At 45.5% G+C, this 68,914-nt stretch overlaps 3 protein-coding genes across 3 annotated transcripts; 2 read left to right on the plus strand and 1 right to left on the minus strand.

The window, feature by feature from the left end:
• Window positions 1-24,790: 24,790 nt before the first annotated feature.
• LOC119436093 (ubiquitin-conjugating enzyme E2 C) lies at window positions 24,791-48,928 on the minus strand. Its single transcript, XM_037702839.2, has 5 exons — window positions 48,719-48,928; window positions 48,313-48,340; window positions 45,524-45,610; window positions 38,210-38,414; window positions 24,791-25,202 (listed from the first exon to the last, which is right to left on the minus strand). Exons 1-5 carry the CDS (start codon window positions 48,817-48,819, stop codon window positions 25,084-25,086), a joined length of 540 nt encoding a protein of 179 aa, XP_037558767.1. The 5' UTR covers window positions 48,820-48,928; the 3' UTR covers window positions 24,791-25,083.
• A 133-nt stretch (window positions 48,929-49,061) lies between these two features.
• Window positions 49,062-49,871, plus strand: LOC119436092 (cancer-related nucleoside-triphosphatase homolog). The gene has a single exon (XM_037702838.2). The coding sequence runs from the start codon at window positions 49,298-49,300 to the stop codon at window positions 49,856-49,858; it is 561 nt and encodes a 186-aa protein (XP_037558766.1). The 5' UTR covers window positions 49,062-49,297; the 3' UTR covers window positions 49,859-49,871.
• An 11-nt stretch (window positions 49,872-49,882) lies between these two features.
• Window positions 49,883-51,712, plus strand: LOC119436090 (F-box/LRR-repeat protein 8). Its single transcript, XM_037702835.2, has 2 exons — window positions 49,883-50,115; window positions 50,285-51,712. Exon 2 carries the CDS (start codon window positions 50,337-50,339, stop codon window positions 51,540-51,542), a length of 1,206 nt encoding a protein of 401 aa, XP_037558763.1. The 5' UTR covers window positions 49,883-50,115; window positions 50,285-50,336; the 3' UTR covers window positions 51,543-51,712.
• The last annotated feature ends 17,202 nt before the right edge of the window (window positions 51,713-68,914 follow it).

Below are 68,914 nucleotides of genomic sequence, written 5' to 3' on the forward strand. Positions count from 1 at the left end.
CACGGCGATACGCTCGATAAGATGGAGGAAACGCAACAGCATCTTCAATATTGTCATGCAACCATGTTTCTGTTATCACAACTACATGGGGATTGTAACCCATGATAGTTGCCTCAAGGCTTTCCGATTTATTAACGACACTGCGGGCATTGATGTTTAAAATTCGCAGTTCTTTAGCACCAGGGGAAGTGTCAGCGGTGGCAAGTCAAGCATTTTTCGAAGTACTTTCATGGACGTCAATTTTTATCCTCGAGTTCTTACTGTCATCCCATGTGAATAGTTAATTGTTAACACTCATCTTATCATTAATTAAGCGAACTTTCTTGCCTTGTTCCCTTTCACTTTTAGCACTATCCCACAAGAGTTTTCGTTTCCTTAGTGTGCTGCGCGAGTAATCGTTCTGAATCGATATTCGACTATCCTTTAATTTGTACGCACTTTTTAAGACAAGCTGTTTTTCGGTAAAATCCTGAACGTAAATGATGACTGGTCTCTTGTTACCTTTGTTACCAAGACGATGAATTCTGCCGACAGATTTGCAAGGAACAGCAAGCCTTGCAGAAAACACCTCGTCAAGAACTTTATTTTTAAGAATAGGTTCAGTTTCGCCGACATCCTCCGGAATGCCAAAGACTACTAGATTGGATCGCCTGCTCCTATCCTCCAGATCAGTCAACTTCGCCTCCAGTGATCTTACTGTACGCTCAAGGTCATCTACACGCGAGGCTCGTTTTTCTAGTTCAATGAATCTGGCTCCCCAATCAGCTATAACGTTTTCCACCTTATTCTGTTGCTCCCGGAGCGCAGTCATGTCCGCTGCCAGCTTATTCTGACCAGACAGCAACTCTTTCAGCATGGATTCGATAGAGGCCTCGCTGCCGTCAGTGGGGCCGGGATTTAACTCGATGTCGCCGCACATCAGCAGCAAGCATACGCTGTACACATTATGGACAAAAGAAACACACCGCAGGGGGCACGGCAAGACCAAAAGACCGCGGCAATCACTTCTAATCGTGCTATAGTAGTTACTAACCTGCACGAGGTAGCAGAACGGTTTAAGCCACATGCTCGTCGATGGTCCGCCGTGCCCACTAAAAGTGTAGGTCTGGAGTTGTTCCCTTATGAACCGATGCGTGGACGTCACATGACGAATAGGTGGCGCCTCAAGTGACGCGCCCCAAAACAGCGAAGGAATGGCGTCATGAAAGCAGTGACGTGGCATCGGTGTCGCAGTTGGGGTCCGAATGCACGTGGCGAAGTTTGGCAGATAGGGATGCTCGATTGCATTTCTTGAAGACTGGTCAGGCTGCGACAGTTGTAGCATCGTTGATCCGGCCAGGCCATGAACAAGCACCTGCACGAGGTAGCAGAACGGTTTAAGCCACATGCTCGTCGATGGTCCGCCGTGCCCACTAAAAGTGTAGGTCTGGAGTTGTTCCCTTATGAACCGATGCGTGGACGTCACGTGACGAATAGGTGGCGCCTCAAGTGACGCGCCCCAAAACAGCGAAGGAATGGCGTCATGAAAGCAGTGACGTGGCATCGGTGTCGCAGTTGGGGTCCGAATGCACGTGGCGAAGTTTGGCAGATAGGGATGGTCGATTGCATTTCTTGAAGACTGGTCAGGCTGCGATAGTTGTAGCATCGTTGATCCGGCCAGGCCATGAACAAGCACCTGCACGAGGTAGCAGAACGGTTTAAGCCACATGCTCGTCGATGGTTTAGTTTTAGTTTAACGTTAGCGTAATAGCGGGGTTAAGGGAAATAGCGTTACCGTTCTGCAAACGAACTTTGCAGAAAGAGAGTTTTAGTATAGCGTGATAGCGTAGTTTACGTGCGGGACGCTATTCCATTACGCTTTGAATTTCGCATACATAGGGCACCTAAGTCTATGTGTGTGTGCGTCCAGAAAGTGTGAGAGGCAGCGCAATGGAAGCCAGGAGCGCGTTGTATTTTTACTTCCCATGTCTGCCGATCGGCAGCGAAACAGACAAGTACTACAAGCTGTCTACCATAGCCTCCGAAATGTTCCCATCTCAGAGGCCATATACCGTCGTCGCGCCTATCTCCCGACTTTACCGACAGGTGGCGCTTACATTGCACAGAAAATTTCTTTCGTTAGGCTTAGGGCGTTCGAAACGAGAAGCGATCTCGAAAATTCCTAGAGATTAGCCATAACTCTCTCGGCGAAGCGGCATGAGACTAAGTAAAAGCCGTTTACGCAGTCATTTGCTACGAACGAAGTGAATTCTACAAAAACAACGCCAAATTCAGTTCGAAGCGGGCGACCGGGACCGCCGCCATGTTTTACGTAGACTACGTAAACCACGCTAACGTTAACTGAGAAATAGCGTACGCACGGTAAACGGTATGGGCCGTTTAGCGTTCTGCGCATGCGCATTTCGATTCCGCTATTGCAGTACGCCCGCTATTCCAGTAACCACGCTAAACTAAAACTGTCTAATGTGAAAGCACATTACTCGAAAATACGGCATTGTAGTCGGCGGCGTGACCGAATTATGGTACCAAAAATGGCCGACGGCCAAGAGTAAAAACGCGTCAGAAAATACTCGGACTGACGTCAAATTTCTCAGGGAGGCTCCTGTAAGCAAAGTAAATTAATGCCTTTGAAAAGAAAACGAGGTAAACTTCGGTCTGGGCGAGAATCGAACCTGGGCCTCCGGGGTGCGAGACGAGCACGCTTCCCCGACGCCACGGTAGCAGCATGGTTCTGGTTGTCCAGAGGTGTACCTAGTGAGTGCGTCATTGCACACATCACGTAGCCATCTGGCTGACTAAACGTGCGGGCTAGTGCGTGCGTCGTTGGACATGTGACGGCGCTGCCAATGGGTAGGAGGTGGCGCCACGTCACGAGTGTATAAAATAAAAAGCATTAATGTCCACTTGACCGCCACTGAGCGGTCCTCCGAGTTATGATCTCCTCGCGGCCAAGCGAGCGCGTTGAGATGGTTGGTGCGTTTTCATTTGGCCTTACCGAGGTGCACTTAGAACGCAGGCGAGAGCTTGCGCGGGCAAGGAACGTGCGCAAAAAAAAGAAAATATTTCACCAAAGGGACCAGTGACGGTGGGATTGCTTGCCAATCTTAATCGGCAGGCGCTCGAAAATCTCACGCAATACACCAACGAGTGCTGAAGAAGTGGAAAGCTACCCAGGGCATGGAAGACGGCTGATCCCAAGCCTGGAAAGGAGATGAACATCAATAACCTGAGGCCAATCTCGCTTACATCGTGCGCAGGGAAGCTTTTGGAGAAGGCGGTTCAACTGCGCCTATCGGCGTATCTAGAAGACCAAGACCTTCTGCCTCACACGATGTTCGGGTTTCGGGCACACTTGTCAACCCAGGACGTATTACTACTTTTGAAGATAGAAGTGATCGATCCCCCGCGCAAGCGCAACAAACAGTAGGGCCATACTGACGCTGGATCTTAAGGGGGCTTTCGACAATGTGAAACACTCGAAGATTCTGGAAAATCTACAGCGTACTCTTTGCGGAAAGCATACATTTTATTACATCAAGGACTTCTTGCAAGATAGGCAAGCCCACATCAAGATTGGCTACATGAGGTCCGAGCCGATACTCATGGGCACCAGGGATACGGCCTCAAGGAGCACTCCTTTGTCCACTGCTCTTCAACGTTGCCCTCATGCAGCCCTCATGCACCTGCCGGAAAAACTGAATGCCGTAAAGGGAATTCGTCACGCCCTTTACGCGGACGATATAACCATATGGACAACGGAGGGCAGCTTGGGACAGATGGAGGGGGTCCTCCAGGAGGCTGCCACGACAATTGACATCTATGCAGCAGGATGCGGGCTCAGGGGCCAATGGGCGGTGGTAGCGGTGAGAAGTTGGAGTGGCGCCCTCTCCCGAGTGACGTCACGGCCAGGACGCAACTTGCTCCGGCTCGCTCATAGAGTTTGTCACTATATTACCTAGAGGGAAAACTGGCGCTGCTGCGCTGTGGTATCCATGAGAATGCCGGTATATTGACTTCGGATTGGCATCGTTCTTGGAGAGCCAGAACGCATTGAAGGCGCGCCTGGCTAGCACCGTTCCGTCTGTCACAATGATTCATTTCCTGCTAAAACAGCATGTAAAAAACTGATTTAGCTTTATTATTGCACAAAATTATGTTCTGTTTAATTTTGAGGACTTACTATTGGATGCTCAATTATATGAACCGTAAAAAAAATTACTCCATCTCCCGCTAAAGGGAACCATGTGTGGATGCGAAGCAGCGGGGAGATGGTTAGCTTGGGCGGGAGATGGTTTTGCGGCAGCGGCCCGAGCGCTCATCACGGCGCTGCACAGGAGAGAGAATTAAAGTCCCTATATAAGAAAAGTACCGCCATCCTTTGATCAACGCCACTTCGCTCTCTCCTGTATCTCCGATTGGACGATGATAGCGCACGCTTTGACTTCTTTACATTTTTTTCCCTTCTCAGAGCCATGTTGAAAGTCCTCTGCGCAGCCGCAGTTGCCGGCGGCGGCGCGCGCCCGGCCTGTAAGTTTCAACGTGGACTTTCTAGGGCCGCCACCGTCGACTTGCTTTCGCAAGCAAAAAATAAAGAAAAAAGCATGCGCTTTAGGAAAGGAGACGACGGAGGAAAGAGTAGATGGCGGTACTTCTCTTATATAGGGACTTTAGAATGAGGCGCGCGCGCTCCGTCATTTTCATACCGCGGAACTACCGTGGCGCCCCTAGCGGAGTATGCAGCTTGAGCGGGAGATGGTTTCGCGGCAGCGGCGCGAGCGCTCATCGCAGCGCTGCAAAGGAGAGAGAATGAGGCGCGCGCGCTCCATCATTTTCATACCGCGGAACTACTGTGGCGCCCCAGCGAAGTATGCGGCTGTCGCACCACCTGTCGTGCACGCCGCTCCAGATTCCTAGAGAGAAAGGGGGGAGCGTAGGAGAGGAGGGGACGCGCATGCGCTGTGGAGGTGGGGGCCGCGGGAGGGACGGACAGAGCCGCCGAGCAAGAAATGCTTCGCATTTAAAAGTATCAGCTGGCCGCTAAAGTTGGAGGGCAGACAAGATTATCGCTCGCTTTGGAACAATTTATCGTCTGTTCTTGCTTTTCTTCGCTTGATTCTGCATTGTAGGTGAGTAAACTTTATTGAGATATATAATATGGATGAATGAAAGCCTTTTATGTAGATTTTACTTTAAGAACGCATTATTTGTGTAGCCATATCCACGTTTTAGACGAAGCCTCGTTCAACACCAGCCAACACGAGCCTCGCAGACACATCCCGTCATTCCCATGAGGGCACGGCGCCCTTTAAGAAGCTCGCATAGACGGTGGCGCCAGTTTACCCTCTAGGTGTTATAGTGAGAAACTCTATGGGCTCGCTCGCCTGCCGCGCGCGCTCGTTCTCCTCGTGCATGGAAGGGAAAAAAAGGAGGGGCCCCGACGTCACTCTTTGTGAAGCCAAGTGAGGCCGGAAGTTGGCGTTACTCCGCCATCTTGTCGTGGCAGATTCCTCTCGTTTACACTGCACGAAAAACCACGCTATAACCACGCCGCGCTGCGCACAACCGGGCTGCTCGGGCACACGTGCTCCGCAGCGATACTAAACCGAAAGATGTAATCGCGATGTGTCATCGCATTACCGTTGTCTACGTCTTGTTGAAAGAAGTTCATAATGAACTTAGCAAATTCGACCGTGCGGTTGAACTCTCTGCTTATACCGGCTTTTATGAAAATAAAGATGCTTTATCAGCCCAGCCAACTGAACTGTTCTCACCAACAGCAGGTACCGGCCGCTGCCCAGTTCTTGCATCTATTTAAAACGATCATCTTCATCGCTTGCTTCTGCTTTTTCTTCTCTGCTTGGAATTCGTGGGGTTCTCAGACGGATTTACTATGAAACACTACAGGTGGGTAAGCAGGCATTGAGAACGCCGATGTCGAGGGCTGCAAAATGAAGCACATATTCTGCGTAAAACTCCACCGGCAGGTGGAGTTCTACACCTGTACAGGTGTGTATGACCCTCGAAAGCGCTCTCCTCAAACGAGCCTGTGCTGTCGCGAGTACTGTGAGAAAAAAGTAACAGTTGAGCAACATGTGTTTTAATATGTACAAGAGCAAGTTGTTACTGAACACAAAGCTCTAAAGTCAGGATTATGCATTTTTGCATTATCACCCGCTGTCAAAAGCAGGAATACTGCACGGCTGTCACTGACCTGCAAGGCGTTCATTGTACAGATTCTGAAGCACAGTGGTTTCGGTCTAAAATGGCACGTTAGTACGATTCCGCCGAAGAGGGCAAAATTTCCCACAGATATTCCTTAGTCCGTGGCCATTGCCGTGGCGCGGTACATTGCGTGTAGCGTCGCATGTGCATTCATCTCACGCGTTTGAGTTCCTACAGTCCCACCTGGCCACAGCAACATCCGGGAGAGCACGGTCCAGATAAAACAGCGGAACACAGACTAACGCAAACATGCCCGCACGACGCCTTTGCCACGGTACGAAACCTACGGTGCAACACGTGTGAGCGCACACACCATAACAAAGCCACTACAACGCAAAATCGGGAAAAAATAAAGAAAAATACCATGACTACGTGACTTCCTCCACACTTTTCTTCTAGCACGCGGAGGTGGTAGGGTCTCAGTTTTTTCCTTCCTCCATGGCGTCGTGCATGCTCGGTGTATGGGGTGCACCAGCCGTACTTCCTGGAGGATATTTTGGCTGCTTTCTGCTATCATGCCCAAAGTGCAGTCTCTTTTTCGAAACTGCTTGAATCGTGAAAATTTGCTGCTTGGATATCGAAGCTATATAGAGTTGCAGGGGTTACTGCTTTTGCAAAGCAGAGGTGCACCGTGTCTGTTCATAAATATTGCGTAAAAACAATGTCTGCAAATTCAGTATCGAAAACTAATTGTACGACGCTTCGCTCCACACTTAGCATTCCTTTAGTACTTATGACGGACATTTCGTTTTACACCGATCAGCAATATTGGTACTTGGTGTCAACTTTATAAATCAGTATGTTAGAATAGGATACTGCCTGCGAAGCTTTCATCAAGCTTCTTATTGCTCTGTTGAGTTGTTCTACTCAAAGTGGTTACTGCAGTGATGCGTAAAAACAAGAGTTAGGCACGCATGTTCTACGAAAAAAATTTCCTGTACTTTCACCTTTCTTCAAAACAGCCACCCAGAAAAAGCATTCTATATGGCTGTTAACACGACTGCACTTCATGTATGTATAAGAGCACCTGAAAGAAAAGGTTTGTGGTTAAGATCAAGAGCCAATCCATTACATACCATTCAATGTTTCATAATGGCCTTCATGGACAATATGGTAGAATCCTCCCGCTATGGAAGCAACCAACAATCATTATGACAAAGCGCGCATTGCTTGCGAAGCCCTTCCGTTCACTACAACTTCGAATTGAAACCATGGAGTCCTTTACAGCGCCAATTGGAATGGCTATAACATAGTCGAGGCACTAGAATGCAGCTTAAGCTGCCTGGAAGAGGCAGCCGAAGCTGCATCTTTCAGGCAGCTTCGTCATGCAACTACCGTCTGCATGACGATGTCTTGAACCACAATGGTGTTTAATTATATGAACTGAGAACTATTCGCTGCATAAGCCCATAAAAGACCCCCTCGTATACCAGCCTCATAAACAAGACACTATATATGCAAGCCTCATATAAGTTCACTTGATTTTTTACTTACTTCTGTGAATGATATTTTCTATGTGTCCCATACCACTAAAGAATGAAGCTTCGGCTTCTTGCTGGCTGCAGCCTTATGGTCTAAAAGGCATATTTTGCCCAAAAAGTTACGCTGAGCAGCTGTGTCAGTTTCGCCAAGCAGATCAGTCAGAATGGTTCCCCCAAAAAACAAGCAGCGCTGAATTGTTGAACTGAGTAAAGCGTGTAGCACTGAAAAGAGAATAAATATTGGTCCATGCCTTTTTGTGAGCGGCAAACAGCTTAAAGCCTCAATTAGCTTTACTTAATATTACCGCCGCTTAAAATTAACTCGTTAAGAACGGCTTAATTTTAAAAAGCACTTCAAAAAACAAACGGTACTGTAGAATCTATACTGATGTGTTGTTTAATCGTGCTACTGCAGAACGTTTCTGTGAATAATTGCAAAAATTGCATATTTTACCAATGAAAAGCTCGTCGTGAGCAAACAAGATTTAGCAGGTTAAAATCAAGATAAATATTGTGGAAGCCATATATAGCCAGCGTTTCTTACACGATTGTTGCACCACAGCAAGTATTGTCGCTTAACTAGATTGTTCTATCCTATGTTTTCGTGTTTATGCTTTTATTATCCATGTGAGCTACCGCAGCAGAGTGCAGAACTGCGCATGAAAACCCACACTGCTCCGGACCTCCGTTGGCTGGCACTGTAACGTTGCCTTTGAGAAATATATTGTTGTCTAGAAAATAAGCTATTTCAATAAATTTTGACGAACCAAGACGGCCAAAATATATTTGAGAGGACTGTCGTAAGTCTACCAGCACAGGGAACAAGAGCAAACAAACGGAAACATTGCAGAAAGCGCCCGGACACAGCCCAAACTGTAGCAGACAAGCGCAAATCCTTGCCATGACGTCATGCAAGCGGCGCTCGCAGTGCCACTTTTGTTCGTTCTCGGGGCTAATCAGCGAACACTAACAGTGCGCGTTCCTCCGCCACGGCGGGCGGAAAGTGTCAACACCTAAAGCTTATGGTAGGTGAATCTGGTTTGGGCTTATTGCCAGGAATGAGAACTAGCAATTCCAACTTCTGAGGGGCACAGGCCAGCCCACACCCCTTTGCATAGTTAATGACGTCTGCCACGGCTTGAAGCCTGTCCTCTATTTCCCCCATAGAGCCCGTAGAAGACCAGATGGTAATGTCGTCTACGTAACGCTCGTGTTGAATCCGTGGGATCTCGTTTAGCAGGGGGGGCCATCCAATGAGGGGGACATGACCGCTCCCTGTGGGGTTCCTCGACCTCCAATCAGGAAAGGCTCCATGGCTTGATCTATTTTCAAGACAGCCTCGCAGTCAATCAGGAAATCTTTTATATAGTTGTACGTCCTAGCGCCACAGCCTGGTGTCGAGATTGGAGAGTATGGTGGTATGTTTTATATTGTCGAACACCCCTTTTTAGATCTAATGCAAGGATGGCTGTGGGCAAGTTCCGTGCGACGGGCGTCATTGCCTCCAATTTGCAGCAGTGTGTCTAGGGTTGAGAGATGCCGGCGAAATTCGGCCATCGGGTGGGGAAGTTCATTTTCTTCCAGGTAGATTTGTAGTCTGTCCAATACTACGTGTTCTAGCAATTTACCTACATAGGAAGCAAGGGAAATGGATTGCAAGTTTTCGATGTTGTGGGGTCCCCAGAATAGAGCCCAACCATAGAGAAAGAAAAAAAAGTTAAGAAAGGACACTCCGCGAAATCTGGCTTCAGGAAGTACGTCACGACCACGTAACAAACTAGTGCTCTCACCAAACGCCAGAGGACGCAAGTGCGAAAAACAAAAAGTTATCATCAATTAAACAGAATGTTTTTTACAAAATAATAATTATGCGCCTATATTTGACATGTTATTTATACATAAAAACAATTTATTCAACGCACCTTACGTGGTTATTTTTGTTCAGCCGCACTGCCATAAGCAGCATCTACGATTTCGCGCCGAGAGTACTCGCCATACCAGCATGCGACAAGCCCAGGCATGACCATAGGCATGACAGCGGGAAGGTTTCGTCAACGTCGGCTGCTTCGGTGTTTTCGTGTGTGAGACAGCAGGTGAGGTACGTTTTCAAGCGAAGCTTGTTGAATTACATGTTGTTGGGCTAGTAGGGTCATTGAATCAGAAAAAGGTTACAACTGCGCGAATAAGACGCCATGTAAGAAACATAAACACGCCCACACGCGTTGCGCTACGTGTGGGTGGGCGTTTCTGTGTTTCTTACGTGGTGTCTTATTCGCGCAGTTGTAATCTTTTTCTGGAGCTTGTGAGGACGGCGAGGTTTGCTAAAAAAACAGTTTGCGGCTGTATGCGGCAGCAAGACGTGAACATTGTGCAACGTATGCAGAATCGCGTTCGGCTCGATGGAACGGAACGCCTCCGTCCCATCGTGGAACGCGTACAAGAACGCGTACAAGATTTCGCCCTAGTATAGCAAACTGGGGCACGGCGTCAAGCCGAGGCGACGCGTGCTGTGCGCTGAGCTCGGTGCGAAACATTAGGGAGTTTTCGAATAGCGTACGAAAAGCTTGCGGCGAACGCGTCGTACGCTCGCGGGCTCCCCTTAAGTGAAGCCCGCAACGCTACGCCCGCAAGCTTTGCTTTCGCTATTCGAAAACTCGAAAACTCCCTGTTGAGGAGCGGTCGCTGGGCCTCGCATGCTTCACGACGCGTTTCCCGAAGCCTCGGACCACGAATAAATCCTGGTGTGCATTTACTGACATTTTCAGACCGCGCTGATGCCATGCCGTCCGGCGGTCCAAGCTACGGCAGCTACTGCTTTGTTTCGTGGTGCTTGAACAATGGCAGAACCCACAAGAAGCCAGGGACGAGTTTCTTCCGCATACCACGGGACGGCAGGTGCGCTAAAGCTTTTGTATGGTTTGCATGTCTTCAAGCTTACTTTTCGTGCTTGCTCAGTGAGGCTAACAATAACAAAATCACTGTTCGAGCACTTCGCCTTCAGCTGATAGTTCATTGCCGATGCAGGATGACAGCATGGATGCAGTATGCCGGACGAGATGATCTCCTGAGTAAGCCGGCCAGCCTATTGTACGCAACGTACAGGGTTTGCAGCGACCATTTTACTGCTGAAAGTTTCATGGACCCTGGGCACACAAGGCTTACAAGAATGGCTGTTCCCAGTGTGCAACCAATTGCACCATGTAAGTGATTGACAGAAACTCAATTATCTGCGATAGCAGCCACTTCTTTTGAATCAGTGGTGACAGTTAACCTGGAAGATATTTGTAGCCGATGGAGAAACCTCGCTGTAGAAGTAACACTTCGAAAGTCTTAAATTTTGTGAATTGTGGGCTATTACCTTCCTAACAGCTTTACATTCCTGTCATTCTTTTATGCTATTGACCTGTGCAACTTGTTTTGAAATACATTGAAGGGCTATTTAACGTTAACTTGAAGCCTTCATGCACATGTACACATATACCTCGTATCAAAGAAAGCTGGCACTGTCGATAATTCCACAAACCACAAATTGCTTGTTTCTCTGTTGGTGCATTCTCTTTTCTTCCACCTACCAATTCATGCGTTTGAAAGGGCGGTTTAAATTTCCCTGTGCTACAAGCTTTGTAACTTGTACCAACTACACATATATGCAGGTTCTCTGAGCATCGCTTCAAGTAGTGACTGGGACATGACTGCAGAAGCCGCACTGCAAGGTGTGGATGTGCTTCAGTTTTTGTTACTTTAAGCCTCTTACTGACAAATTGTTGTTGTTTCATTTCTTTAGGGTCTGCGGCAGAGGCTTCGAAAAGCGGCTCCCACACATTGAAGTGCCCCGAGGAGCAGGGTGTGTACAGTGTCGACTTGTCTTTTTTTTCGAACTGAGTTGACTGTTGACCAAACCTCTACAGGTGGCAGCTCCCATGTAGCTGGTGAAGGAGTTCCTGCTGACTGCGTCTTGCTGGAGGAAACCTTGGGCAGTCGCTCAGTTGTCACAAAGGGAACATGTGTGACTGGTGAGTTTACTGTTTGCTTCAACACTTATGTTCACTTCAACAGACTATTGATATAGAGACTTCCGCAGGCTGCTCGCAAGATTGTTCCGACAGCAGTGTCCGAGGTACTGAACAAGCTTCACAAGACTCTCCAGAAGATGTGTCCTCCAACAGCTCCACGCCTGAGTGCCCTACAGCAAATGGTGATTATGCTGTTATTGCAGCTGTTTTCAATGTGCAATTTTATGTTTAGGACATTCTGAGCAAACTAGCACCAATAAAATGTCATGGTGGGCTCTCAGTGATTTTCATTATTAGGGTGCCATTGTTAATGTTTTTTTTTTCAATTTGTGGAATCGAAAACTTTGCACCACAGAAAGTTGGGCACCTTGCGTAAAAAAGAAGCGAAGAAAGCGCTCGTACGGGATTAGTTGCTGTTCGCTTTTAAATCAATTTTTGTTTATTGCAGTGCTTTCCTGTGTGCCAGCTGCAAGGTCTCCATCAAAGAAATACAAGCAAACCATTCAACGTCTGCAAGCCAAAGTAGCAGCACAGCGGAAAACTATCAAAAGACTGCTGAGGCAGCCTCACCGAGCACCGTCATCGACTTCAACGGCCCTTGGCATTATCCGACCGCACGTCACCGAGGAGGTTTTTAAACTTCTTTCTGCACATGTTCGCTTGAGGCCCAAAGGCAAGGGCAAGCGGTTTCCCGTGTGGTTCAAGAAATTTGCTCTTCACTTAAACTTCCGTGGTCCGCGAGCATACCGATTTCTGGCTCCATATTTTTCTTTGCCCTCCCGGCGTTCATTAAGGAGGTGGCTAGCCAATGTAAAGATGACTCCAGGCACAATTCCAGGAATCATTTCTTCCATTGCAACAAATACTCAAGCTTGGAATGAACGGGACCGAGTGTGTGCTTTAGTTTTCGATGAAATAGCACTCCAAAAGAATTTGTGTTATGATGCTGCACGGGACATTGTCCAGGGTTTTACAGATGATGGCACTGATCGCACTTCAACCATTGCTGATCGAGCAATGGCAGTTCTTCTTGTTGGTGTTTCGAAAAAGTGGGTTCAACCGGTTGCTTTTACTATAGGGCACACATCAACACCATCATCTGTTATGCATAACCTGCTGGTGTCACTCATTGTGGAGCTTAGGAGCATTAACATTGCAGTGAAAGCAGTCATTTGTGACCAGGGCAGTTCAAATGTAAGTCTCGCTAACCAACTAAGAGTGACTGTAGCAAAGCCTTTTTTTGAAGTTAATGGTGAGCGGGTATATTTCATCTTTGATGTTCCACATTTAATTAAAACAACGCGCAATAATGTGCAAGCACACAAGTTATATATTGGGGATGACATCGTTGACTGGTCCCACATTGTAAGCCTTTACCAATCCTCACATGAGTTGCGGTTGCGATTGGCTCCAAAGTTGACTGAAAGGCACATTCATCAGAAACCTTTTTCTAATATGAAGGTCAGCAGAGCAACGCAGGTCCTCAGTGCATCAGTTTCGATTGCTATCACGGCATTGGTGTATGCGAAAGTGCTGCCTGCCTCGGCCATCACTACAGCACAATTTTGTGATCGTATGGACAGGATTTTCGATGCCTTGAACAGCTCGAGTAAAAAGAAAACTTCGCAAAAGCTCCGGCATGCAATCGTGAAAGAGGATTCAGAGCTGATTGACTTCCTTCGAGGCCAGCCTCCCTGGATTGCATCATGGATGTTTGATGGCAGACGTCAACCACAAACCGTCGTTGGTTGGCAAATCACAATTCAGGCTATTTGTCAACTGTGGGACGACCTCTCCAAAAATTACAATTTTGAATACCTGCTAACACGCAGACTTCAACAGGATCCTCTGGAGAACATATTTGGCCACATAAGGCAAAAGCAAGGTTGCAACACCAACCCCAATGTAGCACAATTTATTTGTGGCCTGAAGCACATCTGCATAAGAAAACTCTTCAAACTGTCAGAATACGGAAATGTCGAGGATGATGAATGTGACCTCCTTCAGGAGCTCTCGCCATTCTCCCTCGCTAGTGCGTCTCTTGTGAATAATGAGGAGTGTGCACAGCCACAGCCTGACGACTTTCCCGCTCTAGACGATCTCTCTGAACTTGCGACCAACATTCACTCCCATATTATTGATGACTCCGCTACATATTATGTAGCTGGTTTTCTCATCAAATACTCTTTTCGGAATGCACGTGATACTTGCAGTTGCCCACAGATATTGATAGACGACAGCGAGACACTAAAGGGGACCCATCAGTATTTCACAATGCTCAAAGCATACCACGTCCCCAGCAAACTTTTCGGAAATCTAACTGTGCCATCGGAAGCAGCTTTTGAATACGTACAACAACTTGAATGTCACTTTCTTGCCATTATTGAGGCCACTGCACATCACCTGAAAGTGTCTGATGTTTTGTATCACCATCTCTCAAGTGTTGGCGATTTTCATTTCTGCTCTGCTGGGTGTCGCGAGAAGTTTCTGAAAATGTTTTGCCGGGTTCGTTTATGTTGGCATGTGCGTTTTGTGAACCGAAACTTAGATAGGGTTAGGTTCCAGTCTTCAATTTCAAGTATACAGCTTGACAAGGTCAAAGCTTAGCAATTAGCGGCTGCTTTACACAAAAGCATTCAAGTTGAACCGAATCCTGCAATAGCTTTGTTATAGTCATTACTTCGTTACATCAGACCTCATTATGGCCCTCTATCAAGTTCAACGAAACTAACCACTCCTTCGTTATGTCCATTCTTTTGTTTACCCACTATGAAGAGTATGACCTTAAAAAGAAATTATGCTTGGTAGCCTCTCTATTTTTGTAGCATATGCGGGCGAACTCTGCACGTTAGTGTGGGTCGTCGGTCACTATGTGCACTTTATCTCTCCGGCTCAAGTAATATAACGATAGCAAAAGCGCGTGTTGAAATATATTCAAGCGGGTAAGGAACACAGTATGAAGTGGGCATGGTTCACATTTTCATGCCTTTCGTATATTAGCTTCTCGTCAACCTCCTCACCACGCCCATCAAAACTTTTCATAAGATTGTCCAAAACTGCAGCTGTTGATGGGGTTGCGGACGCTGCCCCTTTATTATCATAGCTTGTGAGTCATAGCGCACTGTGTACAGCCTTTGTGAAAAATAATGACAGTGATAAGGCACTATGTACAGCCTTTGTAAAAAAATGATGACAGTGACAATGCACTGTACAGCCTTTGTGAAAAACAATGACCGTGATAATGCACTATGTACAGCCTTTGTGAAAAACAATGACAGTGATAAGGCACTATGTACAGCCTTTGTAAAAAAAAGAGTGATAACGCACTGTGTACAGCCTTTGTGAAAAACAATGACAGTGATAATGCACTATGTACAGCCTTTGTGAAAAACAATGAGAGTGATAACGCAATATGTACAGCCTTTGTAAAAAATGATGACAGTGATAACGCACTGTGTACAGCCTTTGTGAAAAACAATGACAGTGATAATGCACTGTGTGCAGCCTTTTTGAAAAATAATGAGCGAAAGTGGTTTTCTTCGGCTGTTAGCCCTCTGATACCGCTTTGTAGCACCAATTAAGGTCCACAATTTTGGATATGTGATGACTACCATCTATTTCAACTTGGAAGCGTCACAGCAACGCCCAGACGCAAGTAACTTGGGCACTAAGTTTTTGATGAGAGCGACACATAAGAAGAGGCAACAGGTCTGCAAGTGTTGTAGCATAAAGTCTGTCTTTCACATTGTGGGCAAGCTGCCCTACCTTTCCGAGGACGAACAGGCAACGTTGAAGCATCAAGTTCGCTTTTTTTTCTCATTTTGGGCAAGTTGCTCTTAAGAACAGCCAACACACTGTATTTTTGCTTTTCTGATATATTGTGTCGTGTGGTTTCTGTACGCTTTTTCTTTTCTGTGCATTACTTCTGTTAACCCGAGTCGTGACTCGGGACTTTATTGCTGTGTATACGTCACTTCTTCCTTCTTTATCAACTTTGTGCGCTGAGTTTTTGCCATAGATCCATATAGATCCTTACCCACTTGCCCAGTGCGTCATTCTTCACCAGCTTGTCGGCTACTGCCAACTCTAGCGATGTGTGCGTTGTCTGTGTTCTCACTCTATTTGTTAGAATTTATTTGTAAGTCTAGATGCATTTGTTGTCTACTTTGCATTTCTGTGCGATGTTCTTCTCATTTTGTGCTTTTTATATGCTCAGCCTCTACCTTGCCTTGGAATAAAAACATTGCTGGTACTGTCTCTTTGATTGATATATAGATTGACCGCTTGTTCCAAAAGAAAAGCGCGATGAATAAAGCCGTAGTGAATTATGATTACCTGCATATCTTTCTATTATAACTTAGTCGAAATAAAGATTACGTCATGACCTCAATTCGCACGCACAGTTTTGAGCTAAAACAAATAGGGAATCGCTAAATCAAAACGACAAACAATAGATTGCTATTTGGGCGGAGAAAAGTGGTCTGAAATCATTAACTTTCGCCATAGCCAAACGTCGGTTGCGCACAGTAATCCAAAATTCGCGCCAGTGAAACCGAAACGGGAAGCGCAGGCCAGTTGCTCTCACCAACCACCAGGTGCGCTAGAGTCGATTGGGCCGCCGGGGTCTATGGGAGTGTCCACTCTAACTTTTTTTTCTTTCTCTATGGCCCAACTCTGAGTACTTACTCACAAACGTGTGCTTGCAACAGCATGTGCGTCGCCATGCATTGTGGGACGCGTGTTGCTCATTAGGGCAGACTTTCTTCACTTCATAATTACACATAGAATTAAGCAAGCGCCTAATATACAAACTGCAATTTTAAGCATTAAGTATGCTGTACGTAATAACAGCAGACTTATATGCAGTAATGTATATATTGCATCCGGAGTACCAAGATTTCCCCACCAGGATGTGCCACATACTGGTTCTTTATTTTTGAGATTTCCTTTGCCAATTTAAAATTATAATTCCTACTTTAATTGCAAACAGCATGCTGGATTCTATTACTATAAATAATGGTTATGTGTGAGACGGGCTTAGACGGTCGTCTCTAGGACCTGTGCAGTGTGCAGTGCGCGAAATGTGTTTGTGCGATGACGTTTTGTGTGGACAACACTACTCCTGCATGTAGTGTCTGAAAATTGCACAACCGCGTATTGGACAACGTGTGTAAATAGTAGCTCATTGTACGATACCATAATCACCTGCCACCTAGCTCTCCCTGTATCTCCCACTTCCCCTTACCCCAGTGAGGAGTAGCAGGCTAGAGACACTTTCTCCAGGCCGACCTCTCCTCCCTTCTCTTCATTAAAATCTACTCTCTCTCTCATGGTCATTTCATTTCCGTCAACGTCTCAACACATTCTGGCAGTTGTCAGTCCCTTTAAACAGCACGGGGGCAGTAGTGGAGCCCGCTGAGTGAACCGCCAGGTGGAGTTTTGACCCCCTGAAGGTCTTTAACCTGCCACTCAAATAGGCGCACAATTTTTTGCCTTCAGTCTCCAAAATACAGCCGCTACAAATGAATCAAGCACACAATATTGTGCTCGGTAGTAGTACGCCACAGCCACAAATCCACTACTGGTGTATTTGTATATGATCATATGATATTATATATATATATATATATTGTTACGGGGAGAATATAAATAGAATGGATATATTTACAGGGTAAGGCGCACAACGCTGCAGCAATCGTTCAGGGGAGCGCGTGCACACCAGAAAAACCACCCGTCGTCGTCGTCATCGTCCAAGCACCGACCACAGGATCGCCGCTCGTGACATTACCCGCCGGCGGCAGAAGCACCGTCCCGGTGCAATTAGGGCCCGGGCTGAGAGTGGTACGGTTTTAGACGCGAGACATGGACTATGTCACTCACGATTGTTGCAGAGGCCGACGTAGGATTTAGCGGAGCGATTTCATAGGTCACATTAGTGACTTTGCGTACGACGCGGTAAGGGCCAGCATAACGGGAGAGAAGTTTTTCGCATAGGCCAACGCGACGCGACGGGAACCACAGCAAGACGAGCGATCCTGGAGGGAAGTTCACCTCCCGGTGTCGGCGGTCATAGAGACATTTTTGTTTGACCTGTGAAGCCGACAAGCGATCGCGGGCAACCTGACGGGCGATGTCAGCACGGGCAAGAGCATCACGAGCATAGGCAGAGGATGTGTCTGCGTGAGCATGAAGTATGGTGTCCATAGGTAATGGTGGGTCGTAGCCAAACAGTAGATAAAAAGGTGAATAGCCAGCTGTGTCGTGACGAGAAGAGTTGTAGGCGAAGGTCACAAAAGGCAAGTTAATGTCCCAGTCTCGGTGGTCCTCAGACACGTACATAGCAAGCATATCTGTGAGAGTACGGTTGAGGCGTTCAGTAAGGCCGTTTGTCTGTGGATGGTACGCAGTGGTGAACTTGTGATTGGTCTTGCAAGAACGAAGAATGTCGTCGACCACTTTAGACAGGAAGCAGCGGCCGCGGTCCGTGATTAACTGACGCGGAGCACCGTGGCGCAGGATGACGTCGTGAAGAAGGAAATCGGCTACATCAGTAGCACAGCTGGTGGGAAGTGCTCGTGTAACAGCGTACCGCGTTGCGTAGTCAGTAGCGACTGCAACCCATCTATTGCCAGTGGTTGACATGGGAAAAGGCCCTAGAAGATCGAGTCCCACCCGGAAAAATGGTTCATCAGGGATGTCGAGGGGCTGAAGGCTGCCAGCAGGCAGTAGGGCAGGAGTCTTGCGTCGCTGGCAGTGGTCACAAGCCGCAACGTACTGTCGCACAGAACGGTAGAGACCAGGCCAAAAGAAGCGCCTACGGATGCGATCATACGTGCGTGACACGCCTAAGTGTCCGGCCGTCGGTGCATCGTGAAGCTGGCGCAAAACAGTAGAGCGAAGATGCGCGGGGACAACAAGCAAGAGCTCAGCGCCGTCAGGCCGGGCGTTGTAGCGGTGTAAGGTGTCATTGTGGAGCGCAAACATCCGTAGGGAAGGGTCAGGGTGTGGCGAGTTGAGACCGTCTATAATAGGCCGCAAAGATGAGTCGCGGCGCTGTTCGTCAGCTATATGGGCGAAGTCTGTAATGGCCAGAACAAAGGTGTCAGATTCATCTTCCAGTGTATCAGGGGGATCGACCGGGTATCGTGACAAGCAGTCAGCGTCTTGGTGAAGCCGTCCAGATTTGTAGAAAACAGAAAATGAGTACTCTTGCAAGCGGAGTGCCCAACGGCCAAGGCGACCAGTGGGATCCTTGAGCGAGGAGAGCCAGCAAAGCGCATGGTGGTCTGTAATAACTGAAAAGTGCCTGCCATACAGGTACGGACGGAATTTTGCGATGGCCCAGACGAGTGCTAAGCACTCGCGTTCTGTGATAGAGTAATTTTGCTCCGATGGCGACAGAAGGCGGCTTGCATAGGCGACCACGCGGTGGAGGCCGTGCTGCTGTTGTGCAAGTACGGCGCCTATACCGTGGCCACTGGCGTCGGTACGAACGTCCGTGCTGGCTGACGGGTCGAAATGTGCTAGAACAGGTGAGTTCGTTAGGATGGCAACGAGCGATGAAAAGGCGTCCGCTTGGTCACGACCCCAAGTGAAAACGACGTCCTTCTTCAGTAGGCCAGTTAGAGGGCGGGCCACTTCCACGAAGTTCTGGACAAAACGACGGAAGTATGAACACAGGCCAAGAAAACTGCGGACATCCTTGGCCGACCGTGGAGTAGGGAACTGACTAACCGCGCGGACTTTGTCAGGGTCTGGCTGCACGCCTGCAGCGTCAACAAGGTGGCCGAGAACGCAGATTTGACGGTGCCCAAAGCGACATTTCGACGAGTTAAGCTGAAGACGAGCGCGGCGAAAAACATCAAGGACGGTGGACAGGCGAGTGAGATGGCTCTCAAACGTAGTCGAAAAAACGATAACATCGTCCAGGTAGCAAAGGCATATGGACCACTTGATGCCTCGAAGAAGAGAGTCCATCATGCGCTCGAAAGTAGCAGGGGCGTTACATAGGCCAAAAGGCATCACTTTAAATTGATAGAGGCCATCAGGAGTCACGAAGGCGGTCTTCTCGCGGTCTTGGTCGTCCACAGCGATTTGCCAGTATCCTGAGCGCAGGTCGATGGAAGAGAAATATCTGGCGCCATGCAAGCAGTCCAGCGCGTCATCAATACGCGGGAGAGGATACACATCCTTCTTGGTAATCTGGTTAAGGTGGCGGTAGTCTACACAGAATCTCCAGCTATTGTCCTTCTTTTTCACGAGTACGACAGGAGAGGCCCAAGGACTGCATGAGGGTTCAATTATGCCTTTGCCCAGCATTTTCTCCACTTCCTGTTGGATGACAGCACGCTCCGGAGCTGACACACGGTAAGGCCGGCGGTGAATAGGACTCGCATCGCCGGTATGAATGCGGTGGGTGACGACGGAAGTCTGGCCCAAAGGACGGTCGCCAAAGTCAAAGATATCCTGGTAGGAAACCAGCACGCGGCGAAGGGCAGCGGACTGTGCCGGAGCGAGGTCTCCTGATATCATGCGGGCGAAGTGGTCGCAGGACGAACCTGACTGCGACGACGGCGGTGAAAAATCCGGTGGAGGTTCTGTGGTCAAGGCAGAAACCGTGTGGCCGGCCAATGGGGTCAGATGAGCGAGTGATATGCCGCGAGGAAGAACTTGCGTCGAGTAGCCAAAATTGAGGATGGGAAAGGCGGTGCCGTTGTTTCTAACTGTCACCACCGTATAGGGTAGCGCGACGTTGCGTGTCATGGCGACCTCAGGAATAGGGCAGGCAACGTAGTCGCCGTCGGGTAGGGGCGGAAAGGCTGACAGCTGGACGTATATTGCGGCTTGCGGAGGCAGTCGAAGAAACTCGACGGAGCGTAGCCGGGGTGGGCCGGCATCAACGTTGTCGGGGCACGAAGGAAGTTCTAGCCGGAGAAGGCCCGCGGAGCAGTCGATAAGGGCAGCGTGAGTGGACAGAAAGTCGATTCCCAAGATGAGGTCATGGGGGCACTGTTCTAGAACAGCAAAAAGAACAGATGTGTGGCGACCAGAAATAGTGACGCGTGCAGTGCACATTCCAAGTACGGCAGGTGTACTCCCGTCGGCTACTCGGACGGTAGGTGAAGTCGCAGGCGTCAGGACTTTCTGGAGGCGGCGCCGGAGGCTCGAGCTCATTACAGAAATTTGTGCGCCGGTATCAACAAGAGCGGTAACTGCCACACCATCAACCAGAACTTCAAGAAGGTTGCATCGGGTATAAGGGACAATCAGAGGATTTTCAGGCCGGGTCGTAAATGCAGCGTCACCTCCGGGGGCTGCACTGGCTAGTTTTCCGAGAGGTGGCCAAAGGGAGACCGAGAGCGGCGAGGTTGGGGCGAGCGGGACTGACGGCGCTGGGGCGATGGTGAGCGGCTGATCCGGTTTTCCCTAGGAGGACGTTCAGCACTCGAGGCCTCAGGACGGAACGACGGGGCATATGGTGCATGGTCCGGGCGATTGTAAGTGTTTGGGCGATAGGACGTGGGCCAGCGGCTGCGGCAATGGCGGGCGATGTGTCCAATCCTAGAGCACGTGAAGCAGATGGGCCGGTCATCAGGTGTGCGCCAATCGGCTGGATTTCGATAACGTGGCCTGAAGGTCGTGTTCGGTCTTGCAGCAGCGACGACAGGGGCGACCGGGTTGGTAGCAGTATGACCGTTATCAAAGGTGGGTAAAATGCCCATATTCGCGACCTCTTGGCGAACCACGGCCTGAATTAGCGAAATCGGAGCCAGGTTGTTGCTTTGCATACCGTCATGAGGTGTAAACGGGTGCCATGGCCTCGAGTTCTCGACGGACGATCCTGGTGACGTTTTCTGGAGCTTGCGCTTGCCGAAGCGTGGCTAAACCTTCGCAGGAGGACGTGGCAGCCGTATTAGGAAGTCGGTCGAAGCGGTGAGTGATACGTTGACTTTTGGCCAGCTCAAAACGACGACATTCAGCGATGACCGACTCCACCGTTGAGCAGTTCTTACACAGTAGCAGATTGAATGCGTCGTCGGCTATGCCTTTCAGTACGTGGCCCACTTTGTCCACTTCAGGCATGTCCTTGTCGACCTTGTTGCACAGAGACAACACGTCCTGAATATACGAGATGTACGGCTCCGTAGACGTCTGAGCACGAACTGCGAGCTCCTGCTTGGCCGCTAGTTGTCGTGCGATAGGTCTCCCAAATAGATCGCGTAATTTCTGCTTACAGACGTCCCAACTCGTCAGATCTGCCTCATGCGTCTCGAACCAGAGTAGCGCAGTGCCCCGCAAATAGAAGATGAGATTCGCCAGCATTATGGTCGGGTCCCACTTGTTAGTGCGGCTGACGCGCTCATACATTGCCAGCCATGCATCGACGTCCACGCCGCTGGTGCCGTTGAATGTCCCGGGATCACGAGGGTGCAAGAGAATGACCGGTGACGGGTCTTGGTCACACTGGGTCGCTTGGTCGGTCATTGTGGTGGCAGCAACGCGCCGTCCGCTGCGAAGATCCAGTTCCCGGTGTTGTAGCGAGCGTACCCCGCACGTCCACCAAAGATGTTACGGGGAGAATATAAATAGAATGGATATATTTACAGGGTAAGGCGCACAACGCTGCAGCAATCGTTCAGGGGAGCGCGTGCACACCAGAAAAACCACCCGTCGTCGTCGTCATCGTCCAAGCACCGACCACAGGATCGCCGCTCGTGACAATATATATATATATACAGGGTGTTTCAGCGAACACTTTCAAAAATTTTTGAAGGTTGCCTGGGGCATATAGCACAATTCTAGTTCATGAGCTGGTCTACTCGAAGAGGCTGACATTACTTGCAAAAGAAACTGAAATGCATGATCAAATAATTAACAAATATTCACAAATTAGTTTTAACTAATTAACTGATGGCCCATATTGCACTTTACAAATTGTAACCGAGGAGATTGCAAGGCGGATCCACTCGGAACAAATTCTCGGGATGACACGAGTTTCCAGATATTAATTCCCGAACTTTGCAGAGAAATGCATTGGTGTTCCAGTTAGTTTCGTAAAAAAACGTCGCTTTATGCATTGAAGCACAAAATTTGCGATAGCAAATTAGTAGACAGCTATACAAAGTAAGAATAGTAGTTTTATTGTCCACATAAACTTGTAAACATTCGCTTATTAACTATATTAACAAGCATGGTGTCGGCACCCACAGGTAAACATGAACACATCACACTCGATAAGCGCAGACAAGCGCTGTCAAACGCTGGCGTGAGGAATTTAAACGCCGCTGCAGAAGCGAGCGAAGTGACCTTTGTGCTGTTGTCTATCGCTTCAACGCAAACCGAGCGCCGAGAACACACAGCACGCACAAAGCTACGAGCCGCCCACGCACCTACACTGCGTAGACTGCCCCCAACGTAGATCGCTTTCAAGATACGCCCTGCGCGACCGCGCGACGCCGCGCAGTACGCAGTTGAAGCCAAACAGTACAACGCCGCCCGCTATCCCTACCCCCTCGCCGGTGCCTCGAGCACAACGGAAGAAGGGGCGCTTCGTCCCTGTTTTTTTTTCGCGCAGGAGATTTAGACGCAGTCGTCGGCTCCCCTCGCACGCTTTCACTCGCGCATACGGCGCGCAGTGACGGCGTTATCGCCCTTGGACTACGAAACATCTATGAGCCAAAACCAATTTTAGGGCCGCAACGCGTCATAAACACCATCTTTAGATAGCAAATACGGATCTCAAGGGCCATACTTTTGCTGGCGGAAACCTAAAATACTTCATAAGTGTCGCCCCCCGCACTTTGGGCGGCCAATGCCATCGTCAAGCAACCAAGCCAAGCGACATGAAAAGTCAAAATGGCCGCTTGGGCCGGCGCGGGCTTACCAATGCATTGGGTTTTATTGAAGCTGTGCAGAGACCCGCCGAAAATGACGTAACAGCCGGGAAAACACAGCACCCGGGAACTTAACAGCGGGGTTCTACTGTATATGTATTTGCATATGATTACTGATGTCGAGCTACTTCCCGGTTGCCCTGGAATTTATTGTACCCAAATTCAACATTCTTTAAAGCTGCCTAGTGTAGCCAAGCAGCCTGGCACAGAATGGGGTAACTGCAGCAGCACTTCTAGGGCGCGATCTTGTACGCGTTCCAAAATGGAACGGAGGCGTTCCATTCCATCGAGCCGCACACGATTGGTCAATTTCAACCGCGACGTTCAAATTGACCAATCGTGTGCGGCTTGATGGAACGGAACGCCTCCGTTCCATTTTGGAACGCGTACAAGATCGCGCCCCTATACTCCCATTTTGTACACAGCAGGCAACGCTATGAAGGCTAGAAGAACTTTAATCACTCACATTCGCAAATAAAAAATATGTCACATATGAAGAAACATATAGGTATGCATCATATAATTTGAAGCAAAAATTAGTCTGATACTTTTAGGTAGCAAAAATAATGCAATTACATTAAAGGTGTTTTACTACCAAATGCTTTTTCTCCTCTTGCTCGGCACTTTAAAGCCAGCAAAAAGGGTCACCGACCTGCAAGATGTTATCGCTATTACCGAATAAGCGGAGTGAACTGTTTCTGTGACCAATAGCCATACAATGCTTGCACTCACGAATAACAGTACTTTGCCTACTGGAGGCACAAGATGCACAAATGCGATTTGTCTAAACCTTAAAAAAAATTAAGTTATACGGTTTTACGTGCCAAAACCACAATCTGATTATGAGGCACATCGTAGTGGGGGACTCCGGAAATTTGGACCTCCTGAGGTTCTTTAACGTGCACCTAAATCTAAGTACACAGGTGTTTTCGCATTTCGCCCCCATCGAAATGCAGCCGCCGTGGCCGGGATTCGGTCCCACGACCTCGTGCTCAGCAGCCAAACTGTCTAAACCTTACATCTACAAGTAGCAGGGAGTTGTAATGTCTGAAGTACTTATTTCATAAAAACATTGCAGATAAACTGCACTGCAGCACTGCCTGCCAAGTATGAAACAAAGCTATAGTATCCACAAGTGTAACTTCAAAAAAATTATACTGCCGAAATCAGACAAAGGGAATCATACTGTACAGACGTTTATTTGCACACAAAAAAATAAAAATGACTCCTTTGCTACTCATCACTTCTTTCATATGTAAAGGTATCTGTTACATCAGCTGGCAAACAAACCAGCACAGACTTATGTGCATCCACAATGCGCTCAAATAACTTACAGCTTGTGCTCCCTTACATGATACCAAGAATAGTGCGCACTCTGCACCTAGCCTGCCTTGGTCCCCCTGCCCTTAACCCATAAAAAAGAAGCACTTTTGCCAGAGACACTCCAGTGAGGCCAGACAGCTTTGAGAACCCCTAAGATTCCAATTCTTTGGTTTTCTTCTCATACTTGTCCAGCAGCACCTTTTTGTACAAGACCTGATTACTCCAGATCTCTGCAGCATAGCCATTCAGTGGACTTGACACATTGGGTTCTGGACAAAAAGAATGAGCAAGACCCAATGTTAGGGGGGCACCCAAATGCTGTGCCGAGAAATGCATACTTAAGGCATTTGAACACAACCATCACGTAACTCTCACCATGTAAGTAGCATCAAAGCAAGACATGTGGACATTGAACAAATAAAAAAAATTATGCAGATCCCACACTGTGTAGAAATCAATGTAAGGGAAGCTTTCTGTGCTGTTTGCTTTGATTGACGATAATTAGCGGTGATGTTGACGACGAATGCTTAATTTCTTCGACATTTAATCCAATACGATAGCGGTAAGTGATGTTAAATGTTACCTTGTGTGCATCGCTGCTGTTTGTCTGCGTAGTACACAAAACACACAGGGAGACATGTTTGCTTGAAGCGTTGTTGTGCGTCACTGTTCATAACCTCCAAGAGAGTTGAGCACTGTCATTGCCCAACATGGCATATCACATCGTGGCAGAAGTCTTAAACTTTAATTGAATTATGGGGCTGCACGTGCCAAAACCATAATCAGATTATGAGGCACGCCTTAGAGGCAGAGTACGGATTAGTATTGACAACCTGGGCCGGTATTTTGTGGCGATGCCTTTCCTGTAATGCCTTTTCACGCTTATCGCGCTCTGTCAGTGGTCAGAGCGACGGTCCGCTCGAGTTATCAACGGGATCAGCCGGCCGTGAGCGGTGGATGATAAGACTAGTATAGAATAAGTCATAAGGCATCGCTACAAAACCGCGGCGCTGGTGTTCCTTAACGTGCACCTAAATAAGTGCACGAACGTTTTTGTATTTCGCTGCAGTCGAAATGCGGCTGCCCCGATCAGGATCGAACCCGCAACCTCGAGCAATGCCATAGCCGCAAAGCTACCACAGTGGGCACAGAAGGGTTGATTTGATGTGCAACCACATCTGTAGTGTCGCCTAGACCCTACGGCGCTTCAATGCGGCTTTGCGTCTGCACGATTCATTTATCTTTTAAAAATAGAAGAAACGTACCGTACGGTACCTTCAGTTTGCCTGCAACTGCTGTCGTGTCTTTAGTAGTAGCGTTTCCTTGCCTCCTCATGTCACCTTTTCCGTTTCCCACCCTCCCCCATCTGCATGGGAACTGCGAGCAAAGAGCGGCAAGGCTGTTCTTCGCTCACTCGTTTTGAAACTGTCGGCTTTACCCATTCTCTACCTTCTCTCCCTACCTCCCCTCTGGACTTGTGCGTCAGTAGAAAGGTAAGCGCTGCAGTTTCTGCAATGCTTTTGTGGGAGGTGACGGATAATTACAGTTGTCAAGAGGCTAATGTGGCGATGCCCATGGAGTTCCAGGGGGCACTGCATATGTGACGTGATGAAAGCTCCAAACTAGTTTCTCACGTTGCCTTTCCTTCCATGTATAAACACGCTCTGAACCACACCCCGATGCCGCGGCGTGCAAGACAGCGACCGCAGCAGTAGCAGCAGTGGAAAAGTCAAAGGAAGAGGCAAAGAAAGCTTCGCTTTAAAACAGTAAGAAGCGCAGCTAAAATTTCTGAGGCAATTTAGCTTCATTAGGTTAAAGTCACTAAAAATGCTTCAGCAGCAGCAAAATTGACAACAGCCCCTTCATTTCTCAAATCTGGAGGACAACGTATTAACTTATACTGCCATTAGTCACAATACTTTGATTTGCCAGAATTCGGTACCAAGAATGCCGCAATGACAGGAGAGAGTAATGTGAAAAGGGGGCATGACAGTGACTGGCCAAGGCCAAACATAAGTGTTAGCATCAACAAAACAATACAATAAGCATGCAGAACCAGATGGTCTTGCGGAATTCGACAGCCACTGCCTGCTTGCGCAGCAAGTGCTGGTCTTATTGTTACTGGTACCATGCAAAAAGCCCCTCATGCTGTCTGCCCAAGCCACGGTTAGGCCACACCATAGGTGCGGTTTTCTTTACTTCTTGACAGGATGCAACATCAAGGGTTCATGCAATGTAGAGCAGGAAGTGTGCCTTCAAGGACTATCCACTGTCTCCATAGCAGACCTCTCTTCGGAAGGCTCCGACTGCTTCCAAGGTGTTGAAAGACACACTGTTGCTCGTTTGCAGAAGTCTCCAAAAGTGAGAGGATTGCTCCCAAGTGGATCTGACAGTACCATGTCTTACCAGCAGAATATCTGAATGCGAGTGAGTTTTCAGCACAAGAAAATTTGCTGCAGCAAGCTATGAGCATGCAAAATGCCAGTGCTGTCTTCAAGAACATCAGAATAAGCCAAGTGCTAAAAAACATGCAAGAGTAAATGTGTCAAAGGTGACAGCAGAGACAAGAAAAAAAAATTTCAATGCATGCAGAAAAACATAGCTCCATAATAGAATTCCAAAGTTGCAAAAGAAACATGGCCCTGACAACAAAAGGTAGGGAAAAGGAAAAGCAAGAATGCAAGGCCATGGGAAACCATACAAGCAGTGGAAAGCACCTAATTGATACGCTAAAGGAAAAGCATTGTTTGCTATTGGTACTGCTATTTTAAAATGCAGTAGAGGCTATAATGATAAAGAACAGGCACCTTTCAGACAGCTAAGCTAATGCTTGATGTGTCCTCGTGGATGAGCTACTGGGCCACGAGAATGTTCAATGTACAAGACCAATATGAATGATAATGATATGATGAATGCATGGGGTAAAATTGATGGCTTTCTAGTAAAACTGATGGCTCTCTAAATCATAGCACAGTCAACTCCTTTTTCCAAGTTCATAGTCCTAAACCTCATTTACTATTTCAGTCATGCACTTACATGGGGTCTATTTAATAATAAAAAAAAGTCAGCCACTAGAGAAAAGACTTTCAAAGTTGAGAAAGCATTACCGTTATCCACAGTGTAAGACAAGGTGGTTTTAAGCAAATAACACTACAGCTGCTCCATAATATCAGCTACCACATACGAGGTGTGTTCAAAAAGAAACCGAATTTTTTGCTATAACACCTTTACTGCATATGGTACAACATTTTAAGTGCTGTCCCCTTCAAAGTAGTCCCCTCTACTGGCAATGCACTCTTCCCATCTTTTCTTCCATTTTTGGAAAGCCTTCTGGAACGCACTTTCTGGAATGGCGCGCAGGTCTCTTCTCACATTGTCCTGGATCTCCTCTACAGTTTGGAAACGACGTCCTTTCAAGGTGGTTTTCAGCTTGGGGAATAGAAAAATGTCTGCTGGGGCTAGGTCCGGAGAATATGGTGGGTGGGGCACAACAGGAGTGTGGTGTTTCACTAAGTAGCAGCGGACAAAGAGCAACGCATGAGCCGGGGCATTGTCATGATGCAACATCCAAGCCCGATTTTCCCACAATTCAGGCCTCTTACTGCGCACAGAATCTCTCAAACGTGCTAGGATTCCCTAGTAAACTTCTTTGTTTACAGTCTGACCATGTGGCACAAATTCCGGATGGACAATACCTTTGTAGTCAAAAAACACAACCAACATCACCTTCATTTTTGACCGACTTGAATGCTTGAACCAATCGTAGCACTGCGTGCAACTCATACAGTCCTCCCCGTATGCTTGGCTAAGCAACTGAAATGTCTGTGAAAGTTTTCCCAAGTTTGTAGCAGAACTTCACACGCGCTGTTCTTCCAATTCCTTCATTGTCACTTTGGCACCAATCCGAAGAACAGCTTGTTCATGTGCTCACTTGAGCGGCTGTAGCTCGCCAACTAACGGTCAGAGCGAAATACAGCAAATGGCAATTTGTTGTCTAAACCTGCCACTACATGCACTCAGTAGCCGCAGCGCGCTCCCTCTGCCGGTTGGCACGCTATTTCAAAAGTTCGCTTTATTTTTTAGCATACCTCGTATGTTAAAGCATGTGCATTCACGTTCAGGGAAAGATGTGCACCCTATCACAAAGGAGTAAAGGCCAACCAGCCCATACTGGCAATGACTAGCTGACCTTTACACTTTCTTTTTATATAAGTACACGCCCTGCATTTATAAACAAGATTGGGCATACCAAGATCAGGCAAGCAACAAACCTGGCACTCCGCTTTCACCTGAGCAGGCTGTTATCAAATTTCGATCAAATAGCAGATGGTTACCAGCTCCTTCCAGTAGCACAGTGTACCAGCCACTGCTCTACAAGCTAGCCGTTTTTTTTAAATTAAATTCTGGGGTTTTATGTGCCAAAACCATGATATAATTGTGAGGGACGTCGTAGTGAAGGGAAGTCCTGATAATTTTGGCCACTTCAGTGTCCTTAATGTGCGCCTAAATCAGCACATGGGTGTTTTCGCCACTGTGGCCTTGAGTTCAGCAGCGCAACACCATAGTGACTAAGTTACCACAGCAGGTCTTGCTGGGTTTTGAACAGCCAGCTAACTGGTAATAACTATATAAACATGAATAGCGCCCCTCATCCATGACAACATAAATGATACACAGGCATGGAAATGCAACCTTATTACAATTGCTGCCTTAAGTGTACTCACATGATATATGCTACATGCATAATTTTAAGAAGCAATTTACCATGCTAGTCTCTTTTAAACATGCAATGTCAGTGAACATACTCCATGAACAAAAGAAGCCAATGAAGGAGCTGCTGGTATACAAAATGTATTACAAGTTGTCAAACTAGAAAGGGAAAGAGGCAAGGTAGAGGATAAAGAAAGGTAGATGCCAATATTTATAGCAAAGCGTGCAGCAAGTTTGCTTTTCTAGTTATAAGGTCTTAAGAGTCTGAAAGCTTTCATACTCTTAAAGGGACACTAAAGGCAATGCAGTGGAATCTCGATGTTACGATCACAGCTAACACGAATTTTCAGATGATACGAATTTTCCCGCGGTCCCGGCCGGGCCCCATTACCTTGCAACGTGCTAGAGAACGGTTGTTACGAATTGATTTTCGACCTGCGTCGGTTGATACAAACGTCGCCCCACCGTCGACCGCGAAGGAGAACAGCGCGCAGTCGTGCACTTTCTCCTTTTCTCTTTTGGTGTGGACACGGCGCCGGACAGTGCGGATGCCGCGACTGGGCGCAAAACGTTTGAAGCAGTGGCGCTTTTGTTGCTTTTGTGCTTTTCCGCCCATCGGACGGAGTGGCTGCTGTGTTTCGGGCCGCGTTCTGTGTTTGCGCCATTTTGCCTAGTCGCAGCGAGCTATGTCTACCGAGATACGATCTCGGCTGAGTCGCGCAGCCGTACGCCGAGGCGCGGGAGCCTCGGTTGACACGTCTTCCGTCGACTGCGTTATCGGTGCTGATGGCACAGGGCAATTGTCGGTTTCGCTGCTGGTGTCACACGGTGCAAGATAGTGCGGCACGTAATCCACGGTGCAAGGTAGCGTGGCACGTTCAGTCAGGTGCTCCTCCGCTTCTCCCGCTAATAGCCGTATTTTTTTTGCCGTAGGGGAGGCTTGCGCTTCCATATTCCGAAGGCGCGCTTGGTCCAAAATTTCTTCTCCAACGAGCGACCATCCATCACTAACCTGGGAGCTCTCAGTAATCGGAATTCTGCGTGTCAAGTGAAGACGCCGGTGTGGTTTACAAAGCATATAACTGCGGTTGCCATCTTGACCCTGCCACAGCAGCAACCAATGGAGAGATGCCTTTCAGCACGGCAGCCAATCGGAGGCCCGCTTTCCTCGGAGGGCCCGTGTGACTACCTATCGCAGACCCGCGCTTCTTTTATGTTTGTGCGTTTCTTACAAGATGGCGACGACGGACGAATTGAGAAGTGGAACAGCGAAACTTTGAGCTTTTGAACGATACCGAGATGGCAGCGCTCCGTGGCGGGAAATAAGAGTTATGTCTCCGTGAACTGCGGTGATTTCGCGCAATTTAAAGCTGTTTTCTTGCCCTGCGCACTGACGAATTAATCTTTTTGGGGCACTTTTTGTGCGTTTACAGCCAAACCATTTTGGTACAGCGTAGATTAGGCGTTGCAGATACCCAAACGCATGGTGTTTCAAAAATCGATTTTTCTAGTGATTTTCGCCATCTGATCCCCGCGTGCCCCCATAATTTAGCTAGTTTTAATTGTTTCGATGATACGAATTTCGGCTACTACGAATATTTTTCGTGACCCCGTGAGATTCGTATCATCGAGAATCGACTGTACTAAGTTGACGTGAACTGTTGAAATACCGTTCCAGAAACCTCACAGCGCTTGTTTTGTGCCAAGAAAATACCGTACTTACTCGAATCTAGGCCGACTCCGATTCTAAGCCGACCCCCCAAAAGTTCGAAGTCCGAAAAAAAAAAAAAACTTACCTCGAATGTAGGCCGAATGAAAAAGCGAGGACAGCATTCGCAAAATGAAACAGCATTTATTAAATTTGAACATGCCGAGCTCATTCTATGTCACCATCGCTGCTAGCCTCGTCGCTATATTCAGTACCATCCAGCGCATTAGAGATGCTGCATTTTTGGAAGGAGCGCACGTTGCGGCGCACGCAAAAACCATCTCCCGTGGCCCCCTCCAACGACAGACCGATGCCGAAGTTCCGCCCGGCTTGAACGTTTGACGATGCCTCTACGGCTAGCACAACTACCGTATTTACTCGATTCTCACGCTTCCTCGATTGTAACGCGCACCCGTTTTCCGTGAGGAAAAATTTGGAAAAATAGATTTCCTCCCGATGCACTGATGTTGCGATGAATAAAGAAAGTCGCAGTTTCGCCCGAAAGGCGATGCATCAAATGCGGTAGCAAATTAGTAGACCGCTATTAACAAGCACGGTATCACGCGCGCTCAAGCAAACATGAACACACCTCGCTCGTTGACCGCGGAAACGAACTGTCAAAACGCTGGAGACGAAGCGCGCCTTCGTGCTCGCATGCCTCTCGCTTCAACGCGGCGAAAACACGGCGCGCGGCGGACTTGACCAGTCGCAGATTGCTTTCAAGATAGGGCCAAGCCTGATCGTATCGCCGGAGTGGATCGTCGCAGATTACGTCCTGCTTCGGTCCACTGAAACCGTTCCGCGTTGCTTTGCTGGCGAAAATCCTCTCCTTCTGTTTGCGCCAGTCCCGCTCGCAAGTTTCGGATTCTCCGAACGCCCGTGATGCGGCCCGATTTCCGTCCGTCTCCGCACAGATGATCACTTTCCTTTTAAATGCGGCATCATGATGAACTCAGTACTTCATGCTGATAGATAGAGCAGACGCTGAGAACGTGAAGACAGACGGTAGACTATTGCCTAAGCACGTGTACTGCAGCACACGGAGGAAGCTTCCGCATGCTACGGTAGCTAGGCACGACGCGCGTGCGAGGCGGCCATTTTGAAATGCCGACGCAGATTTAGGGTCGTGTTGAAAGTGCGCGTTAGATTCGAGTAAATACAGTATTCGTTTAGAAAGCGGCACTATAGTGGCATCGCCCATTTGGTGCCATTACGATAACGCCACACCGCGCGCCGATGCTGCACCATACCGATACTACCGATACGACGCAGGTCAAAATGGCGACGTCGCTCGTGTACTTCAGCTGGCTACTGGCGCGGCTAGTAGCGGCTGCGATACTGACTTTTCTAGATGGCGCTAACTATGCACCATATTTATCAGTTTCAGTTAAAAACTGGCGCGTTTTTTAAAATCCTCGAATCTAAGCCGACCCTAGAGTTTCGTATGTGATTATTTGAAAAAAACTATCGGCCTAGATTCGAATAAATACGGTACTTACTTTACGAGAAAATTGCGTCTGAAGGGTCATACCTTTAGCAGAATTCAAGTCTGCCATTTCCGAGGAGGAAGTGATGACATCGCATACGTCATTACTACTGCCCTTTACTGCCGTCGGCTAGTAAAACGGCGCCTGACAGACTGTGGTACGGTTTCCTGCTCAAAACGCAAACGCGCGGCCAATGCAGCTGCTCTTGATAAAGTGGCGTCGACCATTGGGGAATCCAGCGACAACACATGGACGTGGCATTTTCTGCTACTTGTAATTTGTGTCAGTTTTACAAGCCAGCAAAACCGGCACAGCACTATGCAATAACAAAAACTACCAAAATGTGAAAGCGTGGGCTAGCACAGAGTGGGAAATACGAAACCTTTGACCACCTGCATCATTGTCAAGGGTAACGTCAATGAGCTCTCTTTTTTCTAAAAATCTAATAGAACTAGACAAGTAGCATTTTTTTTTGTCTTATAATGCAATACAATTATCTTTTTATTTGGAGTGGTTGAGTACTAGTGACAGAATTACAGTAAAACCTCGATAATTCGAACTCGGTTAATTCGAAATTTCGGTTAATTCGAAGAATTTGAGCGGTCCCGTCATTCTCAATGCAAATTCTACCGGATAAATTGAATGGCCCGCGCGGCTCTATTCGGATAATTCGAAGTTTCCGGCTAGTAGCAACGTGCGGCGGTTAGGTTAGGGCGCTCCGTACAGTCGCCAACCGACCGATTTTCCGAGCTCGAGGGGACTGAAAAATAGTCTGGAAAACTCGTTCGGCCGAAAAAAAAAGAAAGTTATTAGTGCGGCTTAAAAAAGCCTCTAATAATGCCCTGCCTCATACTACGCTTGGAGGGGATCGACCTGCTTGGATTTGCGCAGCAATGACGTCGTCTCCGTGTACAGTCGACACGAACGTCACCGCGTTGGCGATCTCCACCAACGGAGTTCGCCAGAAACGAGCTCCGCACCGCTTAGCTCTCGCGAAGGTACAGGAAGTAGCACCGATCACTGAGACACGGGTCTCCGAGACACCTGCTCAGTGTACACGCCACGTTCAAAATAGCAACCGAAACTTGAAAAAAAAAAAAAAAACTCACTGAATTAACAAGCGTGGTGTCAGCGCGCACGATTGAGCGCGGCCGCGAAGGTTCGTGCGGTCTATCGCTTCAACGGAAACTGAGCGGCGAGAGCACATCGCATACAAAAGGTCAGAGCCGTCTGGAGATCGCTTTCAAGATACGGTGCGCGCCAGAAACCGCTCCGGCACTAAGAACGCAGATAGAAGAGTAGAAGGGCACATACGGCGGGCGCGCGGCGCTGATTTTATCGCCCTTGGACTTTGTATGGAACCTCAGGGCGGCGACGCCGACGGCGAAAATCCGCTTGAAGTGTCCATATAATTGGTGTCACAATAAAAAAACATCCCACAATAAATGGTTACAACGATAGTGCTGAGCGCATTACTAAGAAAAAAGAAAAAGAGCAGTACTCTGGAGCGTTTTGTCAGCCAAGGAAGAGCGGGCATGGCCTCCGAGACTGGAGGATTGCGCTAGCTCTCTATTGATAGCGCGCGTTCCAATCTTGGAGGCTACACAGCGAGCCACTGGAATCCAAGCCAGTGCAAAATCCAACATGGCGGCCTCCAAGATTGGGTAGCGCGGCTCGGAAAGAGCGATTTAGTCCGCAAAATCGAACTTTGGGGTCTCAATTCGTCCGAAAAATTGGGTGCGAAAATGCATGAACTCAATGGGAACCCTGACGGTGCATTTTTGAAGTCCGGAATACCCAGCAAGTCCAAATTTTTGGAGTCAAGCACCACCACGCCCGCTTTCGCGGCAGTTATCGATTCCGTGAACATCGTCCGCAACTTTGTTGAGTGCAGTGCGGGTGATATTTGTATGCTACGTTTTTTGAGCCAGCTGGAGAGCATGGCACTAGGGGCGGCGAACCAGCGCGCCAAGTAATCCCGCATCGGTAATTACATTGAGTAATTTTTCTCGGACATGGAAAATAAAGATGATTTCTTTTTGCTGCAAGTTCTTGCTTGTTTTCTTTTTTTATTATTCATTTCGGTTAATTCGAAAATCCGCTTAATTCAAAGAATTTTCGCGGTCCGGCGACCTTCGAATTATCGAGGTTTTACTGTATAATGAAGAGTGCCTACGTCATTGGGCTAGTAGTACTTGAATGTCCCCCGGGGAGTCTCTAATCATTGCCCTGCATTAACCTCAATTTCTCGATTACTAAATCTCTGTTCGCGATAATATACTTTAGATTGACTTAACATTTGCTTTTAGTGCCAGAACCAACAGCAGTACTATAACACAGCTTTATGCCCAGTCAAGCTGGAAGTCCTTGAGCCTGAAGACTTAACAGATGAACGGTCACGCTGGAACAAGAAACAAGGGAGAAAGAACTAGGAGGTAAAGTTCCCTTTACACATTCGCCATTGTGAATCACACTGGTGTTAATTCATAGAGGCTTAGTTTTGGGGCCAGAGCACACTAGGTGCCCTGCTACACCCCAATCACACATTCCACTTAGAAATAATCAAGTGTAAGCGGTGTTTATTTCTTCCTGTTCGTATTATTCCAGCGTGGTAATACATGTGTGCACGTCATTTATGACCAGCATGGTACAGGTGCACTGTGCTACCCCTCCAACTGAATTTTGACCATGTGATCAGACAGCCACTTGTACAAGCAAGCTGTTAACCCTTTTGGACGAGTGTTGCTTACAAACAACAAACTAAAAAAATTTTTCTCGAGTTTCAGTTTTGACTACGGAGTTTCTGGCTATACATCCTCGGCTAGCACTAAATGATAGGCAGCAAGCATCATTTGTTAGATTAGAGCAGGAACAGAGGATGAGGAAGAAGACTGGTGTGCAACTAGCTTTCTTTTGAAAGCGTTGTCAAAGAAAGACCGATGCAAAATCCCAGTGTATCACACAGTTAACGTAGAGAAAATGCAATGTACACCTGTTTCACATCTGACAAGAAATGTCTGTACAAGTTCCACACAAAGCCATGGGTGGCTTGGGGCAGAGCTCATGTTCTGTGCAATTTAAACGTCTGGAAACCATACGAATTCCTTCACCAAACTTTCCTTGCAATTTATTTTGTCATTTTCTGCCCTAGCCACTGCTATTCAAGTTATTCTCTGTAAGACTACTGTAGCCCTAAATATTTACTTCAAACCAAAAAGAAGACATTGGCACAAGTTTTCAAAGAATTCTGCAGTGTGTGTCGCCTTCTTGTGTGATCAATTCGCACTGTTATACATTCACAATTCAAGGAGCACACTTATTTTCAAGCGGTTTTAAGGGCCCTTGAATCTGTTTTTTTACAAATTCAGATGCTTTCAATAATATCAAGGAGGTATCAAGGAATACCCAGCAGCAAGTATCCATCTGTGCACATAGCACGACATGCATGTGTTGTGTGGGTGACACACATATCACCAAACATGCATGTATAAATAATAATGCATGTTTGGCAAGAATCACTAATTCGTGCAGAAAATGCTCTATGCTGTCACCCACACAGTCATGCCACCGACAGTGCTATGCACTACCAACACATCTTGCACTTCAGCCACGGAGCAAGGTACCAGGAGGGGAACTTCTCTCCTGTGGCCGGATCCTGCTACGAATAATACCCTCTTTACACGGTCACCCTGAACGACCATCAAAATTAACGACAGTTGAACTTTCAAACTGGCATTGAAGTGCTCAGACTTAACTGCGCTTACACGAACTTTCGGGTTAAATTTTGCTATCACGTGGGCGCGCTGAATCGAGAGTAATATGCGATAAATTATTGCATATTTCCTCACTACTTTTGCATGGTTATATTTAAAATCTGTTTTATTTATTATTGCGCTGTAACATTTGTCTTTCTTTTGACTGACAAACATACCTAGTGGAAAAAATTTTTACGCGAATCTAAGACACGTGTAGCAACATTTCCGTCATGGACCTTGTCCACACGAAACGCTTCGCAGCATCGGCAGCTGCGGGTGGCACGTTTTCATCCACGGAGGCTGCCATCTTCCCGTCTCCATTCAGGTACTGTCAACTGAACTCTCGACCTCCGTTGAGGCCAACGATCGTTGAGATGTCAATGACAGTTGGAGTAGCCGTGTAAATTTGGTAAACTGCCATTGACATCAACTGCCATCAGCTCAATGGCAGTTGAGAGTGCCCGTGTAAAGAGGGTATAAGACGTGCCCTGTGGGCCTATGTGCCCGACACGGCACCTTGTTGCAAGCATTTAACCTAGTGCGCTCCACCATAACTTCAGAGATAGCACTGGTACGTGCCAGTGCGACCTCGGAGGCCGCAGTTTTACCACTTTCAGACAATGAGCAAAATAAGCTGCATGGCTGTTATGCAGAAGCATGTGTGAGCAATTGACTGGGTGAGCAGACAGCACTCGGCAGCAATTGATGGCACACTCCGTGCCCATAGAACACTGGCTGTGCTGCACTGAATGTGTCAATTGATATCTCCTCAGCACCCTCTGCCACATATTGCAGGAAACCACACCTTTCCTCTCCATCCTGTGTAACTTTACATCATCAATTACGCTGGCATGGCAGGGATGATTCCCCTCCTAAAGCTATCGTGTTCCGAGACCTCAGCTAAAGCAGGTGTCCATCCGATCACTCAACATTGTTGGATCTAACAATCCATCTATGCCAAAGGGAGAAAATTTAGAAACAAGGTTTTAATTCGAGCTCAGGCTTGTTGACATGTTATTAGTAGTGAACCATTCTGCGACCACCTTCAGGTATAATTTGGATCTGACGGCAAACAGAAAAGCAAGCGACCAACCCATGTAAATGACTGAAGCAACGTAGCTTCTACAGGCACAATCAACAAGCAAACGACCTAACCCATGTGTATGACCACAACCAAGTTGATGGCAACATCATTTCAGTACGATATTTCTGCTTACTCAAGCACTGCAGAAAACATCTACACCAAATAAAAGGCCTCCAAAGTGGCTGCTAATGACCACAAAGGAGAAAAAACAAATTGAAACAAATTGCCTGTTTTGATGCAAGGTTTTCGAAATTAACTCATTTAGTGCAATAAGTTTTGTGGCACAATTCACATTAGCACAGGAAATTGCAAGTAATATTGAATGGTTCAAACATAGCATTTTTGCACATATGAGCAATATTTAATCTAAAGGAGGCAAGATGTACCTCACCTTCGCCTTAGCCACACTTATTTTTAATCATTAGACAAAGCAATAAGTAATGCACTTTGCAAATGGCTTTGCATACCTTAAAATACTCTATTAGAGAAACATGTTCAATGTAAACACATGAACAGGCTGGCGGATACTCACCTCCCAACAATGATTGAATAGAGAGCAGCACGGTGCGCACATCTAACAAAGCAGTCCACTTCTCTTTGAGGATGTCAAGGCAAATGTTCCCCTGAGCATCCACATTTGGGTGAAAGCAGGGGGTCTCAAAGCGGACCTGTGGGCTTTCGTAGGGGTAGGCACTAGGGAACTCCAGCCTAAGCCGATACACCAACTTCTCATATACCTGGAACAATACATTTTTCAGTGGGAACTCTGTAATTTCACTTTGAATTTCAATGTGAAAATGCACAAGAAAGGGCAAGGGGCAAAGATCTCCCCCCTCCCACACCCCACATACCGACATACCACAATTGAGTGACATCTACAATGGTGAATGGTGATTAAAAGCAGCTCCGACTTGACTAGTGTAAAAAAAAAAAAAAGGAAAAACATACCCAGAAGAAGCATTCATATGAAGTATGTTTCTGCAATGACTTCGAACTTTACCACTAAATGACCCAATGTCTTTGCAGTGAATTGACATCTGTGATTACAGGAAAATAGGTGAGGGTTATGTATTGTGGCATGTATTCCAAATGTAGGCACGAACATGCATACAGTGAGAAAATTCTGAAGAGTATTTACTAGAACTGCTATATAGATGACAGCAAGTTTCCTCATACTGTGTTGCACTGCACAAGAAAATGGAATCCCAACCAAGAATGCACTTCACGCATGCAAAGGACAGCATTTACAAAAGCTCCTACTACAATAGTGCACGGCAGCAACTTGCCACAGCTAGACAATGAATGGCTCAATGCTGCTGTCCATAAATCATCATCATCAGCAGCCTATATTTATGTCCACTGCAGGATGAAGGCCTCTCCCTGTGATCGCCAATTACCTCTGTCTAGCACTAGCCGATTCCAATTTGCGCCTACAAATTTCCTAACTTCATCACCCCACCTAGTTTTCTGCCAGCCTCGACTGCGCTCCCCTTCTCTTGGTATCGATCTGCAACTCTAATCGTCCACCGGTTATCCATCCTGCGCATTACATGGCCTGCCCAGCTCCATTATTCCCCGCTTAACGTCAACTAGAATATCGGCTATCCCCTTTGTTCTCCGATTCACACCACTCTCTTCCCGTCTCTAACGTTAGGCCTAACATTTTTCATTCCATCGCTCTTTGTGCGGTCCTTAACTTGTTCTCAAGCTTCTTTGTTAACCTCCAAGTTTCTGCCCCATATGTTAGCACCGGTAGAATGCAATAATTGTACACTTTTCTTTTCAATGACAGTGGTAAGCTCCAAGTCAGGATTTGGCAGTGCCTGCCGTATGCACTCCAACCCAATTTTATTCTTCTGTAAGTTTCTTTCTCATGATCAGGGTCCCCTGCGAGTTATTGACCTAGATAAACGTACTCCTTTACAGACTCTAGAGGCTGACTGGCGATCCTGAATACTTGTTCCCGTGCCATGTATTTAACTTTGTCTTCTGCATATTAATCTTCAACCCCACTCTTACACTTTCTCGGTTAAGGTCTTCAATCATTTGCTGTAATTCTTCCCCATTGTTGCTGAATTGGAAAATGTCATCTGCAAATCGAAGGTTGCCGAGATATTTGTCGTTGATCCTCACTCCTAAGGGTACGGCCACGCTAGCGGCAAAAAATGCGGGCGGCAAGTTGCCGCGAGGCCACCGTGGCAAGCGCGTCTCGCCGCGCGGCAGCGCGATAATATCTCCCGCGCTCTCCGAACGCGCGAGCAACACCGCGAGCGCTCGTTTCATGCGAGAGACAACGATCGTCGATTGAAAACCCGGCGCGGACCGGCGGCGGTCCGGTTGTGATGGCTCTGTGACGTCACCCTCGTCGCTCTTGATTGGTTCTTCATCTCGCGGCATCCGGCATTTGCTGCAGAAATGGGTCTCGAACCCATTTCGCGCGGCACGCCGCACAACCCCCCGAATTCCTGCCGCTTTTGCCGCGCACGGCATGACGCGTTGCCGCGCGTTTCTGCCGCTAGCATGGCTGTACCCTAAGCCTTTCCCGTTTAAGAGCTTGAACGCTTCTAAGCATGCAGTGAATAGCATTGTAGAGATTGCGTTTTCTTGCCTGACCCCTTTCTTGATAGGTATCTTTATACTTTTCTTGTGGAGAGCCAAAGTTGCTGTGGAATCCTTGTAGATATTTGCCAAGATATTCACGTATGCCTCCTGTACTTCGCGATTACGCAATGCCTCTATGACTGCTGGTATCTCTACAGAATCAAATGCTTTTTAATAATCTATGAAAGCCATATAGAGAGGTTGATTGTACCCTGCAGATTTCTCTATTACCTGATTGATGACATGAATATGATGCATCATAGAATATCCCTTCCTGAAGCCAGCCTGTTCTCTTGGTTGGCTGAAGACAAGTGTTGCCCTGATTCTATTGGAAATTATCTTGGTGAATATTTTATACAACGCTGAAAGCAAGCTAATGGTTCTATAATTCTTAAATTCTTTAACGTCTCCCCTTCTTATGGATGAGTATAACGTTGGCATTCTTCCAGCTTTCTGGTACACTTGAAAAGTCATAAGGCACTGCGTATGAAGGGCCGCAAGCTTTTCAAGCATGATATCTCCTCCATCTTTGATTAAATCGACTGTTATTCCATCTTCTCCAGCAGCCTTTTCCCCTGGTCATGTCTTTCAAGGCCGTTCTAACTTCATCATTAGTTATAGAAGGAGCCTCTGTATCCTGTTCATCACTACTTCGAATGAAAGTAGCTTGGCTGCTCTGGGCACTGCACAAGTCAGTATAGAATTCTTCCGCTGCTTTTACTATGTCATCGAAATTGCTGATGATATTACCCTGCTTATCTTTCAGTGCATACATTTTGCCTTGTCCTATGCCTAGTTTTCTTCTCAGTGATTTCATGCTGCGTCCATATTTTACTGCTTCCTCAATCTTTTCCACGTTGTAATTTTAGATATCCCTTCCTTTCTTCTTGTTGATCCGTTTCGACAGTTCAGCTAATTCTATCTGACCTCTCCAGTTTGACACTTTCATGTTTTGCCGTTTCTTTATTAGGTCCTCTGTTACTTGGGAGAGCTTACCTACTGGTTGCCTAGGTGCTTTACCTCTCACTTCAATTGCTGCTTCTGAAATCAGCCTAGTTAAGGTTTCAATCATTACCTCCAAGTTGTCTTCATCTTCCTGTTCTAAAGCTGCATATTTGTTTGCGAGCACCAGCCTGAATTGGTCTGCTTTTACCCTTACTGCATCTAGTTTGGCCTGTTTCTTCTTGACTAATTTTATTCTTTCTCTCTTCAAAGTAAGAGAAATCGTAGACCTCACTAACCTATGGTCATTGCACTTAACCCGACCTAACACTTCTGCATCCTGCACTGCACTATGCTCGGAATGCTGCACTATGCTGTCCATAAATATAAGACACCAACTACACATTCAGGTATTATGTTTCATAACTTCAGTATTTTGCAATGAAAATATGCCATTTCACATGTGGCATCCATCTATGCTTTAAGGATTCCCACACAATGAAGAAACAGCCTTCTGCCAGCCCTTGAATACATCGTGGAACAGAGAGTGCAAGAGGGAGAGGCACACCATCAGTAAATTTTTGCACCAGTTGGTTGAAAAAAGCAAGCACAATATTTTAACAGGACACTAAAGCAAAACACTAAAATAGTCTAGATGGATAACGCCTTCCTTGAAAAACTTAATTTTGAAATAAGTTGATTATTAGAAGAGTTTGTTTTTGAATTTCGCGCCAAATCCCCAACGCAGGTACATCACTTTGATTGATGTCATGGATTTCAAGGTACTTTTTCATATTTAGGTTGCGTTGGCTCAGCAAAATTTCCTACTTCTTTCTGGGGTTTTACGTGCCAAAACCAGTTCTGATTATGAGGCACGCCGTAGTGGAGGGCTCCGGATTAATTTTGACCACCTGGGATTCTTTAGCGTGCACTACAACGCAAGCACACGGGCGTTTTTGCATTTCGCCTCCATCGAAATGCGGCCGCCGGGGCCGGGATTCGATCCCGCGACCTCGTGCTCAGCAGCGCAACGCCTTAGCTGACTGAGCAACGCCGGCGGGTGCAAAATTTCCTAAACTCACCATGTTAAATCTTTGGCTCCTTTATAACACAATGTTGTCTATCTTTACCGCTAAATAATTAACTAGGCCCTAGAAGATGGTGTCAAAATCCATGACGTCACAGCAATCTGGTGCGGAAATTTCAAGGAGGTGGCGCACCACCGTTCTTATGTTATTTTCTGGCTTACCAAGCGTCTTGTCGTGGTAAGAGTGGTGTTTTTGATATTGTAGAAGGGTAATTTGCCGATACAGAAGAAATTTTTCTTTTTAGTGTCCCTTTTAGATAAAGACAACATACACACAGAACTGCTTCCTAGAATGCACATGTGCACACATATACCCACATGGGTTCATTACCTAAAGCCATTTGCTGGTATGAGACGTCAAACAATAAGCTAGCTGAAATTTATGGCCCTTGCACTTTAATTATGCCTTGCAATGATCTAAGGAAACCGTGCAGAAGCTGCCACACCACTCCATCCACTCATTGAGGTTTCTGGACAATCATTTGCAAGCTGAAGTCATTGGCTCAATTCAACTCATACATATTTGTATACCTGCCCACCTGCAAATATTATAATTCATAAAAAGCCTTTGGACACCAAGTCCCACGTATCTATTTAAAGCTTGCCTTGAGCCCATGCCCTTTGTGGAATATGTATGCACCATAGAGTAACATACGGATTACAAGAGTGGCCACTTGAGCCTAAAAGCGGCCGAGCTACGCAGCTTCATGCCGCCCGCTAGAGGGTAATACAACACTCCCTGTCTCCAAGGGAATGCGCGTACTACTTATCTATTGTAGTAACTTTTCTACAATGCACTATACGTCTACTTGTCCATGTGGCTGTAGACATAGACGTTATCAACGGGATCAGCCGGCCGTGAGCGGTGGATGATAAGACTAGTATAAAGAATAATGCATCGCTACAAAATATCGGCCATGGTGTGATCAGGCAAGGCGACGCTACAAAAGATGTGCGATAACGTCTGCGTGGTCTTTGCTGGGTTCGCCTGCCAGAACGTGTCTGTCTGCTTGGCTGCTGCTTGGTAAGAAGGCCTTCATTACGTTCTTTTTTCCCTTCATTACTTTGCAAATTGCTTATGTATTTGTCACTTCAGCCGTAAGTTAACATTTGTCGCATTGTGCTGTTCGGCGCAGAGAGTTTTTTGCGTTCTTCCCTTCGCGCAGGATGTTCGTGGATTGCTTCACATTATGTAAGAAACAGCAATTTGGAATGCTGCGCAGCACATTTGCGAGAAAATCGTTTCTGGGCGCGAGAAAGTGAGTCGGCACACGCCGGTATACGTAGTCTGAATTTAATGCACGTGTGTTGCACTTGTGTGAAAGAATGCAGTTATGCTTAGGATCGTTATTCGTGGCGTGCGCAGATTGCTTGAAGCCTTTGTTAGGAGCGCAATTAGAGAGAACTTGCGAATTGAGAAGAATGTTTGTAAGCTGTGGCTACGACGTATTCTGAATAAACACTCCTGCCTCAGTGGCACATGCATGGCACCGAAGGTTGCCTTTTTTTTTTTTAGCTGCGACAATTGCACGTGACGCTTTTCGCGAAAGGGCGATCTGAAGTGCGTAGGTGAAAATTTGTGCGAAGGTGGGAGAGAATACATAACCAGTACTTTTTTTTTCAGGTCATGCCGACCATAGTCAAGTACTACGGGAATTACTGCTGTGTCACGAGGTGCAGTAACAACGGCAGGACAGGGAGAGAGCTTGGTTGGCTGACAACTGCAGTGAGCAGCCTTCATTCCTTGTTTGCTATGCAGCCCGAAACTATCGCTTAATAAGAAAGGTTAGGCTTCAAAGGACGAGCGTTGTTTACCTCTTTAATGCTAATGCCGTCTTCTGCAGTTTTACTGTTCTCTGGGGTTTTTCATAATATCGCCTGTTTATTCCTTTTGTGAAACTTATTCTCAACATGTGGCAGCTGTATTGGCATGTATCTCATTGAGCAGTGCACCCATCTTTTTGTGCTTGCGTTCATCGAACGTTGCGAAAAAAAAAAAGTGTACATGCGCTTACTGAGAATGACTGAAAAATAAAGTTTCGTCTCTTCCAACACTTGTCATGTTTATTTAAAGTGCCTGCATAAACACACACTGGCATCGTGTGCTTGCTGCTCTGGCGGTACAGCTTACACGAAGCTACTCGATGCATGCAAGCAACGCGTTAAAAGAATAAAAATAAAGCCATAATATAGCCTCCGGGACGAGCACTCGCATGGAAGCAATCTTGGAGGCCGTGTACATTTTCTAACCGCCAGAAGATAGCCTTCGAGATTAGTTTTCCTGCGGTCCAAATCTCCGAGTCTGCGTAGATTCCACACACCCGCTAAGTGCACTGCGAACCAAAATCGGCCGCAGGGGCCTATGGAAGTGTCCTCTCTTATCCTTGTATGTTACTCTATGTATGCACTTCGATAACGACAATTTAGCTTTAGACGCAGCTTATACAAGCAGCAGCGAAGCTGGAACAGCTGAGAGTGACAAACAACAAATTCTTTTTTATATCATAGGATTTCTTTAAGCGACTTTGCTATTGCAGATATTGCCCTCTTCAGGAACTTGTCTGTTTGTAAAACTTGACAGCTTACGTAAAATCGTAAGATGATCCCAAATTCGTAAAGTCTAAGAAAAATTCAGAGGGATTGACAGGTATGTATTGGTAAACATCTGATGGTCTTCAATTCAGCTATGCAAGCCTGCTCAGATCATTCCTGAAAGGCATGGAACACTTGACTGGCACTACAAGTTGTTAAAGTTCTCTTTCAAATCCAATCTTTCACACCTCATAAGAAAACAGACAAAACCTGGTCAACATTAGTAATAAAATCTGCCGATTATGGCAGCTCCTAAATTTTATTTATAGTAAAACTGCTAACGTGTGCTTCCATGAACAAGTTGCAAACGAACAATAGTAAACGTTATGAAAAAGTAAAATTATGATCTAAAGATTACATCCTGGCCTGTTGCATGTTTCTAGATGTGGGGGAAAGAAAAGGTACTGGCACAACATGAATGGCACTGGCATAACTGGTTTGTATGTGCAGTACTTTTTGGACCCCTGTGCATAATTTACCTTTGATTAAAAAAGAAACTACTAACACTATATGGTCAGAGAATCGGCAAGGCAGCACCCAAGGATGCCATGTACTACAGCATATCCCAAAAGTGTTTTGAATCCAGAACAAGTGCCTTACAAATGGAGTAAAATGAACACTTACGGTTCCAGATGGTCCTTGTATTGTTCCGATCCATCGAAAGAGATTGTCACCATCAGGGAATGCAGAGATACCCTTGTCACCACACATCTGCCAAATCAAAAATCAACAAAAACTTCATTTTTTTTTTTTCAAAAATCAAAACTGCTATCAGACAGCAATAGTAGCATTACCAATATTCTACAATTGCTGCTTCTGCTATAGGTACTGAAGCCCTTTTAAATGTCCGAAAACATTCAGTTATGTGAATTAAAAATGCTTATTTTACATAGCACATTGAATAATACTGTACAGTTCCTTTGTTCCTAACCTTTTTAATTCTACCGGCACCATGGAACCATCCAGCACTGCTGGTTATTAAATATGAGCTCAAGCCTAATTTCTTCAGTCATACAACAAAATGGGGCCTCAACACCCTCTAACAGTTAATGCAAACCATATTGGTGTCCACCAGAACACCTTGCTTAGCTATAAATTAACTCCCAATTCAAGATGGTAAGAACAAATCCCTGTTTCTGATAACGTAATTGCTACATCATACTTAGCACCAAGCTCATCAGTTTTCATGTGAAGTCGCGAAGAGGCTACCGAAGCAAGAAATTATACAGATCCCATACACTGCGAGAAACAATGTTATGCAAAGCATTTTGCAGGTAGCAAAGTGCTTTGCTAATGCTCCATCATCGTTTGAGGTTCTGCAAGGCATTACTAGGTGGACCAACTTGTATGTGTAAGGCAAGCAGTTTTGCCTGTGACAGGAGCATGTGTGTGACGATGGCAGCAAGACGACATCGTACGACAGCAATGGTAACGTTGCTACTCCAGCTGTTAAACGAGTTTACGAAATGCCAATGGGCGTCTTGCGCTGGAGTTTGAGGTATAGTAGCGGCGCCTGGTGGCGGCGAAAAACATCATCTGGATAGTACCAGCTTGGATAGCATTGAGCCCTGGCTGTGGCGAAGCACGTTTCTAGCCCGCGTTTTGCGTCGATTCGCACTTTTTCTGCCCTGTTTCGAGTGCAAAAAGGCCCGTCACTTCTCACAGACCATGGCGACCAGACTGCGAGCTGGCCGCAGCCTATAGTTATACGAAAATGGACTCTCCGTGTGGACGTAATGCAGGAAGCAGGAGACATCGGCGACGCCGATCCGGAGAGACCTAGCTCAGCCTCGAAAAAGCGCCACCGTCGTTACTGCTGCGTCGTGGGCTGCCATGAACAAGAAGGCCTGAATCCCACCATCAGATTCTACCGTTTTCCCTTCAAGGCCTCACGAAGTGGAGCGTCGGGCATGCTGGATAACTGCAGTTCGTCACGCTGGGTAAGCGAAATGGAAGACAGACATAGCAGCAGGCATGGCTGGTGATTCACGATGCGAGACCAGGCCACAGCGACAATTAACAATTCGACTGGTGCAAAGTGGTGAAGTGACCAGGTGTGTGCAAATGACCACAAATGGTCGGGCTGATTCGGTGACAATTCACTACCGCACTACGAGCAGCACAGGTTAGAGAGTTGAATGTGCTTATCCTTGACCTCAAGCCAGCACGTTGAGGCAGCACAGCAAGGTAGTATTGATTACAGCACATCGATGTTCGAGCGCTGTCATTAAAAGCTACATCAAGCGAGTAGCGCACGATCTCGCGCTGCAGCGCGATTCGCACGTATGTACGTTACTGCGAGCTTATATGCATTGCATCAGTTATTTATCAATTGCTAAAGGGACAGATGGCCGCTACTACAGCACAGGCATAATTACTTGTCTAGCGGCATGTCGAAAGACCGCTGCCGTCGCGGCCTATATATGGCATTCGGTGTCATCCAAACCTAAAATACCTGGCCCCAATTAGGCCGTTCTAGCTTTACTATATTTTCCTTTGAGCTCGTGAATCTCAAAAGTCTGATATGCTTTCAACCATAAAAGAGCACCATGAACTCGACATTATCTCGAGAACAAGCAGAGCAACAGCCGCAGTCTGTTCACACTTTCCCGAAACACCGGCGCGGCAGTTCCTTGAATTCTTCGGCTGTTAACCTGAAAACAAGAACCCGATGCGAGTGCTGCTGCAAGCAAATTTTATAATACATTTCTGCCTTGTGGCTGCGTTGATTATAGTTTGAGGAACACAGGTCCCGACGATTTTGAAACCGCCTGCAATAGCCACTTTGTCGACTTTGTAGTCGTGGCTTGCTGTAAACATGACATTTCTCATGAGCTTAGCGCTGCGAATGAACGCGCATCTGAGTCTCGCAGTTCAGAGAATTATGTCGTTAAGAACACGGGCACGCTGTTCACTGCCATAACGAGCACTGCATCAAGTTCTGCTAGCAATTAAAAAAAAAGCAACCGTTGCCTAATGGTTAAAGCATTGGATTGTTGTGCTACATCGGTCCCTTTATTTATTGATGAAGCCCGAAACAAGGCGAGAAAGAAACCTACCTACCGCAAGAGGCGTTGAATGAGGCAACGAATGTCTCGCATTAAAATTTGGCAAAGTGACCGCAATTTAACATTTGAAAATATGTGACATTTCAACTCATTATTACACTGTGTTGTCTCTCTCTCTCTGTGACGGTGTAACAGGAGCACAAGCTGAAAGCAAATTTTCCAGGTTGCAACGTTCCCGCTACTACCGTTCTGCTTGCAAAACGTTGTCCGATAGAAAAAAAAATGCAAATCACTACGTAAAGATACACACCAAGCTGCAGGCAAATAACACACAAAAAAAAGGAAATGCTCGCCAGAAAAAAACAGGCCGCGAGCACGCGATTTATGCTTCCGATTTCAACGTACCATAAGCGTCATCAGCTCCTGTTGAAGCCTGAAAAAGAGAATATATATATGAGCAAGCCCACTACGTTTAAGAACAGCCAAGCCAATTCCTGCTTGTGCATGCAAGTCAAATGGTGGCTTGTAGCATGCTGAGTTAAGCACAATTACGCGCGACGAAGAGATTGCGTGTTAACCACCACCACCTAAATTGTACATGCAATGAAACATGCTTTGTAGGATACTGTTAACGCACAGGGATAAAATAAAGGCAAGTAAATAAAATGTAACCTAGTTACACAGCAAGCGTAAAAAATTAGCGGCCCTCGCTACTTTGCAACTTTTCACATACACAAAGCCAATTTACGGATTAATTGGGAAGGCCTAGGCCTACGACTGGCACTCAAGCTGTGAAACACCGGTCCATTACCTTTTCGCAACGGAATGCCTTCCCGAGTCAACCCTCCGTTGCTCGTCGTTGCTCTTTGCGTGCTCATCTAGGGCCAGTGGATCAATGTTTTGTGAAGCCATTTCGAAGTCAGCAGTCACTGCCCAAGCTCACATACAAATGTGCGCAGCCTTCACGCTTGCGTTCAAAACCCAACGAGTATGGCAACGAGCCAATCAGTAGAGTGATCGGTACAACGCAGACAATGCGACGACGGCAACGACACCTAGCAGTAGTGGCCGTGGCTTGCACTGCAGCGCATTTCGAAATATTTTCGTCAGCTCTTTAAAGCTGCAAAGATGGTGAACACATTGTGATTCAAATATTTCATAAACAGCTTCACTGGAGGAAGCGCCATGAACAGCCTTTTACTAATGAGTTACGCAAATCGTTCTGACATGGTCATGGCATTTGATTCAGGGATCAGCGAACCTTGGTATAAACACTGAATCACGTGCACAAGACTGTTCGCTGGCTCTTAATGGTGCATCGCCTTTGCCTCGATTTTTCTTTTTCTTCCACGTATATTTCGCTTGTATACGCCTTCGCGTACTGGTTATCATGGCCTCTCCGAGGTTCGTCGTTCTTACCGGTTCGCCTGGTGTTGGCAAAACCACTATTGTAAAGAACGCTGTGAAGGCTCTTGCTGATCAAGGTATCACTGTCTCGGGCTTCTACACGACCGAACTACGAGAGAATGGAAACAGAGTTGGATTTGATGTTGTTACGACAGACGGCAAAAGGGCCCCGCTAGCTCGAGTTCGCGAAATGTGCCCCGGTGGGAAAGGTCCGTTTGTGGGAAAGTACTGTGTCACTGTGCACGCATTCGAAAAGATTGCCTTGGACTCTTTGAAAACGAAGTGTGGTGTGCTTGTCATCGATGAAGTTGGCAAGATGGAACTTTTCTCCAAGCCATTTGGGAACCGGGTCGCTGAACTCTTTTCTGACGAAAGCAACTGTATTCTCGTCACCGTACCCGTGAGCACTGGAACGATGTGCCTACCTCTTGTGGACCAGATCAAAAGTGATAAGTGCGCTCGAGTTTTGACCGTGAACCGTTCAAATCGGGACCATCTCGTGAATGAAGTGCTGGACACTCTCCGTAGTGCTGTTGGAAAATAAAAGTGTCCAAGTACATCGTCGTCGCTTGTTGCCGCTTTCCGATTATGAACTGCGCAGGTCCAATCTCTCAAGTTTCGCGAAGGCGAGCTTCCTCTTTTGGATGCGTGATCGAGAGTGTGTCGGGAGTCAAATTTAGACGCTGAGCTGTTCGACTTCGCCACAGGGGAGGGGGAGAACTTCGTTTTAGTTGCGCGTTTTAAAGTTGCGATATGGACGTCGTTCGAACAGCGGTCGAGGAATACTGCTTTAGAAGCTTTGTAAGTATTGCAAGGTGTTTGCGCTTAAATTTGCTAGACGCTTTGGCCGAATGTGTTGCGCTACTGCGTAGGTAGAGAGGTACTGACGCTGTTTTCGCGTGCGTATTGAGGAGGCGGCTTTAAAATTGGTTTGTTTTTAACGTAAGTGCCTTTTCTGTTGGTTGTCCAGATGCACGCCATGACTTGGTCAGGTGGTACATCTCATTGAAAGAAGACTTGAGATGTGTTACTTCCAGTGCTTTGGCAACATGGAAGATGATCAAAAGATTTCATATGAAAGCCTCCCTGAAACTGTTCTTTTAAAAATTTTTATGAAGCTTCCGCTACCTGATCGCCTCCAAGCAGCCCTGTCCTGTCGTCACTGGTGCAACATCTTCACTTCACCAGCTGCATGGACAACATTTCACTTTCGCTTTTATGGCCGCAAAGACACAAGGCTTCTTCAGTGCATTGTGTCCTATGGTTCTCATCTGCGGCAAGTTGTCATTGAACTCAACCAGTTCCAAAATGTCAATCGTGTGAATGCAGTACAAGCACTTCTACTACTTGCCAAGTGCTCTTCTACAAGGTTATCAAACCTCAGCATCATTTGCACTGGTGAAAATCCCCTGTTTTATGCAGGAAAAGAATTTGTGTCAGCCTTGGAAACTGTTTTCAAGAGGTCTAACAGTCATTTGGTTCAAGTGGATCTGAGCAAGTTTCCAATGATGATTGATTCGCATACCATTGACGTTCTGTCTCAGCACAACCCCAAGCTTGAACGTCTGAACATTCAGAATGACAACCTTGTTTGCTTGGTACAACCAGATAGCATCCTCAGACTTGCTCAGCGCTGCCGGCGGCTTCGTGAGCTGTGTTTACACAAGTGCAGCCTTTCCCAAGATGTGCTTTTGTGCTTCCTTGAAGAAAACCGTGTTGCTCTTGAGCACCTCTCCCTGCAGTGTCGCAGTGAGGAGATCATTGCCAGCCACCCGCAGCATGAAAAGACACAACTGAGCTCGGAGCTGTGGTCTTGTGTGGTTGCTCGCCTGCCCAAGCTGCGTGTGACCCTGCATTTTGACCAGACTTGTCCTCTTGTGGTCATTCCTTTGGTCATGAAGCCAGAGGTGCCGTGTGCAGTGCTCAGGCTGGAGACTTTCACAATCATACATGATATGGTGTTACAAGCAGCATACAACTACTCAGAAACACTTGAAAAACTTATCTTGCAAGCACCACCTAGTGCTGAACTGGAAAGTGCCTTGCTGGAACTTTCTCGCAGGTGTTCTAGGCTAAGGGCACTGCATGTCTTTTGCCCGTTGAGTGTGCACACTATAGAAAACATCCTACAGGAGCACCCACACATGAAAACTAGTGGGCTTTACACATTGAGGTCAGAAAGGGGCACTGACGGGCCATGGGCAACAGATGATAAAGTGAATGCATAACACTCTACACCATACCTGGACTATTCCATAAACAAGCCAAACCATAAACTTTCCTTCTCAGTCTAATCATAAATGTTTTAGTCATGAAAGCTTTGGCAAAGGAATCACAATTGCATTTAAAATAGTCATGAAATTACAATGTACAATTATGAATGTATCATGAATAAAAATATTGCAGCTGCTATTGCAAGCAGTGAGTCTACACACTCAACTTTAAATATTGTGTGCCAGCATGTTTTAAACACATTTGCCAAATTTTACTCGGAACATCAAAACAGCCTAAGCTGGCATAAGGATCGACATATTGCTGTAATAATGTGCATCAGTGCTTGAATAGTAACAGGGGTTATGGGGTGATAGAAGCACACTTGACTTGTAATATGTTAATACCTTAGGTCCACTGTTATGCTAGACGACTGAAAGGACGAGATGCATTAATTGGCAAGTCATACAGTGCCAATATACCAGCCAATGCTACTGGATTTAGAACATGCTGGATTGGGCTAGTTGTTGGCAATGTTCATTGGTACTAGGCTTACAGTGCAAGAGCAAGACGAGACGAGATTCTCTTCAGTTCTCCTCCTTGGTTGTACAATACAAAAGTACTCATCAGCTGTAATCGTGTCCTGCTTCTGCGCTTTAACTCCAATAATATAGATTTTGATGTTGAGCTCAATTGACAAATGACCAAAAAGGAGTAGCCTTAACTTCAGTTGCACAAAAAATGCTGCTGCACAAAGGTGGAATGCTGCATACTGGAAAAATGTAACACGTTGGAAGCATACTTCAGTTAGATATCTTAAATAAACAATAATATTGCCACAGTAAAGTGTTCTGAAACCGAAATTTAAGATACTTTGTCTTTTTTTTAACTGGGCATGTAAACAGCAAATGCATCCACTTACTTTATAGGTAAATCCATTGTTTTATGACTGCACATTGTTTCAAAGCTAAGCAAACAGCCAAATAATTTATGTAAAATATTCTTTATTTTCTTATACTCAGTCACACAGGGCACTTCCGATTGCGATAGAGCCCAATTAAAATCGAATTTCTTAATTGTAATTGTCTCCTTTTCGCAGCTCGCGCAAAGGAGCCAATCAAGATGGAAAAATTTTATCCCGATCGTGCTTAATCGTGAGCAAAAGTGTCCATGTAACACCAGTATCGTAGGACTCGGAACACCTATATATGAAGTGAATTTCTTAGTAGTTACTTTACTTAATTGCACTAAACATTCATCAGTTCAAAATATTTAGGCTCTCACCTTTTCTAACTGTAGCCAGAAAATATGTGGCACAAACTGCAGTTATGTCTGCAGATACATACAACGCACACGCACACACCTAAACTCCGTCACTGGGTTATAATTTTCAATTATTCTCATGGTAGAAAAGGAAAATTCGTTCATCAAGATGTGCAAAAGACTGATGTTCCAGGGTCATATGTTTAATACACACATGAAACCAGTGGCACACTAACAGGAATGTAAACCCAGCACCCCCCCAACCACTCAAGATTGGTCCCCAGCTGTAGCTGTTAGAAAGCTTCACATAACTGCATGCACGCACACACACACACATGTATATATATATATATACACAGGGTGTCCCAGCTATCACACAGCACGATTTAAAATAAGAGGAACGGCGTTACGCGAAGCAAACCTAGTGTGTATTGTTTCCAGTGCAGTGAAGTAGCCGCCAGTAATTTTTTCGTTACTGAAATTTAAATAGCTAATTGTAATTAATTATCTAACTCGAGAAGTACTATTCTAATTATCAAAGTGTCAATGAGAAAATTGTAGAGCAACAGGAAAAACTTCCGATACAGCTTTCTGTTGCTCAATACGCGTTACATAATAGTGTATCTCCGGGCGTGAAAGAAGCCCGTGAATACACGCAAAGTGCCTCGAGCGGCCAGTCGCACGGCAATTCTGCGTGTATTCGTGAGCTTCTTTCACGCTCGGAAAAACACATTTATGTAGCACGTATTGAGCAACAGAAAGCTGTATTGGGAGTTTTACATGTTGCCCTACAATTTTCTCATTGACACTTTGAGAATTAGAACAGTACTTCTCGAGTTAGATAATTAATTAGAATTAGCTAAGTAAATCTCAGCAACGAAAAAATTTATGGCGGCTACTCCACTATACTGGAAACAATACACACTAGGTTTGCTTCGCGTAACGCTGTTCCTCTTATTTTAAATCATGCTGCGTGATAGCTGGGACACCGTGTATATATATATATATAATATATAGTAGGGTTGTTTAACAGGCCAGGCAATAGATGATTTACAATGATTTTCACAACTTCGTGGTAATCTTTGCTTTACAGTTTCGGTTTATGGAACGACCTTCGTCAGGGGTTACAGGCAAGTGAAGTCGTCCTGTTAGTCGCCAAAGGCGAAGCAGCAGAGTGGATGTGGGCTTTCTCCCATTCACACCCTCAAAAGCAATAAACAAAAATATGTATTGAGGGAGAAAAATACATGAATAAATAAATGATCCAGGAGTATGGATGGATGGAAATAACTTTATTGAAAATCCAGCAAAGTTTGACGACTCAGGCTCAGGTCTCCCATGAGGGGACTTCGAGGCTTTGCCTCGTCGTCGCCTGCCGGGCCTGCTGGACTGCCCACTCTTGTGTCTTGAGTAAACATGGTAGCGATACCTAAATTTAATAGGAAAGGAGAGTACGTGTGGACGGTGCAGATGGTCTGCCTACAAACCCCATAACGGTGTGTACAGATGCACTTGGGCAAGATGCACATATATGTCAAGATGGATACAAAAGATGTCTTAAGGGGGAAGAGGAAGCGCGAAATATAAAAGAAAGAATTCAAGTAAAAGACGAGATAAGGTTGGGGCACCCTGCGGCCCGCCCCACCACTCTGTTGCACTGTGTTAGTTATCGGTGGCAACAACCCGACTCTCTATTAGTGTTGCCGCGTCTGTCGCTTTTCTTTCACTAAATAAACTTTTTCTAATAAATTCTATCTGAACCAGTGAATAAGCTTTCCACACTAAATTTGTTGTGACAAAAGTAGAGTTCAGACATCTGCAATTCACTTGACATGTCAGCATGTTCAGAGAAAGTATCAGAGAAAGGTCCCATTGAGCAGATTGTATGCAAACATATTTCCCATGTATTTACGGCATGGCACTGACTAACACCAGTCAGGACTTTTACCTGTTAATATCTGGGCTTGTTTGTTCATTTACCCCCCCCTATTTAAAGAAAGCTTTCTTTAAGTACCCCCCCCCCCCCCCCCCAGCTTTTCGCATAGCTGCTGCTGGGTCATTTGGTACTTGGCTGGATGTTCCAGCTTATATAGCATAACATTTTGACTGACAAAGACGTGCCAGTGAGAACACCTTTGCCCTGCATAATCAAACAATAAATTGCACTGTAAAACCTGTACACAATTTAATGTCAGCTCATAGGTATCTCTAATTTACACAGACCTCTTAATGGAATAGCACGTGGTATCCAACGGCTTTTTTTCTTAAATTCTTCCCTGAACAAGAATAAACATCACCTTTATTCGCCTTTGTGATATTGCTGCATCGAAGTCTCACACTGTGCATCCGCCTGAATTTATGTTTGCATTTCGGCATAGCTTGTGACTGGTGTAGTAAATTGCATGACATTATACATTGCATAGGATGCAAATAAAGACAGTAGTATGCATCACTTAGTTGCAGTGGCGCACCGACGGGGGAGGTTTCGGGGGTTGTAACCCACCCCCTGAGGCCGACTTAACCCCCTCTTTTGTTTAACCCCTTTTCTTTCCTTGCGCATTTGAGCACTGCAACTAAGATGTAAGACGCGCAATCGTCTGCACACTCGCAAAAGCGCATTTTTTGACAATTTCCCGTGAAGAAATCGAAATTAGTGCTGTTTAGATGGTATTGGCAAACTGTCAACCCCCCCCTGGCAGAGATCCTGGGTGCGCTACTGCTTAGTTGTACAGCATTTAATTTGACGCTTCACAAAAGCTTCACTTCACATAGATTCCAACTGTGCTCGTTAGATCTGCATAATTTTTATATCTATTTTATTATTTTTGTGTATTACTCATGTCATTTCTAGCACCCCATCTGGAGTAGCAAGCAGAGCTGATATCTTCAGCTGTTATTAAACTTTTCTGTCTTTTGTTCAAGATCAGCTCATTCATTTAGTTTTGCAGGATAGGATAACCTTGTGGTTGCCACAACTAAAATGTGTATTATCAGACGTGTGCTTTAATCGCTAACCACAATGACCCCATTGCCAATGAGACTAAATGTAGCAGCCATCATACAATGCAAAATGAACAAGCCAATTCCACACCTAGAATATGGTGGTAACATGTTCAATATGGATGCACGTGCTTTACTTGTATGCAGTTATATATGCATCTTTATGGAGTACACAGCTTCACACACTGTTCACAGATGTACCACATTGTGCCGTTATACCATCAGTAAATTTTACTACCTGCACAAAGAATGTGCTGCTCGATTTTTTGGTTGCAGAATGGCTTCATTTTATGTGCTTTATTTGTGAGCTATGAACTATGCTTGTGCTAATACATAAAAACTAATACTGAAGTGCCTATAATGTTTATCATCAATGCCCCCTTAGTGTATTTATTAAAGCTGTGTTTCTCAAACTGTGGTGTATGTGTGTGTGGATGCTCACAGGTTCTCGAGAGAGTTCAACGAGGTCTATGAGGACTGCATGTGTGGATGCTACTTGTTTGCAATTTTATCTGCATCTGTACAAAGAACACAACTTCACACAGTCAGGCTATAGTAGATGTGCCAGGTGTGTCACTTGCTCTTTGGAGATTCAATGTTGGCCATTAATGTGTCTCTGAAGCAGTCTCTGTGGACTTCCTTGAACTCTCTCAAGGACCTATGATTGTCTGCACACCATAGTTTGAGAAACACTTTTTAACACACACAGAAAGGGAGCACTCATTACAGTGGCATAGCCAGAAATTTATTTCAGGGGGGGGGGGTCTCCACCAACAACTATCACTCCTCCCCCTCCTTCACCTCTCTCTCTCTCTCTCTTTATATATGTATATATGTATGGAGGCTGTACACCACACAAAAACTCCTAGCAATCCCCAGACAAGAATGCTTTAACGAGGATGCACATTTTTGCGTTGCCGAAACAACACTTAGCGTAACGTTTGGCAGAAGTTTTTCATTGCTAAGGCGTGCAGTAACTTCGCATCAAATTATGCTATCATCACAATGCATTGGTGGGCTAGTTGGTGCGAATCCATAATTACTTTGTTTAGCGCAAAACAACGGACACAAGAAAGATGACAGGACATGTTGAGAGTAGCGTCTTGTCCTGTCGTCTTTCTTGTGTCCGTTGTTTTGCGCTAAACAAAGTAATTATGCTATCATCCTTATGCTATTCTTAAAAATTATGTTTAAAAAAATTTTGTTTACGAATTGATGCATTGATATAATGTATGTCAATGACCTAGCTGGTACATGACTTGGAAAAACGAACAGCGCTTTCAGCGTTGTGGGCATGCCATATTATTCTATATTTAAAAATACAGGAATGAAGCTTTGCACTAAAGCTTCGATAGTATCACATGATGCAAGTTTCACTCATGCACTTTTGGTGACCTGCTGTCAACTTGTTTGAAGAGATGTTTGGAAGTAACTTGCGATCATGGTATTGTAGTCATCACGCGATGCATATTGTTATTTGATCACACTCAGGAATTGATGAGGCAGACAGTTCGAAGCAGGGCTGCATCCTGTTTAGAAGCCTTTGTGAAAATTACGGCATCCGTAGTTCGCAGTAAAATAAGGGCCAGTATCTCCGAGAGGTTTGAAAGTGTCGCGTCTCCTAACACCGTCTATTCTGAAAATTGCCGAGATGTTTAGTTAGAATGGGCTGTCCGCAGCAAGCAGCACGTGTTACGACGGGGTATGTGAACCTCAGCTAGGTGACTGGCCGCAGCTGTCTGGTCTTGAACGATTGGGCAGTGGCGAGACACTCTCCCTATGTCCATAATGATCCGCCAATTTTGTTCTTTACGCCTTTTATGCGCAATATTTTCGGAATGCTTTTCTTTCATGCAGCGTGGTCGACCATTCAGTCCAGTACCATAAATGAGAAGCTCTTCGACGACACGAAGGCCTGGTGAAGAGCAACAATGCCTCCAAGTTTTATGCACGCACTCGTCCCATCTTTATCTTTGTGTGGAATTTTTTAGCAGTTATTCTGCCTCAGCACTTATGGTTAACACAATCCGGAATGAGCTAGAGGCATGCCATGAGTGGGGCCACAATATTCTGTGCGTGGGAAAGGAGATACCCCCCCCCCCCCTTCAGACCAGCTCTATCCCTCGCCTTACTTTCACATTCATGCTTACCCTTTCATCCATGTTGCTCTTTCGTAGCCCACCTCCTCAAACTTTCTGTTCTGTAGGAAGAGGGAGGGGGGGGGGGTAGTCAGAAAATTTATCAAGGGAGGGAGTTGACCCCCCAAACCTCCCCCCCCCCCCCCCCGGCTATGCCAATGACTCATTATGCTCAGTAGCCCTTTCAATATTAGGGCCTGTTCACACATTAGCATCATAATTGTTAATGGTTGGTCAGCAAAGCACACAAAGCGCAGCCATTCTACAATCAAGCTGCACACACACATTTAATTCATACCCAAAGTATAGCTAGTTTACTCATGATACAACAGAACTATACTTGCAGCCAATAACTGTTTGGTCGTGATTCTTGTTCACTTTTGATCGGTATCAATGTTCTCTTAACAGCACTGCTAACTAATGAAATGAGAGCTTTAAAATATAAATTGTGCAGGAATCATGCAAATGGTTTGCTACAACTGTTACGTTCTGTAATATAGTAGTACCAAAAAATGTCACAGTTTCACCCAAAGCTGAAGCATCAATTGCGATAGCAAATTAATAGAGAGCTATACGGAGTAAGGATAGTAGTTTTATCAGCTGTATAAACTTGGACATGCAGTAGCACCAGCAATGCGCAGAACTGTTGTTGACGCCGTCGGCGTTTTGCCCGCGTTCGCACCGAACGCACACGGCGTTGGTGACTGTTGCCGGTGCCTCTAGCGGCGGCTCGGAGGTGTTCGAGGAGATCAGAACGGGACACTCGTCAAGTAGCGTCAGAAGTTTTTACCATCTTCTCGCTTCGCAACGTTTTTTATATAAATACGCATTTGGTGCCGCAGCTAAACGTCGCCTCCACTCCCTGCCTCCCGTCACCCCACGGCCTTTCGCATGATGGAAGAAGTCGCGTTTTCTCTCTGCCATGCGTTCACTCCCCATGAAAGCACGCGTCCCTCGCGCGCTTTCACTCGTACATACAGCATACGACGTGTGGCGACGATTTCATCGTCGTTGGACTCTATACGGAACCTCACGGCGACGGCAGAAATCCACTTGGAGTGTCCATATAATTGATCGCAACAATAATACTGTGTGTATATGCTAGCTAGAGAACTGAAAACAAATTAGCACTACGAAGGGGCAAATGTATATGCTGTATTACAATGTCTTGCCATTACATTAGATGACCAGCCTGCCATCCTTCGGCAACATACATTCTGTGGTCTTGCAGTACCACATCTAGCCAAAGCATGAAGTGATGTATTGTGCTGGTGACTGCCCCCAAACAGGCATCACGAGGTAAACAGTGCTACAACCCCTTCAGGTGCTCTGTCCACATTTGTGAACATGAACTGCACACGCCCCCTATAACAAAAATATCGCAAGAAAAAAAGAAAACAGTTTTGAAGTTGCTGTGAAATGCCCCCTCAGTTTGTCTAAAGGGCAAGTACCACCATTTTCATGAAGCTCAAGAAAACGCTTCTGAAAAAGCTAAGGAAAATGGACACTCTGAGATCTATGCAGCAAACAGCAAGTACCCCTTCCTCACTTGTATATTTCTCACATAAAAAAATATGCAGAGCAAAATTTAGAGATTTATTAATCAAAATAAGGTTCCATAAGTGCACAATAATCCATTTAATCTGAATTTCAAACATAGCGGAGTTGCACACACAGCTGAAAGCTAGCGTCTACATTTGTGGACATGCTCTCACAAAGCTACCTTCTCTAAGGCACTCTGTTTTTTGAGAAGCGACATTCTTGACTTTGACATAACTTAATAGTTGAAACTTCTCATTTTTCCAGCCATTTCCAAGCATGCAGCTAAAAAAACAAAAAAAAAAGCAAGCTCAATACTGAGACTGCCAAAGAGGCTTTTTTTTTTTTTTTTAACTGAAAATTGTGTCCTTCCAGCTGCACATCTCTCAGGTTATGAGCGTGCTGAACAGGGCACTGCCGTGATCATAAATATAGGCTGATGATGATGATGATGATGAACAGGGCACTGAAAATACTGTATAGAGAATTGTATGGAATTGGTGTGGTTTAATAATGAAATCAAATAGTGTTTTTCACAATCCCACAACAAGTATTGCAGTGCATAGTGCTGAAGGAACTCCTGGAGCTTGGGCGCACAGGACAAGCAGCTGCCTGAAATGTCATCGAAGAAGAATGCAGAGAAGTGAGTGGCACAAGCTTTCCACCCCAATGGCACTGAACAGAGGTATATTGACCTCGATGAGGATCAGTGCATGAGCAAGTCATTCTGCAGTACAATTTGTACATGGGCGGACTTGGTAAACTCAATTTAATGTCCCTCTGTTTTCTACAGGCAAGAATGAAAATGTGGCCCATGAGGGTGACTTCTCACTGTATTTATCTCACACCGTGCAACGGCTTGAACCTTAGCAATGCCATTGGGAAGAAGCTTCCCTAAACACTTAAGATATGATGGCCTTCCAAACAGACAACATATAGAGTCTAAGCAGCTGTAGCAATACAGTCCCATGAAAGCAGTTAGCCAAGCAAAAAAAGCCCACAGCCAGTTTTGAACAATGCCAACCTGCAGTCGCTAATGACAGGCTCCAGCAGGTACGACAGCTACAATCACTGGCTGGAGCACAACAGCAGGCCATACGAGCAGCACTGATGACGTAAATGATGCATAGATAAGTGCCAAATTCGCTGCTGAAAGTGCATAATTTTCCTGCGCTACTCTGCTCAAAATGACTGTTTTTACTCGTTTTGTGCCGCATAGCTAGAACGAATTACTTGTGAAAGTTTTTTTTAATTAAAAACATTTTTTTTTTCTGGCTTCAGGTGCCATGTCTACAAATGTGGCCAACATAAAAAATATTGAAAAAATTAAAATTCTTGTTTCTACCTTTTGATGACTTTTATTTGAAGTGTGGAAAGTCCAACATAGTGCCATATATTTTTCGTATGACAGATTTAAATCGTGCCTGAAGAGCATAAGCATGATTATTACAATTTATGCATAAAAATGTTATGAATGGTCGTTATTTGCTTCGTAATCGAGAGTGACCTTTGACAGCGGTAGCTTATGTGACACAGCATCTTTAAGATTTCAAGACTGATGTAACACGACAACAGGCACTTTTATTGATTTTATTTTATTTATGCTGTACCCACAGTGCCATGAGACATTAGAATGGGGGGAGGGGGGGCGGGGGGGAATCAGTAAAAGATACATCATTCTGATACAGCAAACATCACTTTAGCAAACAAGGCAGCACAACAGAATTGTACACAAGGAAGAAAAAAGTAAGCTAAAACCATCCAAAAACTTATACATCTATGAATAAGAAATGCAAAGTGACACTCCAAACCATAAGAATTGATCACGGCAAGCAGAAAATGCAGATAATTGAATCAGTTAGTTAACCAAGAAAAAAAATCATTAGAAGAAATCACTGCAATAAAAGCATGCAACCAATTCCACTCGCGAACCATTTTCGGAAAAAAAGGACATGCGAAATAATTCTGTTTTATAGGAGTATTCACTTACTTTAAACTTGTGGTCAATCCACTGAGAATGGTAGTATGGTTCCCTTAAGTAGTTGTTTCTCTAGATGCTAACAGTAAAATAGTAAATAGTGTGGAAAAATTTCAGGCAAAGTGCACGACGACGATGGTCTAAACTGTCCCATTTCAGAGCCTCTTTTGTACGGGCAGCACTGAAGTTTCTGTCATATTGTCCAGAGATGAAGCGAGCTGCTAAATTCTGCACCCTTTCTAATTTAGTGATCTCTTGCATAGTTGGTGGGTCCCCGACTATGGATGCACAGTCAAGGACAGATCTCACATATATCTTATAAAGTAGCTCCCTGGAAGTCTTGGTAAATGTTTTTGCATTTCAGCAAGGAAACCTAGGTATCTGGCCTGCTTCACCTATTACATAGTCAACATGATGCTGCTAATTGAAATTATGTGTAAACTAGATATTTACACTCTAATACCTTAGCAATATCATTCCTAATGGAGTAACAAGTCTGAGGAGCTTGATTTTTTTGAGTGAATTCGATGAAAGCTGTTTTCTTCAGATTTAATTGCATGCACCATCATGTGCACCAGTCACTACTTTTGTTAACATCTCTTTGCATACAATTTTGTCCGGAGCATTAGTGATTTATTTATTAATTTATTTATTTATTTATTCATTTGTGTGTGTGTGTGTGTGTGTGTGTGTGTGTGTGCGTGCATGCGTGTGTGCGCGTGTGCGTGTTAACCTCAGGGTCCAGAGTACATTTCAGAGGGGAAGGGCAATAAACAATAAAAAGAACACAAAACACATTTCGTACACGAATATAAAACAATAGCGGAAAAAGATTAATAATGCGAACAATCTTCTTACAAGAACATAATAAAACAATTGAAGAACAATTATATTACGTGAGAAGCAAAACAGGATACAAAAAACAACACAAAAGTGTTAATTAGGTAATCATCATCGTAAGTACTTTTTTAATTTGAATGGTATCAGTGATGCTCGTTAGTGATGCGGGTAGGGAATTCCAATCGTTACAAGTTCTTGGAAAATATGACTGCACACATTACTGTGTTGCAATGGGGCACTGCTACTTTTTGTTGGTGATTACGGCGATGATCTCATCAAAGCGAATGGTTGAATCCATCGGGACCACTGCAGTCCTCCAGTCTTTAGGTAGTACACTATTCTGATAGGATTGTGAGAAAATGCATTTCAGGATGATAGAACTATATTCTTTGGTATTCCATAAAAATTTCCTATTAATGCCGTCAATTCCGCTAGAAGATGTTAGTTTTAAGTTGTCGACAATCGGTATGATGCCATGCGAGTTGAACACGATGGGATCCGTAGCGAAATGATTGCGCAATTGAAGCTCGGGCTGTTGGGTGTCGTTGGAGGAAGAAAATGATTTGACAAAAGTATCATTTAGTACCGTAGCACAAAGGTGGTCGGGAACAGGATCGCTGGTGGGTGCAAGTAATGACACTTCATTGGTGTCGCCTGGTTTAATTGTACTCCAGAAACGTTTTGGATTAGTCTTGAGAAAGTTCGGGAGGGTTGCATTAAAAAAGGATGATTTAGTAGGCTTTAGTGCTCGTGAATGTGTTGAGGCAGCTGTCTTGTATGCTGTCCAGTGGGCACGTTTTAGTGAATACGTTGCAGTTCGAAAAAGTATCCTCTTTTTGTTAGAAAGTCTATTAAATATCTGTTATACCATGGAGCTTGGTTATTGGAGTACACGCGCCGAAGAGCGATATGATGATTAATCAATTCAGACACTTTATTGCGGAACATACACCAGTTTGTTTCCACTGAACACTCGAGATAACCTGGTAAGAAAATGTCTAAAAAGGAGCCCAGTTCGTTATTAATGGCTGGAAAATTAGCTTTGTTATAGTCTATAATGTTCTTGGAGCATTTTTATGATGGTGCATGTGACAAATCGAATATTAAATGCAGGATATCGTGGTAGCTCAGGCCCGGCATATGTATTACTGGTGACGTGGTATCTTCTGATGACGTTAGTACTAGATCTAGAAGGGAAGAAGTCGGAGTAACATGTGTGGGTGAGGTAACGATTTGTGTTAAACCTAAATCCGTGCAGGTGGTGATAAATTGGTTGGCTTCAGCGGTCGGTGGACTGCACGAGTTGGGACGAATCACGAAGATTTAAAACGTGATCTCATCAAAGCGATTGAGGACGAAATGGAATCAGTGAAATCAGTGAAATGAACTTCATTACACCAATTTTGAAGAATTTAAATTGGAAGTCGCTGCAGTCAAGTCAGACAACATTGAATTAAGAAAGGAGAAAAGCCACCTGTCAAAAGAACTGAAGGATGTTAAACAAGAATTGACTGCCCTTGCACAATACAGTCGTAGTTGTAACCTGGAAATCAAGGGTATTCAAATTAAGGCTGGAGAGAACCTCAGTACCACAATGCAAACCTTTTCAACCTGCTTGAACGTAGAAATTAAAGACTCTGACATTGATGCGATACACCGTGTTCCCACAAAAAATAATACAACTGCACCAAACATCATTGTCAAGCTTGCTTCTCTGAATATTAGGGACAAAATTCTGAAAAAGGCAAAAAACAAAGAATTAACACGGATCACCTGGGTTTTGATTGTGAAGTCAGCCCTAGCTATCTTCATAAATGAACATTTGTGCCAAGCAAATAAAGTTCTTTTGGGGCTTGCACTGAAAGCAAAACAAGAAAAAGACTGGAAATTCACATGGGTGTCGGATGGAAAAATTCTAATGAGGAAGTCCGAAAACTCACGTGTGGTCCATGTTACAAGCACCGAAGATTTTGCTCAGATTGTATAGCAGTTGGAATTGGCACCCCTGGTAACAACGTTATTATGTTTTAATGGCTTACAACCTTGATGAACTTGAAGATTTACATCGTAAACAAGATCATTTTTCACTTTTGCACTGTAACTTACACAGTATTGGAAAAAATTTAGAAGGCCTATCAGCATACTTATCGCAGCATACATTTACTTATAATATTATAGCCATAACAGAAACATGGCTAGAAACAAGTGAGACAGTCCAGCTACCGGGATATATTACAGTGTCGCAACCAAGATTGGGAACAACCTGAGGTGGAGGAGTGGCACTATTTATTAAAAATGACATTAAGTATGTTACTCTCCCAGAAAGCTCAATTTGTCAATCACATGCTGAAACTATATTTGTTCAGTTGAAATGCGGTGCCACAGTAGGCGTCGTGTACTGGCCACCTTCATCAAACATGAACGATTTTATTACAAGCATGGAAAAAATATTTGTACCACTTATTTCCTCAGAGGACCCTACAGTCGTTTGCGGAGATTTCAATACTGACCTTTTGAAACAGAATTGTTACGATTACATGTTCTTACTTGAATCACTCAACCTAAAAAATGTAATTTCTTCTCCCACACATATTACAAACCACTCCGAATCACTTATTGATCAGATCTTGTGTAATTCTGAATTTAGTGTATCAGCAGGTGTTTACGATGTTACCATTGCAGATCACAACCCCACGTTTCTCTTCTTACCTCGTAAATACATGTCCTCTTTGTGTAATACACGGGATAGAAGATCTACTTGTATAATTTATGCAGAAGTACGACGATTGCTTTAATGCGTAGATTTTCAGGAAGTATTTGATTTGTGTGATGTACATACTCAGTGTGAAACACTTATTCAATGTATCTGCAATGCCATTAAGCCATCTACAACAGTATATGTGCACCACAATTACGAGCGACCAGTGTGTCCTTGGATAACCAATACTATACTGGAAACATTAAAACAGAAAGACTTATTTTACCGTAAATGGAAACGCAATAAATCAAATTCATATTATAGGGAGAGCTTTAAATACTTTAGAAATAGCTCAGTTAGTATGATTGGAAAATCGAAAAAGCAATCTTATTAAGAATGAGAGCGATAACACAAAAAGAATATAGGAAATCATAAAAGAAGTTATAGGCAAAGGCAAAATACAGAGCATTCAACCTGAGAAATTATCCACGCAAGTAGCTAATGATTTTAATTATTATTTTGCTAACATAGGAATGAATTTAGCTAACCAGTTTTTATCCAGTAAGCCTGCACCTGTCCTACCTAGGATAGTTGACAACGACTTCCACCTAGAAGAAATAACTCATAACGAACTTATATCAACGATAAACAAAATGCCACTAAATAAAGCGGCTGGTCATGATGGTATACCCACTAGGGTTTTAAAAGACAATATTGACATTCTCTGCGGTCCCATATGCCATGTATTCAATCTAGCGTTTGCTTCTAGCTCGTATCCAGATATATTAAAAAGAGCCAAAATCATTCCTGTATACAAGTCTGGAGATTCGAACACACCAGAGAATTATAGGCCAATTTCTGTTCCGAGTGTGATAAACAAAGTTTTTGAAAATCTAATTTCCAACCTATGAAGCGATTTCTAAACGAAAATAATGTAATTTGTCCGCAGCAGCATGGCTTTGTTCCCTCCAAATCGACATGAACCTTGACACTAACGCAATTGATAAATTCTGCACTTCATCAAAATAAACTAATTGTAGGAATATTTTTGGATATAAAAAACGCATTTGATACGGTTTCCTACTATATACTATTGCAAAAACTAGGAGTTACAAATAACTCCCTCGAATTTTTTTCCAGCTATTTATTACCCGCCGTGGTTGCTCAGTGGCTATGGTGTTGGGCTATTGAGCACGAGGTTGCGGGATCGAATCCCAGCCACGGCGGCTGCATTTCGATGAGGGCGAAATGCGAAAACACCCGTGTACTTAGATTTAGGTGCATGTTAAAGAACCCCAGGTGGGCCAAATTTCCGGAGTCCCCCACTACGGTGTGCCTCATAATCAGATCGTGGTTTTGGCATGTAAAACCCCATAATAAATTTTTACAGCTATTTATCCTCACAGAAACAAATGGTAGTACGTGGAATCTCGATGATACGATCACGGCTAATACGAATTTCCGGATGATACGAATTTTTCTGTGGTCCTGGCCGAGCCCCATTACTTTGCAACGTGCTAGAGAACGGTTGTTACGAATCGATTTTCGACCCGCGTCGGTTGATACGAATAAACGCCGCCCCACCGACGGCCGCGAAAGAGAACAGCGCGCATTCACGCGCTTTCACGCGGTGGCGCTTTTCTTGCTTTTGAGCTTTTCCCCACGCAGGCGTGGGGAAGTGCTGTCTATCGCTTCAACGGAAACTGAGCGGCGTAAGCACAGCGCATACAAAGGTCAGAGCCGTGTGGAGATCGCTTTCAAGATACAGTGCGCGCGACAACCCCGACAGCCGGCACAGGCGCAAAGTACAAGAACGCATTTGTTGGCAGAGTAGAAGCCGCCGCCCCCCCCCCCTCTCCCTCCCTCCTGCGCTGCCTTCCCGCTTTGCTCCTTTCGCGTGGGAGATTGCGTCGCCAGTTACCCTTGCGCCCGGTTGCAAGATACGCATTTGGTGCCCCACAGCAAAGCGTCTCCGCCCCCCCCCCCCCCCCCCCCCGGCCTTTAGCGCGACGGAAGCAGGGCTGGGCTCGACTGGCGCGCCCGGCCGCGTATTTCCAATTGCTAGTAGATACGCGCTCGACCGGCCGTGACGGAAGTCGCGTTTGCTCTCCGCTGTGCATTCGCTCTCCGTGCGTGAAGGCGCGCGTCCCCCGCGTGAAAGGCGCGCTATCACTCGCACATACGGTGCGCGGCGACGATTTTATCGCCCTTGGACTCATTCCCCACGTCTCATGTTCCTCCTCCGCATCGCCCTCGTTGATCTCCTCTCCCGTCGGTGGGCGCACCTCGTTGAGAAGCATGCTCGCTACCGCCCTTGTCGGCGAGATTTTCCAGCGGAAGCCGCATTATAACTGGTATTTTGTCTCACGCGGCTGCACTGTAAGCGGTATGCGTATACATGGAGTTCTATGGGAGGGTAAACGGGAGTCGGAAAAAGCCGCGTTGTAGCCAGTTCTGCACTATAAACAGTTACGTTATAAGTCATCTATACTGTAAATGTTTTTTACGTGCGTGTGCCCGAGTGAGTTCACCTCCGACTCTTTAATTTAGCGAGTTTTAATTGTTTCGATGATATGAATTTCGGCTAATACGAATATTTTGCGTGATCCCGTGAGATTCCTATTATCGAGATTCCACTGTAATGGATGATTATTATTTTACATACAGCATTGTCACAAGTGGAGTCCCACAAGGTTCTGTGCTCGGTCCCATATTATTCTCATTGTACATTAATGACCTCCCTAATTCACTACAGAACTCAAAGATCCCAATGTATGCAGATGACACAGCTTTATTATTTACAGGACACACTCCCTGCACTGCAAACAGATGTGATGGCCGAGTTATCAAGAATTTCCTCCTGGTTTTTGGAGAACAAATTAACTTTAAATAGCAATAAGACAAAATATGTAGTTTTTCGATCGAGGTGACACAATGTTGACACCTGTCAAATAAATATTATGTTAAATAATAGCCCCATCCAAGAAGTTGATTTGTAAAATATCTGGGCATTGTATTTGACCAACATATACATTGGGAAGCGAATATTCATAGTGTATGCATGAAGGTCGCAATACGGCTGTTACTCCCTAATTAAAGCAAAACAATATTTCCCTCGTGAAGTACTCAAATCCCTTTACTATGCATTTTGCCATAGCCATATTAGTTATTGTTTGGAATCATGGGGCGTGACTTACATGACATACTTACAACCCTTACATAAACTACAGAAAAGGGCTCTGAAAATAATTAGCACTTCAACCTACAGCAGTCATACATTTAATGATATTTTCCAAACACAACATGTGTTATCTGTAACTCTGTAGTCATAAGATCTCAATTTCAGTTAATAATATTTTGTGCACTACACCTTTCCTATTCCTCGAAACGTCTTTTCTTTTCCAACTCGCAGTACTAGACATGCTTTGAAAGGTAACCTCAATTTACCAAAGTGTTATAATGTATATGGCAAATGGGTAATTGAATTCAATGGCACAAAAATCAGGAATATTTTACCCCTAGAGGTTCAAACCGCATGTAATTTCAAGCAGTGTAGCAAATTCTTTTTTCTTGACAACCAGAATCTCTAACTTGCATCAATTAACTAGGAATATTTCTTAATGTTTCTTGTCTGTTATAAATCATGACATGTTCCGGAATACTTTGCTGTTAAATTCTGCACCTGACCTGTCTGTTATATTTTGACACGGGACCGGAAACTAGCCTTCCCTGACTATCGGGCCAGATATCTGTATAACCATGTTTATGTAAAGATAAATAAAGCACTTGCACTTTAAAAAGGGCACATGTGCAACCAAACAATGTTAGGATAGTTGAAGTCCCCCAAAGTATGACTTGCACATTGGGATAGCGAACCATGATTTGATTTAAGCAGTCATACAAGCTATCGCAGAATGACGTATCACTGGAAGG

Source organism: Dermacentor silvarum, chromosome 1 (assembly GCF_013339745.2).
Source record: "Dermacentor silvarum isolate Dsil-2018 chromosome 1, BIME_Dsil_1.4, whole genome shotgun sequence".
In the NCBI taxonomy this organism is placed as follows: domain Eukaryota; kingdom Metazoa; phylum Arthropoda; class Arachnida; order Ixodida; family Ixodidae; genus Dermacentor; species Dermacentor silvarum.

What these genes read in the sequence shown, in the direction of transcription:
- LOC119436093 (XM_037702839.2), bottom strand. Translation starts at nt 48,819, where the DNA reads ATGGCTTCACAAAACATTGATCCACTGGCCCTAGATGAGCACGCAAAG. An exon ending in AGGCATTCCGTTGCGAAAAG is followed by an intron (nt 48,341 to 48,718) that starts GTAATGGACCGG and finishes TCTCTTTTTCAG; the next exon opens with GCTTCAACAGGAGCTGATGA. An exon ending in AGGAGCTGATGACGCTTATG is followed by an intron (nt 45,611 to 48,312) that starts GTACGTTGAAAT and finishes TTGATTTGGCAG; the next exon opens with ATGTGTGGTGACAAGGGTAT.
- LOC119436092 (XM_037702838.2), top strand. Translation starts at nt 49,298, where the DNA reads ATGGCCTCTCCGAGGTTCGTCGTTCTTACCGGTTCGCCTGGTGTTGGC.
- LOC119436090 (XM_037702835.2), top strand. Translation starts at nt 50,337, where the DNA reads ATGTGTTACTTCCAGTGCTTTGGCAACATGGAAGATGATCAAAAGATT.